Below are 72089 nucleotides of genomic sequence, written 5' to 3'. Positions count from 1 at the left end.
ATCCACCTTGATCTGTGTAATATCCACATTGGTCTGCATTCGGCTGGGGATTTTCACATGTTTTATTGGCAGAAAATGGCCCACAGCAGAATGAATTGGTCCTTGTCATTCTGTTCAGTCAACATAATGTAAATTTCCAAATAAAAGCACATTCATCATCATCATCACCATTTATTTATATAGCGCCACTGATTCCGCAGCGCTGTACAGAGATCTCATTTACATCAGTCCCTGCCCCATTGGAGCTTACAGTCTAAATTCCCTAACATACACACACACAGACACAGACACAGACACAGACACAGACACAGACACAGACACAGACACAGACACAGACAGAGAGAGAGAGAGAGAGAGAGAGACAGAGACAGACTAGGGTCAATTTTTGATAGCACCCAATTAACCTACTAGTATTTTTCAGAATGCAGTGATTGTACCTCTGCATCCTGTACACTATGAATCTGGATCAGCATCTCATCTCTAATTGGGATCCAAGAACACCACATTACTCAATTAACTCCCAGCATGCTCTGCTTTACAATGACCACACGAGAGGACAGCATTCTTCATCCACCATCATTGCCCCCATTATTTACCATCACAGGAACGTGAAACATTGGAGAACTTAGTAACTCGTTCTCCCCGGACCCATGTTTAGCATGATAGGGAACTGGTATTGGCAGTGTGACAGCACCTGGGTGATAAGCAGTAGTACTGAGCATCCGCTAATTCTCAGTACTTGGGATCCTGTGGTGATGTAGTATCAATGACTCCACTCAGTATGAGTAATACAAGTGTCTTCTCTACAGAGCATATGGAACTCAGTCTCTTTGCATTTAGAGACAGTATGTGACAGGATGGACCTTCAATGCCATCCTGGCTGTTGTGTTGATGGGGACCGGCTGGGCTGGCCGTGCCACAATCCCTTTTTCTTTATCCCAAATGCACCCACTAGCCGCAGTAGTAGAGGCTTTTGCTGCTTCCACCACTAGACTGCTAGTGAACCCTTTTGCTGGTACACCTGGGCTGGTACCCCTGACCCCTTACTTTCAGATCAGGGTTGCTGTGGATGGTTCCCCCCTGGCCTATCACACTGGCCAGAGCTGCAGGTAGAGGGCAAAGCGTTGGTACTGGATGCTGGGTCCAAACCTCAGAACAGCCGGATAACAGATTGATTTGGTCTAATCTGTTGGACACAGGAATTACACCAGGTAAGTATTCGTCAAAGCAGGTTCCTGAAGCAGTGATGCTTTATTAGCTCAAGTGTCCTACTGAGGACAGTTACATACACTAGTTTGAGGTACTAGTGATATCCAGAAGTAGAGATGGTATAATACATTATATGGCCGAACAGGGCCATTTTTATACACATTCTGACACATATGTTAGCAGGGAGTAACACCGCCCCCTGATTCTAGATGTCTCTGCAAAGACTGATAAATCACTTTCAATAATTACCATTAGGGTGTAATATATTCTTTAACTGTGGTCTAATGCAATTTAAGCTTTAACAAAATTTACATCAATTTCCTGTATTACTCGCATCCTGAGTCTACATTGTTCAGACAGGTTCTAAGATACAGGAAGAAAACCTACACAGGACGGAAAGGTAACGACCTCCTGCTACGTTGGTCAATTCACATAAAAACACCTAATTAGCATGATTAGTCGCCTTCAGAAGTTGCAAAACAAAAAGTGAATTTCCTCCCCTGGCACTGTCTCAGAAATAAATACATCTCCTATGCAAAAGTGCAACACAATATAATAAAAATAAGTAAATTTGCAATTATATAAATTAGCACACTGCGCTAATAATTTAGATATATTTATATAATACGTTTTTCCAGCCACACAGTATGATAAGGAGTAATGTAATAATGTATGCTTAATGGAAGAAACATACGTAATATGAGAGGTGCATCCATGATAACAGCAGCAATACATCAATAAGCAGAAATATGTTCAGGATACAGCAGAACAGGAGCATTTTCTTCACATTAGTAGTCTAACTTCACTGTCCTCTTGTAGCTCATTGCATAAGGTGAAGCTACTTTGTAGGAATACAGCTTATTTCAATGTAGCGGACACTGTCACAATCCATGCAATTATCCATTGAGTAAATCACAAAGCCCCAGATTGATTATACTGATTAGCACGTGCCCTAATACAGTTGTGACACTACCTGGCTCAGGCAGGGTCTCAAATTCATCTGGATTCCTCTGATTCAAGGATGATTACTCTACACCAGGTCCCAAATAAGATAACAAGAACCACTGCCATCACCATCTTCAGAATTATAGATAGTTAGCTCCATATATCTGTTAAATTGGATCTTTAAACCTAGTAGTTGAGGCCAAAGCATCAAGAGATAGGTTAAATTCTTAAGAACAGGAGAAAATAAATGAGCTTTAAGATTCACCTGGATGCAGTGATACCTGGACATTTTCACAAAATACAGGAGAACTTCAGTTGCAAAAGGAACAATGAAGAATCTAACAGCAAAGCACAAAAGTGCATATTTACTGATAGCAATAAAGCTGGATTCCGTGTGAAATTCTCAGGTACCAAGCTGTCAAAGTTTTCTGGGTTGCCAATCTTCGTTAAATATTTTGTGTACCAAAAAGGAAGAAAGCATACCATTAGTGTACACTGTGTGATAATTAAGGCAGTATGAAATCCAATTCCAATGCTATAGCACTCATCGGTACCAACATTGGACCTTAATTATATCAATGTCCGTCTGTGAATATGATTCCGCTTGTATATGAAAAAAATGTTTTCGAAAAAACATATCAAATATTATTTGATATACAGTCTGACGATTATGTAGTATATCTAATCACTGATTGTTATTTTCTGTTGAATTCATGTATGACAATGTATATTGTATGTAACCTTGTGATGTAATCTCAATGTGTGCTTTGCAAGATGAACCTCTGCAAGTGTCAATAATCTTTTGAAACTAGACAGAAAGATATATAAGCATCTCTGAGGAGGTTTTTGGTATGCATAAAGGATGTGGACCTGACCAGCCAGGCCGAACGAGCAGAGGTGAGAAGTCCTGTGAACATTCCAGATCTCAGTACATCCCTAGATCCCTTTGAAAGCCCTGTGACATTTGAGAGATCAATCTGTCCTTATTTATAGCTAAACTCCAAAAGGTGGGGGGTTAGACAGCTATGTGGAAAAGGGTTTAAAATCTTCTGCCTTAGACAATAATGTGTGCATTTTCATGGGGGGGGGTCTATCAAGATTGAAGTGTCTCATTTCTAATAAGTAGTGACTCTGGTTTTAGTTCCTATTTTATTTTCTGAAACTTATTTGTGCAATATATTGTGTCTTGTTATTAATTTTTTTAAACTAAGCCTTGGAAACATTTTTCAGGTTAAATAAATTTTATCTAGCGTATTCTCCGTGATTCTTTATGAACTTACAAAGCCCAGAAAGGCTCATGCTGCATGTGTACGTGATTTAAGTGTGAAAAATTACTAAGTGGTTTTGGTGAACATAAGGACACCATAATAAATCTTTCATGGTGGCAGAAAAAGTGTATTCATTGCTAAGTGACTAAGGTGATGCCAGTCATGGCCAGCTGTTCATATTGCTGTATCGGAGACAGGTTTGCCTTTCGTGACATACAGGTTAATTTTGTTGCCTAAAATTGCATATATTAATTAGTTAAAACAAGTTACAACATGTACAGACAAATGAGCCCACAGATTCCGAGACAATCCTTCAAAACTTTAATTGAAGAAGAAAATAAAGACAACCGCACCTTTTAATTTTACCTTGTTAAACTCCCATCTCCCCTTATTTGTTAAATATTCAGATTCATTATATCTTCTATCCTTTAACAAGGAGGTGCCATCATTAGGACTTATTCAAACCATGTGTGATTGTACAAGACAGGACTGACATTTTGTGAAGATGCACTTAGAGAGTAACTCAAAATATACTTTAATTCTTTATATATTAAAATAAAAATAAAAAACTCTCATTGTGAGGTCTTTTAAAATTGTCAGTGAAATATAAAATTAAGTAAAGTAGTAAATGATTAATTAAAGATTAAATGTGCTGTGTTTTTATTATCTTTATCTCCATTGATTATTTTTAAACATGATTGTTCTTTGTTATATATGCTGATATTTGCTGAGTTTTCCACAATGTTTGAAATGTCAGTAATGTTTAAATATATATATATATATATATATATATATATATATATATATATATATATATATATATATATATATATATATATATATATATATACACACACAAGTTAACCCGTGCATGATACTCATGCATTCTAGTCAAATCAAGCTACTTAAGGTCTTAAAAAGGTTCTTGTCATGCATTTGGGCCTAGCCCAGGCCTCCTCAGGGGAAGAGCGTTAGTTCCCGACGCAAGCGGCCTTTTTAATGTGTGTTCATGAGGTAAAATTACCTCACGAAAATGAGTTTGAGCCCTACCAAGTTTCAGCCCTTTTTGAATTTTTTTTCCCACACACACTAAGAATTTAGTAGGTCAGTGTATAACTCTGCCCAGCAGGTGGCGCTGCAACTTGGTTTTTTTTCCACACACACAGACGCCACTAAGCATTTATATATTAGAGATATATATATATATATATATATATATATCTCATACTTGCCAACTCTCCCGAAATGCCTGGGAGACTCCCGCATTTTGCAAGAGTCTCCCGGACGAGTGTGGCAATCTCCCGAATTCTGCCCACTTCACTTCCTAGTGAAGTGGGCAGAATTAGATCCCAAACGAATCGCGGCGTTTGGCCCCAAAATGACGCGATTTTGGCCGTCCCGCCCCCCTCCACTGGCTGGATCCCGGAAGGGAGCTGAAAAAAGTCGGCAAGTATGATATATATATATATACACACACACACACACACACACACACACACACACATACATACATACATATATACTGTAATGATTAGTAAAATAAAACATGTCTGTCATTCTGTTCAGTGCAAAAGGGACCAACATAGATGAAGCAAACGTCAGCTTAGTATAATGATACTAATAGACTGGTCAGATTAAGAAGGGATTTTCTGTTTATCAGTTTACAGTCAAACCTGCCACATAATTAATCGAGGTTTAATAATATTATTATATCCCATTTAAATCACAGAAGGACTGTTAGAGAATTACTGTATTCTACCCAGCTTTACAGAATATATATTTCCAGTTATAGTGTTGGCCGCAATTTGTGTTTATACCAAAATATCAGTCCCCCCAAAACACAGTGTTACAGCAACATATATGATGTATTGTAAGTGCTGGCCCAGTGGAGGCACATAGGGACTATTAATCAGGACAGAGGAAGATTTAAGGTATACATTGCGTGATACCCCAACCAAACCCTGAGTACCCCCCTGGGGTGTAAATATATACCGAAACATATAGAAATATATGTGTGTATGCATTTCTATGTTTATCTCATGGTATAATTTGCTGTAATTACCTATATTATCTGCTTTATCTATGCCAGTGCCCACATACACAATTAAGTGACTTGTGTTGCTTTAAAATATACAGGGATATAGCCAATGGATTTTGAGTTTTATATTGTATGTTGTGCCAATAACAAAATAATTTTATAATAATTGCATTTGCTTTTCTAACAGATGTGTTTGGACTTTTCTCTAACCTACTTGTAAATGGAAGAATATACTTAGAAACCCAGTTAAAACAATTGTTTTAGCACTCTACACAGAAGATGAGGGGGGGGGGAGGCTCTGACTGGACAGCAGCTGAGTTTTGGCGGCAGAGTTCTGAGTTTCAAAAAAACGAGGTCTTTAACTGCTGAGGTGACAGACTGACAGCAGGGGGACACGCAGTAGTGACTAGAGTACTGGGAATGTGGAAATTCCCTTCCACTGAAGCAGAGTCTCTGACACAGATTGCACCCAACAGCGGTGAGTAAGAAGAGGAGAATCCCTGTTGAAAGGTGCCCTTATAAGGAGCTTCAGGGGAAGACATCCAGAGAGGTCTATAATATTTAATCTCCTCACAGATTTCAGCCCTTCTTTACACTCCCAGCTGACATCTTTAATGTACCACTGATTCACTGGCTGGCTGTAACTTATACTCAGCAATTAATATACTGCAGAAAAAAGATAAAAAATAAATCTAATTACATGGACTGAGAAAGGAGAGATAAAGAGCCAGGCATTCCAGGCAGATAATTACAATGTCTAACCGCTATAGATAATTCATGCTAAGTAAGGACTGAACTGGTTAAACCCTCTATGCAGTCGGAGGAAAACTGTCAGAATTGATGAAGTACAGATATTGCAGCAGAATCCTTAGGGTCAATTGCACCTGCAGTAAAGAGGTCTCCTCTCCAAACCTATAAATATTAAATTGCGCGTTTCGCATTGACTGAAAAATAGAAGGCTACCCCAGGAAACGAAAAAAAAAAAACAACAACTTTGCAATATTAAAAGCACTTAGTCTGTGTGAAACAAGTTCTAAAGTGTAGAGAATTAAACTCACCTCAAGCTGCGGAGTTTTACTTACTCACTATCAGCCGCAATGCTAGGTTACATGAGACAACTCCTCACATGCACTACCTCTACAGAAAAGTACTGAACTATATAATGGGGAATAAATGTCTAAGTTGATATGTACTTCGCAGTAATTAGCGTATAAATGGGGTCTTACGGTTGTCTTGACAAATACCTTGTTGAGTTATTGAATCCGAAAGTTATTGATGTATGCAGACAATTGTGATAAATGCATTAGTTTAATGCTATGGAATTATCTATGCAAGGGTTGACGATTTAATTTGACAGAAACGTCCAAACATGTATCAGGGGCTTTCCTCCTGAATAAAGTGAAGCTATCTTGGAAGATAGTGTTGTCATTTTTGTTTGGTGTGTAACCAACCTCACCTCACTGGTGTTAAGAGAATCCAAAGAATCGTAACCGTGAACAAAAATCACCTTGGACTGTCAAATTCACCTCGTTACACTGCACAGCATCTGACGGGATATTACAATTGGAAATATCAGACTAGATTTTGGAATTATTAGACTCTCTCCTCAGACTATTAGGATGGATGTTGGGGGTATTATATTGTACACTGGAGCTGTTAGACTGCACAGTGAGGAACGCATCTCTGTGAAAGAGAACCTTTGTGGTTGTTTTGTCCACCTGACTTTAGGGATCGAGATAAGGAAGGTTTTATTGCCTTCTTAAATGTCCTCACAATCACGCCTACCAGTGCACTAATGGGGAAATTATCTTCACGCCATCTGAGGACCCTGTTCTAAAACAGCTGCTCCTCTTTCTCTCTCAAATCATAGCTCCTTATTTTTGTAAAAATACGCTTATGAGCCCTTTCTAGCGGCGGCTGTACTGCGACAGTGGGATAGGTTTTCTGGCATTCAGGACAAGCCCTACAAAACCTTTTTACAGCTAAATAGACTCCAGGCCAGTAAAACCTGTATAGAATTTGTTCTCTCATTTTACCTTCTCCTAATTGTCTGCCACCCACCTGGGTGTGTGGAGTTCATAGTACTAGGGGTACATGGATTTGTAGAACTATTATTCTACATTCCTCTCCTTCACAGTAATCACACGAAATAGGACGTTTTTGACAATATATTATCATTATCATCATTTATTTGTTAGGCGCCACAAGATTTCCGCGGCACCGTACAAACAGTAGACTATACAGGGTGAAACAGTACCGAACAATAAACAAAAAATACCAATACCTCAGAACATCCAAGCAGGCTAATGCAATAAATACAGAGCAGAAGAACAGGTATGGAGACTGGAGGGAAGAGGGCCCTGCTCATTCGAGCTTACATCCTAAGGGAGGGTGAACAGAACAGGCACAAGGGGAACCAGTTGAGGCATGGGGCGAGAATAGGCCGTATGATGGCATACAGCCTTTCGAATTGACAAGTCTCAATATATCCCCAAAATTATTAGCCAAATTAATGACATACTTTAAAGTTACATCATTTTCCTGGTTATGTGCAAAGTTTTGCTCACTCAACAGTTCTGGATAAATAGAGCAGTCTGTATCCTCACCAACAGGTGGGGCAGACACCTCTGCGATGTCACCAGCCAATGCTGCTTTTGACTGTCCAGGCTTCTGTGAAAGTCATGCCTGTGACCCCCCCCCAGGAAAGCATTTCAGTTTGGCGGCTCCCAAAGACAGAGGCCCAGATGTTCTGGGTTTTGGGCAGATCCTTTAAGATCAGGCTTTCGACCTGTGGATCAGTTGCCGGCATGTCCGGCTGGATTTGCTCACTGAGGACCTCTTTTAATAGTGGGAAGCCTTGCCCCAGAATAAGGGGATAGGGCAATTTAGGCTCTATAGCAGCCACTACCTTCATGGTTTGGCCAAAATAAACCTTTTTAATCTCCTGGTTACCACATGTGTGCAGCGCACCCTACACATTCCTTTGCATAATCTCTTGCTGCATGCACCTCTTGCTGAATCATGACAAGCTTTTGTTTTAAAACAGCAATTTATTGGTCTCTCTCAACTGCTATCTCTTTAAGAGCTCCCACTGCTTGTTCTCTTTCTCCATAAAATTGTATTCTCTCTCTGCAGTTTCTTTAAGAGCCTCCACTGTTATTTTCCTTTTCCTCATATAACTCTTGCAATGCATGCAACTTTCTCAAGGACTCAGAAAGAGCTTCTTTTACAATACAGCAGTTTTCCTCTCTAACCATTTTCTCCAAGGAATCCCATACACTTCCCTGGCCATAAAATCTAAACCAAGTAACACCAGAGCATGAGATTCTCCAACTTAATCTCCACTTTGCAAATTCCTGTGCATGTTTTCCAAAGTTTCCTGCTCTGACTGAATTTCAGACACACCTGTATGTAAACTTTATTTTGGACACACTTATTCTCTCTCTTGCCCATATTAATGAAGTAAAAAAAAATCTGTAGTGGCAGCAATTCCTATTTTTTCTATTTCAGCTGTTAAACATAAAACTTGAACTTTACATATATCCAGTACTTGCCACAGGCAATTAGCAAAACAATGTTTCAGCATCCCACACAGGCAAAACAACACACTTCTCTGCACAGGCTTTTTCTATGGACCCCACCCAACTCACAGCTCAGTGAATAGCCAAGGTGTGGCCCTACAATGTCCAGCAATTTTTAAAACTTTTACCCTCTTTGGAAAAGCAAAATAGGTAATGAACAGTTCACAATAATGTTTCTCATAAATGATGTCTCTCCACAGGCAAAATATTTGCTTTCTCAGCAATACAGCACCTCTTCCCTGCAACTGACAGCTTTATAACAGTTTGGTGTGTTACAGTGGTATTCCACACATTTCACTCACCGCTGTTGCATCTTGTTGGCTGGGTGGTCAGCTGTACTTTGGCTATCCTTTGCAATCCCACTTCTGACACCACTTGTGACACAGGCACCCTCTTGGTGATTCTCAAATGGATAAGTTCTTGCTGAAAACAGTATTATTTCATCACAATAAACTGCATGCACTATGTCAAACTAACACCAGGCAACCTATAGCTAGCTGGCATCATTCACAATAGCACAAAACTGTTTTTTATCATTGAGACTCCTCCCACAGCCTTAGCTTGATGAATAGGAGACACTCCCACCTTGTCTTTAGAAGGAAGTCTCCTCAGGTGCTCTGTAATTACTGTTCATTGCAGACAAACATTGTCAGTCTGCTGTAGAAAAGACACTTTCAAAGCATGTAAGTTAAATCATATTCTATATTTCTACTGTGTCACACATGTCTTACACCTATATATCTTTGAATCTAGGTTTACTGCTATACCTGTGTGTAACCCAGTCTGCAGTCTTTACCTGCAGACCGTCAGCTGAATAGCTGATTCCTCTCTTAGAGGCCTATGGCAAACCTCTCCCTTTGCCTCAGTCTTAACATTGTTTGCCATATGTTAATAGACACAACAGAGTACAGGATACGCACAGGCATATGTGCAATATAAATTCACATTATAACACATGCAAAAAATTGTTTAGAAAATAGATGAACAATTAATAATACTATAACCATTAATACAAGTATATGTTTTAAAATATGTTTTTCTCAATGTTTTTTTTACACTGAACACATAAATTAAAATTTTCTTAATGTGTATTATACATACAATGTTTTTAGTCTTTTTACCTGCAGACACATATTCTTTGCTATCTGGTGGCGTGCCAATCTGTAGTGTCTCTGTCATGCCCCTGAGAGCCATCTTCAGTTTTAGAAAGATGCCTCCAGGGGGCATATAGGAGGCATATTTAAGAGGTAGTGTTAGAAAAGTTACAGACACTTACCATGACTCCGATGCATTTCGTAGTGTCCCGCATATTTATGAATGTTGCATCACAGCAGATATTGTGGATATCCGCTGCTTTGCATTCTGTTTCGTTTTTGGGAGCAGTCACCATTCAATAATATGGTGACTGATCCCTCTCGCAAAATCTAACAAGTTCCGAAAAATATTTTTTTTCTGTAACTTGTTATACTAATGTGCGCCAGCTGAAGCCGGCGTACATCATCGAAAATGAAGCATACACTTCATTTTTCATTTATATCCAGCTCTGCTTCGAAGAGCAAAGCTGGACAGTGCATTTGTGGGAAAGGATCATGTGATCCCTCCATGTCGCATGATCTCATTTCACTGCTAGAAGGTTCCTGTGCGCAGCCTAAAGATCTTCGAGCTGCACATGCGCAATTGCATTTTGAAGAGGAACGAAGAAGACAAGGAGGAGATCCGCAGACGAGCAGATTGCGAAGAGGTGTGGTAAGTATTTTTTTTATCATAGAAACAGCAGTTTATCGGAACTGTGTTGGATTTTTAATAAATTTGAGAAATAGTTCAATCCTTATCCATGCGATAAGGATTGATAACTATATTTCATTTTTGACGAATATTGATAAATGTGACCCAAGGTGTTGTGAAATTACAAGTCCCAGCATGCTCTTCCAGTTATCGGCTGAATATCGACTGGCAAAGCATGCAGGTTAGCCAGGCCTATATATAGTACAGAGTGATAACACATTCACACATTGAGTACCAGCGCCACCTGCGGTCCCTCCAGTGCAATCACTCATATAACATTACTAGAACATTCTTTGTACAACAGAGTACATTGATATAGTACAGAGTGATAATGTCACGGGCACTAGGAGTCTTTACCCAGGGATCACCAGTTGATGGACTTACCAGAGCAGTATAGATGGTAATATGGTACTCTGGTAGCGGGGTGATCACGGAACAGGAGACAGCAGATCGTAGAGAATGCTCGTGGAAAGTCTATGACTAGCAGCACTGGTAATATATAGGTAATAGTACACAAGGAACTGAATGGACAATGGAAACGTGAGGGTAGTCAGTGGTCTGCGGTAGCAAGTTGTACCACTGCTATAGTGAGGAGGAATGTCCAGAAGCAACGAGGAGGTGAAGAGAATCAGCGGTCTGCGTTAGCAAGTTGTACCGCTGTCTAGGTGAAGGAATGGAATCCAGGTGGAGGTATCCGGGAAAGTCAGTGGTCTGCGTTAGCAAGTTGTACCACTGCTATAGTGAAAGGATACTGGAACAGGTGACTCAGGGAACAGGGAACAGTGGTCTGCCTCTAGCAATTTGTACCACTGAATATATATGTGAGGAGGAGCACGGGGAGAGACATGTAATGCAGAGTATACACGGGCACACTGAGCTTGATCCCACGATGATATGCACAATATATAAATGACTGAACAGCACTGCACAATAATACAAAGTCACAGGAACTATCCGGGCAAAAGGTAACACAGTCAAATGATGGCAATAGTCTCAGCGGATAGTAAACTCCAGAGGAGAACAACTCAGTCCAGCAAGATATGCAATACACCAACACAGTCAATGAGAAGTATGCATACCGTGGTTCAGGAGCAGGCTGTCAGACAGGAGTGCAGAGATACCTGAACGGCTGGAGGCCGGCAGGATGCGAAGTCCCAGGAGGGTAGAAGCGGTAATCAAGTAGGTGCAGCGCACAGGTGGGTAGACCAGCAGAGATAGAAACAAATACTCAGGAAGCAGTAGTATATAGAACTGGACACCTGGAGAACACTGAAGAGTAGAGATGGTCTAGACGAGATGAAAGCAGCAAGGCGTTGATCCGATGCAGACTGGCGAGCTGACACAGGTAGGAACACTGTAGAAGCACGGAGAGCGGATCAGCTGGCTGCAGACACGAGTAGAACTGAAGGGTAGCGGCAAGCAGGACACTGCAGGTACACGGAGGTAGCGGATAGGAATCAGCAGATGCAGTCACGATGAAACACGGGAGAGTTGAGATGAGCTGGAACTGTTGAGCACGGAGGCAGCGGATAGGAATCAGCTGGTGCAGTCTCGATGAAACACAGGAGAGTTGAAGGGAGCTGATAACTGTAGTGCACAGAGGCAGCGGATAGGAATCAGCTAATACAGTCACGATGAAACACAGGAGAGTTGAAGTGAGTTGATAACTGTAGTGCACGGAGGCAGCGGATAGGAATCAGCTAATACAGTCACGATGAAACACAGGAGAGTTGAAGTGAGCTGATAACTGTAGTGCACGGAGGCAGCGGATAGGAATCAGCTAATACAGTCACGATGAAACACAGGAGTGTTGAAGTGAGCTGATAACTGTAGTGCACGGAGGCAGCGGATAGGAATCAGCTAATACAGTCACGATGAAACACAGGAGCGTTGAAGTGGTCTGGAAACCACAGGAGAGTTGAAGTGGTCTGGAAACCACAGGAATCAGCAGAGCTGAATACACGAGGAAACACAGGAACACCTTCAGAGGCTCATGGGGAATGAGACTCCAAGATCAGGCAACGAGGTATGGAACTCAGGTGCTTTAAATAGGGAGTGTTGCCTGATCAGCCAATTAACTAAAAGGAACAGGTACTGAAGGTTTGAAAGGGCTGCGCATGCGCAGACCCTCAGGATGGTGGACGGCCACGGTTCCTAAACACACGGGAAGAAGCACTCACAGTCTGGTGAGTGACAGATAACACATTCACACATTGATTACCAGCGCCACCTGCTTTCCCTCCGGTGTAATCACTCAAAATATTCTTTCTTTATTTTCTGGTGTGTCATTTGCTGTGCCATGTCTGTAAACGGGGCTTCCAAGACTATAGAGTCTGCTGGCAAGTCTGTACAACACTATACTTGTACCACACAAAGTGCATAATTATCTTATGTCCTGTTATCTGGTACTGACCTCGCAGAGGCTGTATTTCCGTTAAGTGCCTTTATCACCAGTGTCATACACTGTAGTAGGTGCTAATTTATTTTTGAGTCCCAAGTGTACTGTAATCGGTATTGGGTTTACCCAGAGTGTAACACACCAGTACATGCATGTCAATGTATATCCTTGCTCTTTGTCTTTTTATATTTCCCTTATAGGTCTGTGAAAAGAGACCCCCAAGACTCACAGAGTCCGCTGGAAGGTCCAAAATATAATTATGATTATGTTGTCAGCAGACTGTCGCTGCCACAAGTCTACTTTATCACAGAGAACATTTTTTGCAGCCATAGTGAACAGTTCTAGGCATAGCTTAGCGGACCTCCAATCCTACACGGTCCACTGAAGGGTCTGTACAACACTAATGTGAACGGTTTAGTTCTCCGTTAGGAACTTCCTCATCTCTATAGTCTACCAGGATTGCCGGCTGAGATCTGGTTCAGATTATTCTTTTCTCTTTCCAAGACTGATGGGTCACTGGAAAGTTGATTCAACACTATGCGGTTGAACAGATGGTCAAGTGCCGCTTCCTTAGCGGAGATACCATCTTCCAAACACTTGTGTGAGTTCTCTTGGGCTATGGTATTGTTTGTTTACCACATAGGTGGTACCACTGTACTTGTTGCTTCACACTTTCCTACCTTGCTTAGGCTTGAGTTGGGTGTGCGTGACTCCATACCTATGATGACCAGACTGTCTGTATTTCCATAAAACCTCAGGATTATACTTAAATATTGGATCTTTCATCCTTAATATTATTAGTGGAGTCTGAATATTTTCTCTCTGGTGTAATCATGTATTTTTTTTTCCCATTGTGTGTAGGACACCTGGAGCTTGGCTAACGAAAGGCTTTCCAAGCTTGCAGGGGCCGAAGCACAGTCTGGACTGTATAAAAATGCTGTATGAGTGTAAGAATATCTTTAGGCCAGATGCCCTTGTGCAGGGGTGTGAGACGGAGTCCTAGTACGAGCTTTTTCTGCAGCTATGGAGGAATCAGCTTGGGCTACGTCACTGACGACATCCAGAGCCCAACTCACTCAGGTACTATCTAAAACCATGGATGTAGGTCTACCTTTTTCTTTCTCAACATTTAACATACATACCTGCTTCACAACTAGCGCTAACGATACTGGGACTTCTCAGGTAGAGGTGAGTCAGCTAGGGGTCTGGCTAAGGATGCTTCCTTATGTAACATCTCCCTAGCTTTTCCCAGGGACACCAGGCAAGCATGGTATTCCTGAACCAATGCATTCCTTTGTTTCTAACTTTCAAGGTGGATGGGGAGTTACTTTACGTGTCTGAGAGGACGGTTTCTTGTGGAGTGAGGGATGCCTCCATTGCACACGATGTGGAAAGCTTGTTCCTGGGTGTTCAGCAGTTTAAATGCTCTGCGGTACGTGCTGTTACCGATTTTACTACCTTCATATTTTTCCATGAAAAAGAAACCAGAGGTTTCTGTTTTTCAGATTCTCCTCCACTACCAAAATTTTTCATCTCATTGGCACATGCAATGGCAGGTATTTTGTTCAGCTCGTTCAAGTCTCTGGACTAGGTGTACACGGTTCCTCAGACTGGGCCAGCATAATGGTTTCCATTCTTCATGAGTTTGGGCCTAGAGCTGAGATTTCTGTGTCTGGACACTGTGAAAGGCTTACACTCAAGCGTCTTTGGCTGCTGCCTCTGTCCCCTCATGTTTTCTGCACCCCTTAAATTGGCCAGCTGTTCCTTGAAATTACGTACTTGTGAAGCAGATGCATGTTCTAAGCAAACTCTGAGGGTTCACTAGTTTTACCCAGTGCTGAAGTCCTGAGTTTCGTTTGGGAAGCAGTTTGGTTACCCTTGGATACGTGTCTTTGCTTCTGGTTCCTCAGTGCTGCTTATGATCCATGGACCCCTGGAAGGCATATTAGGATGCCATGGTGATCTTTTGAGTTTTGCAAAGGTTCATAATCCTGGTGTTTCTTAAGCGGCTTGTGGTGTTACCGATGCTACCAGTGGTGCAGGTGGTGGGCTTCTGGTGGCTGTATTTTGGCTGTCCTGGCTAAGGTTCTCTGACATCTTGTAGTTGGTTATCGGTCTGCTTTGCGGTGACTTCCTGGTCTTTGGTACCGCTTGTTTGTCATCTGCCTTGGTGACCGGACTCCTGATACCATGATTCTCCTGGCCAGGGGTTTTCTTCCCATGATCTTGTGCAGTTTGTGATTACAGTGCAGTTCTTTTCCTTGTGGGGAATGTATGTATTCCATGGTGTGCAGGCCCCTCGAGTTCTCTGCCTTGGATCTGTGCCTTTTTTGTTCTACCACTTACGCTTTTCAGTCTGTATTTTGTGCGCAAGCATTGGTGGCCTGCGCATGCCCACTCTCTTCTTGTTGGTAACTTTCCCGGTTTGTTTCACATCCCTTGTGGTGTTTGAGCGCAGGGGTATGCCAGATACATTCGCTTGTCTTTGTGTCTGCTCTTCTGGTTTCTAATGCCATTTGGATTTTCTTTTCCTTCACGGGGGCAGTAAAAGGAAACACAAACTCCTAACTCCAAACCCTAACTCTAACCTTAACTCCAAACCCTAACCCTAACCTTAACTCCTAACCCTAACTCCTAACCCAAACCCTAACTCCTAACCCTATCCCCTAAAATATTACTTACATTGGATGAATGGCAGCTGGGTCGGTCCATTGGCACTTTAAGAGGAGTCGCGTTTTGACGTCACGTCATTTTCCTCAGTCGGAAACACATCAGGTCATCACATCACTTCATCTGTGTCTTGGTAAGTCGCTTATTTTTCAGGTCGGGGTAGTAGTCTTCGGAATTCCCATGTCGTTGTAGTCGCTGTCGGGGTAGTCAGTATTGTTAAATGGTGCTACACCCTCTCTTTTCACCATTATTTTTGTTTCACCCCTCTCAGTTGATACCTTCCTCTGCTGACTGTTAGCTCAATATCCTCTAGCTGTTGACTACTTTCCACATGCTCCCGGCTGCCTCTCCCCTCCTTTCGCTGCCCTCTTCCTTCCTCCCAATTCATCCTCTCACCCTGTGTCTCCCCCATCTTATCCCTCCTTATACCTCTGACTACAATTTTCTCCGTCATTACCTCCTTCCCTCCTCTTCTCTCCCATCCCCCTCTTACACCATGCCTCCCTGCTCACATCCCTTTCCCATACTCTCCCCCCGCCCTATCCTCCCTCACAGACCCTTCTCACCCCTGCGCACCTGTAACCCTACTAATCTTTTCTATATTATTACTTCTCTTCCTTTTTCCTGTGTCCTTTGGAACGCCAGATTCATCTGCAATAAACTGCCCTCTGTCCACAACCTTTTCTTATCCAAGTCTTTCAATCTTCTTGCCCTCACTGAAACCTGGCTCTCCTCCTATGATACCGGTTCCGCTGCTGCTCTCCTCTATGGCAGCTGTTCCTTCTCTAACACCATCAGACCTGGGGACTGTCCTGGTGGTGGCGTGGGTATTCTTCTTTCCTCCAACTTCACCTTTCGTGTCATCCAGCATGAGCTTTCCCTCAAGTTCTACTTCTTTGAGGTCCACTCCTTCGTCTCTTCTACCCTATCCAACTTCGCATTGCAGTCATTTACCATCCCCCTATCTCCCACACTACCTCTCGTCAGACCTCCCTTCCATTATTCTGGGTGACTTTAACATCCCCATTGACAACCTCTCTGACTCGGGTTCACTCAAACTTCTTGCTCTCTCCTCATTCTTTGGCTTAACACAATGGACCTCTTCCCCCATCCACTCTCTTGGCCACTCCCTTGATCTTGTTTTTACCCACCTTTGCACTCTTTCATACTTCTCCATCTCTCCATTTCCTCTTTCTGACCATCACCTCCTCTCGTTCACCCTCTCTTCATCTCCCTCACCTTCCCCCTCACCTAAACACACTCTCACTCGTAATTTTGACACGCATGACACAGCTATCTTCTCATCCTTCCTTGACACCCTCCTATCCCCTCTAACCACCCTGACCTTCCCCAAACTGACAACCGCCCACTATAACAATACCCTCTTTTCCACCCTTGATACTGCCTGTTCTGTGTCACCTGTTTCCCTCCGGTGCTCCAACCTCCAACCTTGGCACTAGAAATTCACACGCCTCCTTTAAAAAAATGAACAACACTGGAGAAAATCTTGCTCCCTTGCTGATTTTCTTCACTTCAAATTGATCCTGTCCTCCTTTAGCTCTGCCCTCTCCCTAGCTAAAAAATCCTACTTCAAGTCTCTCATCTTATTTCAGTCATCCAACCCCTTCGCCTTGCTACTTTAAACTCCTTACTCTCCCCTCCCTCCCCTTCCCTTCCACCCTCCATTGCTGTCACAGACTTTGCCACCTTCTTCTCCACCAAAATAGATTTCATCAGAAACGAAATCTCCTCCATCTTCTCTCACTGCCCCTCAGCCTCACCCCCAGTCGCTATCCAACCATCATCCTTTGTGCTCTCTTCTTTTTGAAGCTCTCTTCGGCCGAATGTGCTGGATCTCATTTTGTAAATAATATGTATTTTCCAATAAACTGCTCTGTGATTGGTTCTCAGATCACGTGTGGGCAAGCTTATGTCACTCGCAGATCTTTTCTACACTTGTGTGCAAAATGTCTGCCTGTCATTCACTCATCATATCCTAGCACAGAGGGGGCGGATAGATGGAAAGCATACTCCGCTATTTGCAATTACTGGCACTTTATAACAGGAACCTGTACTTGCAGGCACCTGATAACAGGCACTAAATTCATAAGTGTGGTAGTTTTTGTTCTAGCCGAGTTGTAAATGTAAGTGTATAAATACATTGATTGAGATGTAACTGCCAGAAAAAACAGACAGTAATTTACTTATGGTTTTAAATATGTGTCTAATTTAAAACATAATTTTGGGATATGATTTTGATAAGGTTTAAAGTAACACATCTATTGGGCCATAATTTACCTCATGAATCTGGTCCTCCTATCCTCACAAACTTACTGAAAACTTACAGTTTAGGCAACACAGAGGGTATAGTGGTGTTATTGACAGTGAGTGAGATTAGAGGCCAGTTGGTGACTCTGGCATGAAGGACAATAATGAGCTCTGTATAGAACATGATTTGCTTTAGCTATCGTTGTGACATCCATGGGGCGAATGCAGAAAGACAGTGGTTTTAAACAGTGCTGAAAGAAATAGGGCAGGGAATGCAATGTACATTTGGGTGTCCTCGGTGTAGAGGTGGTATTGGAGGCCAAATCACCAAATTAGTACCCCAAGACAAGATATGTATAATATTATAGTACAACATTTAGGAGAAAAAAAGAAGCCTTGTGAGACCTCAATAGAGAGTGAGAGTGGAAGGAGCGGTTAGAGAAGTAGGAAGTAACCCAGGAGAGAACTGTGTCGAGATGGACAATGGTGTCAAGGATGTGTAGGAGAAGAGGGTGTTCAACAGTGTCCAAAGCAGCAGAGATTTACAGGAGAATGAATATTGCATAAAAAAGTATTAATATTTATTTATAAACACAATTTCAATAATCAAATGAAACACAAAATAAAATCAAACTGAAAATACAAACTCCTTTGTAAAAAGAAAAAATATACAAATTTCAAATACCAAAAACATGTATGTTGGTTTAATCCCATAGGTTAGAGGTGTTGCAAGGCAGGTCATGCTGGAACCCATAATGGCTGTCTTCTTTATCTGTTTAAAATATTAGAGAAAAAGCTAACAACCTTAGGTCATTTTGTATCAAAATATTACTGGACTATGTGTACTTGAAACACACCTATACTTTCAAGCTGTAAAAACTACAATTTATGATGCCTTAACTGTAACACAGGTCCCCCAATAACCTAAAAGGAATAACATTGTTAACTACAGATACTCAAATGCTGCAAAGGGCAACCCCTTTATGTCTTGTTATTACTCCATGAAATAATCCTTGCCGAACCTCCTTTGTGCTCCACCTGACAGTTGGGTCATAAGGTTTGTTGGAACAAATTGCAAACATTTAGCTATTTACTAAAATGGTGTATGTTTCTCACTTATCCTCAAAATGAAAGAGAATGTAAGGTATCTCCAATCAGAAAACATTTACAAATCAGTGCCTTAAAATCAGTACACACACACCACTTAGTTTATGTACTTTACCTGGGCAGAAAAGAAACTTCACATAGTTAGTCAGATATATGATACAAATATTTAGCGGTATAATATATAATTGTATAATTATTGACAATAATAAAAATGATAAAATTAAAAAACGTTTGTTATGAGAGGAGTTCAGGCTCAGCTTTTCCTTCTAGCTTATAACATGCACGTATTGTTTCAACTTGCATGTTGGCTTAGTGGTTAGACAATCCACCTTTTAACAGTGGAGACCTAAGTTTGAATCCTTACCAATGCTCTTATCTATCTGGAGGTTGTATATCCTCCCCATGTTTGTGTGGATTTCCTATGTGTCCCTTATGCAAGAGTACTCTTGGTCTAAGTTCGCACAATTTTAACAAATTAAGCTGTTGTGCTTTCATATTATTATTAGCGTATTATTAGTCGTTTTTACAAATATTAGACAGATCAATCACTTTACATTGCAATTTATTACAACTGTGGTTGTAATGAAAAAGATTGTTTTTTAAAAAGAGTACACATTGTTTAATGTTTGCTATAAATAGACAATAAAATTGAAAAAAATAGAATTTTGACTGAAGTGTATTAAGATATATGTTGTGCGTATTTAGTTGAGGGTGTTTTAAACGAACTATGCTTTTTGAACAGTTTAGTGTTGTTATTCAGTGCTGCTACGCTAGCTGCTTTGGACTTAAACATGACTCCGAGCTTCCTTAACTTTAAGCAAAAAGTTAAGATAAAACTCTGAGCATTTCTTCTTAACTATCCGCCGGCTCTGGAGGTAAACGCCTACGCTTCTTAAGTCAGTACTAAAAACGCCTACTCTTCTTAACTCATTACAGATCTCCGTCCTTTCCCCTCCCCTTTCTAACCCTTTTTTCATAAGTGTTTGGAGGACCTCTTAAGTACAACACAACAGAAAACAGCGCTGATGACTGATACACACAATCATTATACAACCATCCGTGGGTGATAAATATATATAAACACTTTATTAAAAATGAACCATAAAATATGCAACACTGGCCAGTGGATAACAACTAGACATATAAAAAATCAGATCAACCGACTGTGTTGACCATCAATAAGGCTGATGAACCATCAAATCGATCACTTCTGAAGAGAACCAGCTAAATGTCCCACATCGTAAAGATACTATTGTCCAATGACCCCGTACAAGGTCATGAAGTGGAGCTTCAAAATAAGTGTGGCCACACTGGTGGTGGAAAGTGTATGTCACCGCGATGATGGTGAACCCCACTTCAATGCTTCTTACACATGTAGTATGGAGGAGAATATGCCATAAATGCCACAATGAGAAAACCGCCACTCCTGAATGGAAATCAAAGTTGCTAAGCTGCTTGAGCAGTAAGCGCAATACAGACCTGGTCCGATACTCAGTCCCGTATTGTGGTCTGTATGCGCACGCACCTCATACCCAGACGAACTCCGGGACCTCCGTGGTAAATATGTAGGTGAAGACGGCAATTCGTGTAAGTAGTGGAATAGCAGCTAACACAATCGTGGCACCAAATATATAGCGATAATATGGCTCAAAAAAGGCAACCTCCAAGAATCCACTAGGGATATGAGCTGGGTCATGGAATAGTGCTATCCAGCGGCTCAATGAACATCCAAATCACCTGACGCGTTTCATCACCTGCCTGGTGATTTCTTCAGAGGAGTCTTCTGCAGTTAAGAATGATTTTCATCTTAAGTTAAGAAATTCTCAGCATACGCAACAGATCTTCTTTCTTAAGTCCCTTTTCTGGACATGCGCAGAGAAGATTTTCGCAAGATCTGCAAAAACGGCAGATAAGATCAGTAATGAATCAGGCCCGTAATCACTATCTCACCGTGATGCGTACCAGCTCTTTTAAGAGCCAGATTTGAGCACTAAACACCACTCTTCATATAAGAACCTTTAATTATTTGCTAACCTACAGATGTAACACTTTAATTCATCCCCCAGCTGTCCTGTATTAAAACCAGAACTCTGAGTTAATGCTCTACCTGCTACCCTTCAGTATTGATCCTATGTAATCATTCAGGAGGAATCACCTCAGTAACCAACAAGGAGGCGCAGCAGCAGCTATCCACAAGACCTAAACCTAAACGGTTCCAGGTGCTGGGGAAGGAGCCTGGTGATGGCAGCTGTGACTGGTACAATGAGCAGCAGAGTGTTTTGTTGCTGGCTATGTAGCTTACAATAATGTCTGTGTGTTTCATGGGAAGGAAGACGTTTACTGGATGTAACAATCACATGTCCCTGAGTTAGATGCCAATAAATATATTGTGTCATGCAGTCAGATATTTCATTACACACATTACAAGATTATAATTGTTTTATTCAGATCCTCCTTTACTCCTCCCCAGTGAACAGCCGTTAAAAATGGTTGAAAGTAGTAAATATAGATATACATAGACACCATCAAATTCAATTACTTACAATGCCAAATGCCAAGGTCAATGTTATCCTGCTTGACACATGTCTGTTTGGTTCAATATCTCTACTTTTAGAAACCTCCATGGGACATCAGTCTAGACGTGGTCCAATCTCTAAAGTCTCCTGTGGTTTTCAGGATACCCTGACTAGCAGGTCATAATCCTGCTCACTGCCTCCAACAATGCCTAATCACTCATAGCAGTAAAAACCTAGTGGGGGCATTATATATAGCACCCCCACCATCCACGTTTATCATTAAGAGTATCAAGATGTTTTTAATAAAAAATAAACAGGCTGAGGTGATGCCCCCTCACCAACCTTACAGCTGCTCCAATGATTTACTACCTGAAACCCAAAAATTACTTGAAAACCAGTTAAATACCATCCAAAATATATTGATGATAATTGAAAGAGGGGTCTTATTTGTCCACATACCTCACCAGCTGGAGCACATATCTTCATTGAGCATGACTAAAGAGCTCTAAATGCAATCACAAAGTAAAATCAATACCCATTGCCTCCATTCCGGAGTTGTTGAAGAGGCATTGCATGGTGAAAATATTTAACAAGCTAGACTTAAGAGGGACAGTGGCCTAGTGGTTAGCACATCTGCCTCACACCACTGGGGTCATGAGTTCGATTCCCAACCATGGCCTTATCTTTGTGGAGTTTGTATGTTCTCCCTGTGCTTCTGTGGGTTTCCTCCGGGTGCTCCAGTTTCCTCCCCACACTCCAAGAAAACATACTGGTAGGTTAATTGGCTGCTATCAAAATTGACCCTCTCTGTGTGTGAGTGTGTGTCTATATTAGGGAATTTAGACTGTAAGCTCCAATGGGGCAGGGACTAATGTAAATGAGATCTCTGTACAGCGCTGCGGAATTAGTGGCGCTTTATAAATAAATGATGATGATGATGACTTGTAATTTGGTCTGATATACTCTGGGGATGAATGACACATGACTTTCTATTTGGCTATGGGCACTTTGAGTACCTACAATTTGGATTACTTACACTGTGTCTGATTCATTAAGCAGCTTAGACAGGAATTTTGTTAAGTTTTCTGGACAAAACCATGTTGCAAAGCAAGGGGTGTAAATTAGTTTATTATTTTGCACATAAGTTAAATACTGGCTGTTTTTGTCATGTAGCACACAAATATCAACTTTAAATTTCAGTGTACAAATAAGTTATCAAGTATTTGTGTGCTACATGAAATAACAGCCAATATTTTCCCTACGTGAAAAATAGAAAACTAATTTACACCCCTTGCATTGCAACATGGTTTTGTTCAAAAAACTTAAGCAAGAAAACTTACATAAATTCTTGCCTAAGTTCCTTAATGAATCAGAATGATGTATTCTGAGATATTTTGGATCTGTATGAGTGATCTATTTTTATGAAATTCTAATATATAATTATATAATATATAATTATCATATATTCGCAACATATATAACATAGACAACACATCAGTGCTGTTTTGGGATGCTGAAGAACACAAGCACTTTATGCAATACTAGAAAATGCATTTCTGTGGTTGACACTACATAGTTCCTTTGGTATATTATCTACCCTGAAGGATTAAAAATTGATCCAGCCAAGACTAGGACATATGAGTCTGGACGATACCCACAGGCGTAAAGGCAGTACAGCAATTCTTAGGATTCACCAAATATTATCAGAATTTCATACACAATTACTCTAAAATAATTACACCTATCTTGGCCCTAAACCCCAGTTTTCTGGTGGCAATTCCTACTCAACAGTCTTTTTATCAACTAAAAAAGGCCTTCCAAACTGCTCCTGTGCTTGTACATGCTAATGAACATGGAGGTAATTATATTGAGACCTATTCAGGTGTTATGGTTTTCAACGCTCCTTATAGGACAGGGTCATATATGTAAAGTATGTAGTTATAAAAATCCATGTGAATTTAAATAAGGATCTATTCCTATATCCTTATGTAAGAGAAGAAATAGGGGGAGGCCAAAGAATTCCTTACGTGGAAATCGAGGGGTCAAATTCTAATTACTCAATTCATAACATTGAAGCTGAGATGGAATGGGAGGTAGGACTAACAATCCAAAAAAGTTCAAAGACAATGAAAAGGTGGATAAAGTTCTAAAATTCTAAAAAGATGCCCAGATCAAAGATATTATTAAACCCTCTAGGGGTCAGGATGTCAAGATTATAAATCCACTTGGCTTCTTCCTTTGAAATGGCTGCTATAAATTCCCCTCCTTTCCAAGGATTCAATAATTTCTTTATTGCAGTAAACTGTAATTGGCTAGGATCATGATTGTGTATCTGAGAGAAGTGGGCAGATACACTATAGGAATAACTCCCAGGCGCAAGTGCAGATGTATGAGATAGACTAAGGATGAAAGAAAATGGCTAGTTAAGCCGCATAGGACCTCCCTCCCTGCACAGACAGAACCTCGGGGCAGCTTTGAACACACGTGGAACGCTAAACCGCCGGAACGGGACTTTCCGGGTACATCTTCCAGCAGCAGGTTAGTTCCATCAGCCCCTGCTTGACCTGATTATTCACATTATGAGAACTGCACCAGAACAGATTGAATATTATTTCTTTTCATTATCAATAACGATCTGTTTGGACTGAGTATTCACATTGTTTGAACTGTATCAGAATTGATTGATTTCATTTGGACTGTTCTAGAATGGATTGACTTCTATTCCTCTCTACTACTACTACTACTACTACTACTACTACTACTACTACTACTACTATTACTACTACTACTACTACTACTCCTACTACTACTACTACTACTACTACTGCTGCTACTACTACTACTACTACTGCTACTGCTACTACTACTACTACTGCTGCTACTACTACTACTACTGCTACTACTACTACTATTACTACTGCTGCTACTACTACTACTGCTACTGCTACTACTACTACTACTACTGCTGCTGCTACTACTACTACTGCTACTACTACTACTACTACTACTACTGCTGCTACTACTACTACTGCTACTACTACTACTACTGCTGCTACTACTACTACTACTACTACTACTACTACTACTACTGCTGCTACTACTACTACTACTACTGCTGCTACTACTACTACTGCTACTGCTGCTACTACTACTACTACTACTACTACTACTGCTGCTACTACTACTACTGCTACTGCTACTACTACTACTACTACTACTGCTGCTGCTACTACTACTACTACTGCTACTACTACTACTACTACTACTACTACTGCTACTGCTACTACTACTACTACTACTGCTGCTACTACTACTACTACTACTAACGGAGCATTGATTTATTCATACAATTTGTATTTACACACTGTATGGCTGTGAGTGGTTTATATTGCCATCTGCCTACATCTCCGTTTATAGAGGATTACTGGACTTCATTATTTAATCATTTGTACCTTCTCATTGTACCTATTTAAGAATATATTGTAATCCAGTGCACTGGTTATTTCTGTTAATCCATGATTACTGTTTGTGGCAATATTAAATACTGACATTTTAGCCACTTTATGCTTAAATAGCCATTTGTTTCATCCCTATTCTATCTCATACATCTGCACTTGCGCCTGGGAGTTATTTTTATATTACTATATCCTATTGGGGATTGGCTCCCAATGGCAGCAATATACAGCTACTTTGGTTTCCATGTGAGCTCTCTCTATGACCTCACTGTCATAGTTCCTCTCCCTTAATCTTTATTTTAAGGAAGATGCTTGGACTTCAAAGGATTGAGGGTATTTCCCAATGAACTGTAGAAACATCCTCAACATAACTCCTATTGGAGAGACTTAACCCCAGATCATGGTGATCACTTATTTTCCATTTGGACAATGTTGATTTGTAGAAAGAAATAAGAAGGAATAACAACCTTTATGCTTATACTATGTACATATGTTCTATGTATATATTTATTTATTGATGACTTGCATGTCATATATTTACCAGTGCACTGGTTTACTTATGTTTTTCTGGCCATGTTTAAAACTTCGTTATATAAACGTGATTATTAATATTAGTATACACTTGCATTTACTCATTTATTGTGCGCTGTGGGATTTGCGTTGTTTTGGTCCTGCAGAAAAGAATGTCTCAAGCAACCAAAAAAGCTCAATTTCTCTGCAAGGCCAACATCCAACACTCAGAACTTCTACTACAACCAGTTGTTGTATAACATACATTATTTATTCCTGTGGGAACCTTACAGTTAGGATAACACTATAAAACTAAAAATGTCGGTAATCCAGAACTATGGAACTTATTTCTTATCCATCAGTATGTCTCAGACTGGTGTTCCTGTCCCTGGTTAAATATTTCTATGGACTTTATTAGAGAGCTAACCCCTTCACGTGGGTATAATATCATAGTTTTTGTGGTTGATCACTTTACCAAGATGGACAATTTTGTCCTTTGAACAAGTACCTTCAGCACCTCAGGCAGATCATTTGTTTCTAAAACATAATTATTGACTGCAGGGCTTCTAATAGAAGACTGTGTCAGACAGGGGTGCTCAATTCACAGTCCGCTTCTGGAAGGCTTCTGCACATCTTTGTTAAACCAATGCTTGCCGCAAATCTCAGGGCATATGTACATATTCAACAGAATAACTGGGCTGACTTGTTACCCATAAGAGACTTTGCATACAATAATGTTCTTCATCAATCCAGGAAACAAAGCCCATGCTTTGCCAATTACGGCTCCAACCACAACCCGTATCTCCCCACTGATTTTAACGACCAGTATGTCTCAGCATGGCCTATCTGTACCTTGACCAAAGCATCTTATGCATGTCCTGCAGGACTATTTCACAATCCCTGTGAACTATTTCTAAGGACTTCATTAAAAAGCTAACTCCTTCACATGCGTATAATACAATATTCGTTGTGGTAGATTGCTTTACCAAGTTGGCAAATATTGTCCATTTGAAAAAGTACCTTCAGCACCTCAGACAGCTCACTTGTATCTAAATCATATTGATCGATTTATCGAGGGTTGCCAACAGAATACTGTGTCAGACAGGGGTGCTCAATTTACTGTCCTCTTCTGCATGGATTTCTATATTTCACTGCTCATCCATCTCCGTCTATCATCAGCTTACCTATGACCAATGGACCCATCATTTGAGCAATAAACGCTTATTTTCCTATAAGATCCTGCATGATGTCTGTGTCCTAGAGAGCTAACACTCTAATATATCAGGTGGATGTAACTGTGTCTGTTCATGATTGGAGGTAAGCTTCTAGATGACAATAGTATCTAGTTTCTGAGGAAATGTACAGGTCTCTGTTCCTGATCTGAGATGATCTTCTTTATAACATAAGATCCAGAGTAATCAATTCTTATAGCTATATTTACATATATATAGCTCATTTGATTCCTAAGCAGAGAGGGTTAATAATTAATAAGTTATGATAGAAAATCCAGTTATTCAAAACTCTCGAATCAGTAACTTGTTTAATAAGAGGAAACGCAAAGCAACAGCTGTATACATTAAATTGCTCTATTAATTGATGTGTACAAGGTATATAAGCAGCGGGTGCTGGGTGATGTGTAGCAGCTCTCTCGGCCGTAGAGGATTAATGACGTGGCCTCCTGTGTTCTGTGCTGATAGATCATCAAGCTGTGTATATGAGAGACATTGAATGTACAGTGTTAGACAGTATCTGTAGAATCATCAAGGACATCTTTACAAATATATACTGTAGCTCCTATTACAGCAATAATGTATTTATATAACTTATTTATTGACAGAAGAGGTAATTAAATGAGTAAATGAGGAGGATTTTGCATATATACAGTATATGTAAATTCTTCCTTCTGTGTGTATACATGACAAATTAAAGTAGTGGAGAAAATATTCTGCATGACCATTTGTGTGATTTCAGACCAGGGGGTAAATGTATCAAGCTGAGAGTTTTCCAACGGGTTTGAAAAGTGGAGATGTTGTCTATGGCAACCAATCAGATTCTAGCTGTCATGTTGTAGAATGTACTAAATAAATGATAACTATAATCTGATTGGTTTTTCAAACCCGACAGAAAACTCTCAGCTTGATACATTTACCCCCAGATGGACTACACCTATACTTAAACTTTATATATATATATATAAAATCTTAAATAAGTCATGATAATAAAGGAACATCAGGACTGTCCTCATTTCATATGGTAGTTTTATCTCTGTGAATGGTTTTATTACATTCGGATTTGTGGGTATAAAAATGTACGGTTACAGTGGAGTTTGTATGTTCTCCCCGTGTTTCCGTGGGTTTCCTCCGGGTGCTCCGGTTTCCTCCCACACTCCAAAAACATACTGGTAGGTTAATTGGCTGCTATCAAATTGACCCAAGTCTCTCTCTCTCTCTCTCTCTGTCTGTGTGTGTGTGTGTGTGTGTGTGTGTGTGTCTGTGTGTTAGGGAATTTCTACTGTAAGCTCCAATGCAGCAGAGACTGATGTGAGTGAGTTCTCTGTACAGCGCTACGGAATTAGGGGCCCTATATAAATAAATGATGATGATGATGATTTGTCACATTCATTGTTTGAAGTCATTTTGAATTCAAGATATCTGAATTGGTATCAAGTAATAGTAACCACCATCTGGTTTCAGAAGTAACAAAGTCATTTTATCAGAATGAATCAGAGTGAATCTTAAAGATTTAGCATTTGTGATTGGTCTCATCTCATTGTCTAATATTTTTCTTTATTCAGATTTACTGATTGCTGTCTCCATGAATTATTCAATATTGAGGCATTATATTGTACACTGGAGCTAATAGACTATACAGTGGGACTATTGGGATGGACGGTGGGCTATTATATTGTACACTGGGGCTAATAGACTATACAGTGGGACCAGGCCCGGCGCTCCCATTAGGCAAGGTTAGGCACTTGCCTAGGGCGCCGGGCTCTGGAGGGCGCCACAGAATTCTAAAAGACTTTAAAACTGTGCGGCGACCGCTGACCATACCTGTCACGGCCGCCGCACAGCATTCAGATGCACGGGGAGGGGGGAAGAGGCTATTTTGTCACCACCGCCGCCTCTCTGCTCCGTCTCCTCCCCTCCACTTACTAGTGTCAGTGAGTGGAGGGGAGGAGACGGAGCAGAGAGGCGGCGGTGGTGAGACAAGGTAAGGAGAGGAGGGCGGCGATTTTTGCGGGGGGGGGGCGCCGCTTTTTTAAAAATGCCTAGGGCGCCGTGGACCCTAGCACCGGCCCTGAGTGGGACTATTGGGATGGATGTTGGGGTATTATATTGTACACTGGTGCTATTATACTGCACTGTGGGACTATTAGCCTGGATGTTGGGGTATTATATTGTACACTGGTGCTATTATACTGCACAGAAGGACTATTAGCCTGGATGTTGGGGTATTATATTGTACACTGGAGCTATTAGACTGCACTGTGGGACTATTAGCCTGGATGTTGGGGTATTATATTGTACACTGGAGCTATTAGACTGCACTGTGGGACTATTAGGCTGGATGTTGGGGTATTATATTGTACACTGGAGCTATTAGACTGCACAGAGGGACTATTAGCCTGGATGTTGGGGTATTATATTGTACATTGGAGCTATTAGACTGCACAGAGGGACTATTAAGCTGGACACTGAGAAAGTTTTCCTGCCAATTATGATTGTATTAAATTATAAGTTTATGTTTTAAAAACGTTGTATCTATTTAATTTACTTATATATGTTATATTGTAATCTAATCATGTTATGTATAAATGAGACATTTATGAATCTAATTCTAAATGAGAAAAAAAGTTATGTTTTCACAATATAACATTTATACTCTTCATGGTACCACTTGTATTTGCTGTTATATTTACTCCAGAGGAGATATGAGGTCAATTTGAAAAATTGCTTTGTATAATATTTACCTCATTCTGTATTTGTCATGTTATCGCACTTTGCCCACAGAAGGTATATGGTGATTCTGAATGCTACTGCTGTATGTATTGGTTGGGGTTTTGATGATCCTTACCGGGCAGCTACAGCAGAGACAGTCCTCTCTGGCTTTATTATTGGGTAACACAAATGTGATTGAGATGATTTCATGGACTGCTGCATTACTATTGACAACGGCCTCATTGTACTTCACAAGGAAGTGATCAGTGCTCTGAAACTTCTTTATTTCCCTTTGGCATAACCTGCCAAATACTAATTTGAGGTAGATAAATCAGAGCTAGAACTTATGCACGTGGGCGGTTTAAGTGACTCACTCTCTAATCTCAAAACCATCTGTAGATGAGAGCAAAACGGTTTATTTTACACAATTCCAAGACATTTACTGTCACATTGTCCTTTCCATTGGAAAGCTAATTCTCCCCACCTCTGGATTAGCCATCTGAGATTCTCCTGCCAGATACCTTGCTGTTATATTTGAGTATATAAATAGTTGATGATGGTGATGAGTAGATATCTATCTGGAGTCCCTGGAAAGTCTGGTTCTATCAGCAATTTCCTTTATAGAGTGTTTATTTAACTACATAAAACAACATTTAACTACATAGGGCAGCACCGTGGGTCAGTGGTTAGCACTTCTGCCTCACTGTACTGGGGTTATGAGTTCAATACTTGACCATGGCCTTATCCGTGTGCAGGTTGTATGTTCTCTATGTGTTTGCGTGGGTTTCTTCCCATACTTCAAAAAAAAAACATACTAGTGGGTTAATTGATTGCTATTACCTACCTTATTCTCATGTGGTTTGTATATGTTAGGTAATTTAGACTGTAAGTTCCTATGGGGCAGGGACTGATGTGAGTTCTCTGTACAGTGCTGTGGATTTAGTGGTGCTTTATAAATAGCTGCTGATGTTGATAAAATACATGCAATACAAAAGACCAAGTTCTTTTTCAAAGCACTTGATCAGCAGCTCATCTTATACTTCTGAGCCTGTTTCTGTTGATATCACACCTCTCCTTATATAAACCTCCTTGGGATATTTATAAATGCTCAGTCTAGATTTGGTCCAATCTCCAGACTTTCCTGTAGTTGTCATGATACCCTGGTTATCGGGTCATAATCTAATAATCAATTGGATTGGGAAAAGAATAACCTTCACTACAGCTCACTGTATTCAACAATGTCTAATAACTCATAGCAGCAAAAACATAGCTGGGACATTAGACATAGTATCCACCATCCCGGAGCATTGTCAAGAGTATCAATATTGTTTTAATAAAAAAACCGTGATGCCCCCTCAGCAATCTTACAACTGCTCCAGTTATTTACTACATGTAACCCTAATTCCCTTTGAGTGAATTTATTGCTTGTTGGAACCAGAGTTAAATACTATGCAAATATATATTGATGATAACCTAAAGAGGAGTTTTACATCGGCAGATGGAGCACATATCTTCCTGTGCAAGAAAGGTGGGGTCTTCATCTATATGCGACCAAAGAGCTCTAAATGCGATCACAGTGTGAAATGTTTACTAAGATTTAAGTGGGGCCTATGATTTGGTCTGAAAACTCCTCGGGATGAATGGAAAATGACTTTCTGCTCTCGCTATGGGCACCTCTCATGCGGTTTGGATTAGCTAACACCCTAGCTGGTGAGAATTATGTAGTCAGAGATATTTTGAATAGGTATGTAGTGATCTACCTTGATGACATTCTTATATATTCACAGAACATAGACAGCACATTAGCGCTGTTTTCAAATGCTAAACAATACAAACTTTATGCAAAACTAGAAAAGTCCATGTTTGAGGTTGACACTATTTAGTTCCATGGGTATATTATATTCCCTAAAAGGTAAAAATCCATCCAGGTTTAGGCCATAGGAGTCTGGACAAGCACCAGAAATATAAATCAGTAACTGATTTATAGGATTCTCCAAATATTATCTGAGTTTCATATGCAATAATTTTAAAATAATTGCACCTACCCCTTTCCTATATACAACTCCTGCACAACAGGCTTCTTGTTTAGTAAAGAAGACTTTCAAAACCTCATCTGTGTTGGCACATTCTGAAACTACTCAGCCATTTGTCTTTGTGATGAATACCTCATAAATTGCTGTGGGGACTGTCCTCTCTCAAAAGTAGGGATAAAAGATGTCAATGTATGTAATGCCATCGGTTACCCCAACCTTGGCACTCCAAATTTATCCGCTTCCTTCAGAAGTGCACTCGTGCTGCAGAGCGTCTATGGAGGAAATCTCGCTCCCTGGTTGATTTCCTTCACTTTAAGTTTATCCTCTCCTCCTTCATCTCCGCCCTCTCCCTTGCCAAACAATCTTTCTTTAAGTCTCTCATCTCTTCTCAGTCCTCCAATCCCCGTCACCTCTTTGCCACTTTTAACTCCCTCCTCTCCTCCCCTCTTCCCCCTATTCCTCTCTCCCTCTCTGCCACTGACTTTGCCTCCTTTTTCTCCTCCACAATTGAGGCTATCAGATTGGACATCTCCCCCTCATTGCATACTTCCGCCACTGTCGTCCTCCTCTAATAACCAACCCTGGTGCTCCTTTCGCCCCACATCGGGTGACAAAGTCCACTCTCTCATTCTCTCTTCTCCCTCCACCTGCCAGCTGGATCCCATCCCCTCTCACCTCCTTCGCTCCCTTTCCCCCTCTGCCTGCGCCCACCTTGCACACATCTTCAATCTGTCTCTCACTACTGGCATCGTCCCCTCTTCCATCAAACATTCCCTTATCTCCCCCATTCTTAAGAAACCTAACCTTGACCCCACCTCACTAGCTAACTACAGCCCCATTTCACTTCTCCCATTCGTCTCCAAACTACTTGAGAGGATTGTCTGCAACCGCCTCTCCAGTCACCTCTCTGCTAAGTCCCTACTTGACCCCCTCCAATCTGGCTTCTGCCCCTCTACTCAACTGAAACCGCCATGGCCAAAGTTACTAATGACCTCCTCTAGGCCAAATCCAGGGGCGACTTCTCCCTCCTCATTCTCTTGGACCTCTCTGCGGTCTTTGACACCGAGGACCACCCCCTCCTTCTGCAGACCCTTCTCTCTCTCTGCCTCTCCGGCACTGTCCTCACATGGTTCACCTCATACCTTTCCAACTGCTCCTTCTCTGTTTTCACTCCTGATTCATGCTCACTCTCTTCCTCCCTCCTCGTTGGGGTCCCTCAGGTCTCTGTTCTCAGCCCTCTTCTTTTCTCACTCTACACCACCTCCCTGGGTGATCTCATCTCTTTCTTTGGTCTCCAGTATCACCTCTGTGCTGATGACATTCAAGTCTACATCTCCTCTCCTGACCTAGTAGCACAGTATATTTCTGAATTTGCACTACAAAGTGTTTGGGGTGTCATATTCCCCCCTTCTAAAATTCTGAAATTCTAATATAGCAGCATTATATATTTCTGAATTTGCACTACAAAGTGTTTGGGGTCTCATTAAAATGGATTCACAGCAGTACACATATGAGCAGGATCAGCAAGCAGCTGCTGCCACCAGTTCTTATGGTAGTCTTCCCTGTACTTCATCAGGTAAGCCTATATAAAATTACATAGTCTTTTGAAGTTAGGGAAAAAAATCACACAAAAAAACACTTTTTACCTTGTTGAATAGAAAAAGAGCTGTAATAGAGCAAAAGTTAACTGCCGATAAAAAATAATTGCCAACATGCCATTCTACACACGCAGTGGCAAAGAAAGAATGAGGCCTTCGCCTTTCTCTATTAGTGCGAGATCTAAAAATGTTTCTGAGGCTTCTTCTTGTAAGGTCACTCGTGACCAAGCAAGACCAAGTAATTCGGAGTCCAAAACTGGTGCACAACTACTGCTACGTGTGAAAGCCGAGCTGCAAGAAAACAGTAAGGCATTAGAGGAAAATGTATGCTCAGAATTAGAAATGACACCAATCCCTGTGGAGAGTCCATCCACCAGTGGTATGTGTTATCCTGACCAATCTGATAGTGTACCCATAAAGAAGGGCCCTTTCAGCATTTCTGCTGATGTGTGCCTGAACAGCCCAAGTGTAGCCGGTGATACACCAATTGAGGATGACACTTTGGAAGTCCAAATGAGGATGTTGATGAGGATTTGGTTGTTTGTGTAAGTCCTGCACCAGTGGAAGCAGTTCTGGCACGTGACAAGAATAAGGCCATTGTCATGCCTGGGCATAAGACCAAAAAAGCCACTTCTTATGTGTGGAATTATTTCTACCCAAATCCTGACAACAGTTGTATAGCCATTTGTAGTGTATGTAAAGCCACAGTCAGTCGAGGGAGGGACCTTAACCATCTTGGAACCTCATCCATGTTACGCCATTTGACAAGAGTTCATGGCAAGGTGTTGGGAAAAACTGAAAGTTATGGCAAAAAAATAACAACAAGCACTCCATCATCAGCTGGGACCCTTCTCTCACCTACATCCCGACGCCTGAAATCTACACCCACAACACCGTCCTCATCAATATCTTCAGTAGCGATCGGAGTTAGCCCTGCATCCAACTTGGTAAGGCTGGATGACTTCTGCACTATAATTGATTCCTCTGAAGAATGTTTGAGCGTTAGTCCCACTGCTGCTGCTGTTGCTGCTGCTGGGGGTGAATCTTCCTCCCATAAGAAGCCCAAGAAGAAGATCACTACTACTTTACAACAATTAACTGTGAAACAATCTTTTGCTAGAGGTAGCAAATATGACAGCAGTCACCCAGTTGCAAAGCAGATCGCAGACACCATGGCGAGTATGCTAGTCTTAGATCTGCGTCCAATATCCACTATAAACACAGCTAGTTTTTCACAGTTAATTGAGGCATTGTATCCCCGTTACAAAATTCCATCGCGACACCATTTTTCAAGAAAAGCTTTTCCTCAACTGTACTAGAACATTCGTAAAAATGTAATAATTGGGCTCAAATATGCCATTCTACCCACTGTACACTTAGCCACAGATATGTGGACAAGTGGAAGTGGGCAAACAAAAGATTATATGACAGTGAAAGCCCACTGGGTTGGTCATTCGCCTTCACAAGCAGGAACAGCAGCAGCATGTAGACCACTACGTAACATTTGTCACAGGCAGGCCACTCTTTGTATCACCGGCTTCACTAACAGGCATACAGCTGACAATTTGTTACGCAAACTGAGAGATGTGATTGATGCATGGCTTATACCACTTGGACTCTCCCCAGGGTATGTCATTTCTGATAACGCCAACAATATAGTGCAAGCATTACAGCTGGGTGATTTCCAACACATTCCCTGTTTTGCTCACACCATCAACTTGGTGGTGTAGAGCTTCCTACGAAATAACCGTGAGGTGCAGGAGATGCTTTCGGTGGCCCGTAAAATTTCAGGCCATTTCAGGCATTCAGCCACAGCATGTAGGAGAATACAGCAGCTCCAAGAGCAGTTTAACTTTCCCTGCCACCAACTTAAGCAAAAGGTGGTAACTAGGTGGAATTCCACCCTGTACATGCTTCAGAGGATGGAGGAACAGGGAAAAGCCATCCAAGCATATTGCACAAGCCATGACATTGGGAAAAGAGGGGGGATGTATTTCACTCTTGCACAGTGGAGAATCCTTTCTGTGCTGTGCAAGGTGCTGAAACCATTTGAAGTTGTGACATGTGAAGTAAGTTCAGACTCTGCTAGCTTGAGCTAAGTCATTGCCTTAATTCGACTCTTGGAAAAACAGCTTGACAAACTGAAGGAGGAGATGAAAGAAAAAACAATTCCGCAAAGTATGTTGGCCTTGTAGATGAAGTATTTAATTCACTTCACAATGATCCAAGAGTTATTAAAATCTTGAAGTTGGATCACTATGTTTTGGCAACTGTGCTTGATCCGAGGTTTAAGACCTACATCGATTCTATGCTTCCAAATGACCAAGATCTGAACAGTTGCAAGGAGCTATTGGTCAGCAAATTGTCCGCTGAACTGGGCCTTGGCTTGACGACGTCTCCTCCTTCAGTTTCTCAGGTAGCTGCTGCTCGGAAAAAAATTGCACTTTCCAAAGAGAAGCAGGGATGACGCAGGTGGAAGACCACAACAGTTTGACCTCTGGATTATTTTCAAGAGTTAATTGATATGGAAATGTCAGACAGTCCCTTTCCATACTGGGAGGAAAAACAAGCCACTTGGAAACCCATGTTCAAACTTGCTTTGCAATACCTAAGCTGCCCACCCTCCAATGTGTACTAAGAAAGAGTATTCAGCACAGCTAGGAACCTTGTCAGTGATCGACGTAGGAGGTTACTTTTTAAAAATGTGGAAAAGATGATGTTCATCAAAATGAACAACATCTTCCACGAGGAAGGCCTTTACCGGCAAATAAATCCAAGTACTGACACTTCTCTAATGGCAGATTTCAGCGGAGATAAATTAATAGTCTGTGATGATGATGTACACACTGATGAGGGTGATGATGATGCTGAAGATGATGAAGACATCATCTTGACAGTGTAGAATTCACTTCACATCACTGTTGGTCTAAGATGCCTTTAGGCCATTGATAGCTTGTTTTTTTTTCTGAATTTGCACTAATAAATGTAGGGTGTATTATACACCAAAGAGTAATGGTGCTTTGGTAATTTTGATTTATCATACAGTCTTTGCAGGCTGCTTTTTTGTAACTTTCACTACAAGTGTAGGGGGTAATATACACCCAAAGAGAAAAGGAGTTTTGGACAGTTTGATTTATCGTACAGTCTTTCCAGGCTGCTTTTTTGTAACTTTCACTTTAAGTGTAGGATGTAATGTAAACCCAACTGGCTTTTTACTTTGGATTTAAATAACTCTTTTAAGTGCGTTCTCTGGAACCGCGGATTGGTGTGTGTCTGATTAAAGCACACATCCCGGGGGGGTCAGCGCTCTTTGACATTTATTAGCTGTAAAAATACCTCACTTATCCAAGAAACAGGTGGAACACTCGTTGCCATATATTACCTGTAGAAATACCTCACTTATGCAAGAAACACATGAAGCGCTCGTTAAAATGTTTCCTAGATGTGGTAGGAACTGCCGTGTGTTTGAGTCATTGCTCTGTCGCTTACCATCCAGCCAGATAGCTGCAGTATTTGGCTGAAAGTGTATGAAAAGCATATTGTGACCTGTGAGATGGTCAAAATTGAATGGAAATGACTGGAAATTAGTGATAGTGAGGTTAATAATAATGTAGGTACAAAATAATACCTAAATTCGGTTATTTTAGCACAAAAAATGGAATTGTGTTAAAAATAACTAAACAAAACCAAACAAAACCAAAACACGAAGGTAATCCAGATCCAAAACCAAAACTCGGGGGTTAGTGAGCATCTCTAGTTTATCATCACTACCTCACTGTGTTGTTATCAGCTCTTTAAGATCTCAGCTACTCTTCATGTAAATCCTGCATTATGGGGCATATTCAATTGTCAGCGGAAACAATGAAAATCTCGCCCTCGGCGCACTATTACCTTTATTACGGTAGTTTTCTCGCTGGATTTTTGCTCGCGGCTCAGGGAGCTGGGAGCTGAAATCCAGCTTACTATTACTCTAATAACGGTAGTAGTTTTAACGCCGCGGAAAATGGCGACAATTGTATAAGCCCCTATAAGTATTATCTGCTGACTTCTTGTGCCCTGCAGAGCTGACACTCTAATCTATCAGATAGATGTACCAGTGTCTGATCATGATTGGAGGTGAGCTTCTATATGGTGATAGTGTTTAGTATCTGAGGGAGCAGGAGATGTACAGGTCTCTGCTGCTGATCTGTGATGATTCTATATGCCATAAGGACCACAGTACTCAAGGTGTAAGGTAAAGATTGCAGTTATTTAACACTAATTGTGTCATTAATATAAATTCATTAAAAATAATAATAATAATAATAATAATAATAATAATAATGATAATAATAATAATAATGTTACATCCTTAGCACTCGGTGCATTGTGGGATGACGCAGTTATATATTATATTACAGTCTTACCTGTAGCTCCACATGTTGGGGGTGATTGGCCTGGTGAGTTTCTTGTACCAGCAATCTCTTTACCATTTGTGTTCACGCACCAACACATACCAGTGCTCTCATGACACTGCATTGGACTGTAGTTGCCATTTCCATCACACTGAGGTACATAAGCTCCAATTAGGGGTTTTTTACCTGCCAGTTGACGTTCCTTTAAGCAGGAAGTAAGACTCTCTGAAACACATGTATGACAACACATTGTAACATTTTTGGAGCAGAGCGACACCCCGTTTAATCTTTAGTTATTACATACAACACAGCTGTGCTCAAAATGGAGTAGAGCTGACTTCTATCACATCTATTGTGGCAGAAGATTTTAACACACAAAGGATCGGACAGACTGGTGCACATGCAGTATGATGATGGCTAATCTCATTACCATGCGGTCACACTCTAGCTCCTACTAAACTCCTGCTCCTTGGTGGACTGCTAATTACAGCAGCTGAAAAGAGGCAAAACAGGAGGAAGCAGTGGAAATGTGCAGCTGTTTGCCATAAAATAGAGACAAAATTGTATTTCTGTTTGGTGGAATTTTGGGATAATTAATAATTTCTTCTGATTGGATGTAAGTTTCTAAATTGCTTCAGTAATCATTCTCTGAAGATAACAGGGGAATATTTATTGTCTGTTCCTGATAGGAGATAGGTTTCTATATAACATCTGTAATTAATATCTGAGGATCACTGGAGCTCATTGGTGACCGTCCCTGACCGATGGAAGGAGACTGCCACATCCTGTTACTGAGTGAAGGTAATGAGGGTATCTTAGGTACCTGGCACAGCAAGATCTAGGCAGGAGTGACATTTATGAAGGACCCAGCATTATTTGGGCTACTACAGCTCCATCTGGAAGTGCCAGAAGGGTTCTAAGGACAGAATTCTATGGAGCAAAGTTCCAGAGCTCTGGCTGCAGCAGTGCAGGACTGCAGCCCCAGAGTCTAGTTTCCATCCCCTGCATGGTGGAGGAGAAAAGACCCCTTCACCCTGCAGATGAGTGCAATATAAAAAGTAGCACAGTAAGCTGAACTGATCCTCGTGATAGATTAAATAATCATTTAAGACTGGTGGCTAAATTATCCCCTAGTAGCATGTGGAAGTACAAACTAGTATATGATGGGTCAAAAGCACCATGTAAAGTATATTACTTATCCAATTCCATTAAGTGTTATTGTGTGTAATCGCTCTTTTTTTAGTGTTATTTTTGATCAATAATCTTCCCTACTATTAAAAACCCTGCTGTGCTCCTGTGAGACCCCTACACCTGCTGTATTCCTGTGTCCTACAGATAAGGACTAATACACTCATCCATCCCCAGGCTCTCCTGTGAGACCCCTATACCTGCTGTATTCCTGTGTCCTACAGATAAGGACTAACACTGTCACCCATCCCCCGGCTGTCCTGTGAGAGACCCCTATACCTGCTGTATTCCTGTGTCCTACAGATAAGGACGAATACTCTCATCTATCCCCCGGCCGTCCTGTTAGACCCCTATACCTGCTGTGCTCCTGTGAGACCCCTACACATGCTGTATTCCTGTGTCCTACAGATAAGGACGAATACTCTCATCTATCCCCCGGCCGTCCTGTTAGACCCCTATACCTGCTGTGCTCCTGTGTCCTACAGATAAGAACTAATACACTCATCCATACCCCGGCTGTCCTGTGAGACCCCTACACCTGCTGTATGCCTGTGTCCTACAGATAAGGACTAGCACTGTCACCCATCCCCCGGCTGTCCTGTGAGACCCCTATACCTGCTGTATTCCTGTGTCCTACAGATAAGGACTAATACACTCATCCATCCCCCGACTGTCCTGTAAGACTCCTATACCTGCTATATTCCTGTGTCCTACAGATAAGGACTTACACTGTCATCCATCCCCCAGCTATCCTGTGAGACCCCTATATCTGCTGTATTCCTGTGTCCTACAGATAAGGACTAACACACTCATTCATCCCCCAGCTGTCCTCTGAGACCCCTACACCTGATGTATTCCTGTGACCTACAGATAAGGACTAACACTGTCATCCATCCCCCGGCTGTCCTGTGAGACCCCTATACCTGCTGTATTTCTGTGTCCTACAGATAAGGACTAACACTCTCATCCATCCCCCGGCTGTCCTGTGAGACCCTTATACCTGCTGTACTCCTGTGTCCTACAAACAAGGAATAACACTCTCTTCCATCCCCTCGGCTATTCTGTGAAACCCCTATACCTGCTGTATTCCTGTGTCCTACAGATAAGGACTAATACTCTCATCCATCCCCCGGCTATCCTGTGAGACCCCTATACCTGCTGTATTTTTGTGTCCTACAGCTAAGGACTCACACTCTTATCCATCCCCCAGCTGTCCTGTGAGACCCCTACACCTGCTGTATTCCTGTGTCCTACAGATAAGGACTAACACTCTCATCCATCCCCCGGCTGTTTTGTGAGACCCCTATACCTGCTGTAGTCCTGTGTCCTACAGATAAGGACTAACACTCTCATCCATCCCCCGGCTGTCTTGTGAGACCACTATACCTGCTGTATTCCTGTGTCCTACAGATAAGGACTAACACTGTCATCCATCCCCCAGCTGTCCTGTGAGACCCCTATATCTGCTGTATTCCTGTGTCCTACAGAAAAGGACTAACACACTCATCCATCCCCCAGCTGTCCTGTGAGACCCCTACACCTGCTGTATTCCTTTGTCCTACAGATAAGGACTAACACTCTCATCCATTCCCCGGCTGTCCTGTGAGACCCCTATACCTGTTGTATTCCGGTGACAACTTATGAATAAAAATTGTCTAAAAGAAGGCAGCTGAGCACCAAATAAAGAGTGTACATTCTTGTGTTCCACCTGGGTGTGTCATCGCTACCTCACAGTGAAGTTACCAGCTCTTTAAGATCCACATTTCAGCAATAAACACCACTCTTCATATAAATTATGCATGATGCCTATTATCTGCTGACTTCTTGTGCACTACAGGGCTGACCCTCTAATCTATCAAACTAATGTGTGGCAGCACAGTGGCTCAGTGGTTAGCCCTTGTGCCTCACAGTGCTGGGGTCATGAGTTCAATTCCTGGCCATGGCCTTATCTGTGTGGAGATTGTATGTTCTCTCTGTGTTTGTGTGGGTTGTCTCCATGCACTCCAGTTTTCTCTCACACTCCAAAAAAAAACTTACTAGCAGGTTAATTGGCTGCTGTCAAAAGTTGACCCTAGTCTCTATTATTATTATTATCATCATTTATTTGTTAGGCGCCACAAGGTATCCGCAGCGCCGCACACAGTACTAATAGTAGACTATACAGGGTGAAACCATACAGAACAATGAACAAAAAGTACCAATACTTCAGAAACTCTGACTAGTCATATGCAGTAAAGACGGAGCGGAAGAACAGGTATGGAGACAGGAGAGGAGGGGGCCCTGCTCATACGAGCTTACATCCTAACGGAGGGTAAACAGACCAGGCACAAGAGGAGCCAGTTGAGGCAAGAGGAGAGAAGGGAGGAGATGGGGGTTAAGTAGATGGTTCGTAGGCTTTGAGGAAGAGGTGAGTTTTGAGTGCACGTTCGAAGGAGCACAGAGTAGGAGAGAGACGGATGGAACGAGGGAGGTCATTCCAGAGAAGGTGAGCTGCACGGGAAAAGTCTTGGATTCTGGAGTGGGAAGACGTAATATGAGTGGAGGAGAGGCAGCCGTTGTTGGCCGAGCGCAGGGAGCGGGCAGGAGTGTGAATGGAGAGGAGGTTAGAGATATAAGGGGCAGAAGAGTTGGAAAGAGCCTTGTAAGTGGTGGTGAGGAGTTTGAAAAGGATTCTGTAGGGGAAGGGGAGCCAGTGTAAAGCAAGGCAGAGAGGGGAGGCAGAGGAGGAGCGGCGTGAGAGGAAAATGAGTCTTGCGGCCGCATTGAGTATAGAGCGGAGGGGGGAGAGACGGGAGTGGGGGAGGCCAGTGTCTGCGTGTGTATGTGAGGTACTGACATAGCCGTAACTTAGAATTCTAGCGCCGGGGCGAGAAAGACAAATGCCGCCCCCTAGACCTCAATTTTAACCAAATGAACCTAAAATATTCCTAAACTGCGCCCCCCTTCAGCATTGCGCCCTGGGCGGTCGCCCCTATCGCACAGCCCTAGTTACGGCCCTGGGTACTGATGTGAATTCTCTGTACACAGCTGCAAAATTAGTGGCGCTATATAAATATCTGTTGATAATGAATTTACCTGTGTCTGTTCATGACTAGATGTCAGCTTCTACATGGTGATAGTGTTTAGTTTCTGTTAGAACAAGAGATGTAACGGTCTATGATGGTCTTTTTAATTCCATCAGGGCCAGAGTAATCAAAGTGCATTTTAAATGATTGCCATGACTTAATACTAATTATCTTATTATTAATAATGCATATAATAATAATAATAATAATAATAATAATAATACATCTCAGCACACAGTGCATTGTGGGATGACACAGTTATATATTATATTATATTACAGTCTTACCTGTAGCTCCACATGTTGGGGGTGATTGGCCTGGTGAGTTTCTTGTACCAGCAATCTCTTTACCGTTTGTGCTCACGCACCAACACACACCAGTGCTCTCATGACACTGCTTTGGCCTGTAGTTGCCATTTCCATCACACTGAGGTACATAAGCTCCTATTAGAGGTTTTTTACCTGCCAGTTGACGTTCCTTTAAGCAGGAAGTAAGACTCTCTGAAACACATGTATGACAACACATTGTAATCTTTTTGGAGCAGAGCGACACCATGTTTAATCTTTAGTTATTACATACAACACAGCTGTGCTCAAAAGTGTAGAAGAGCTGACTTCTATCACATCTATTTTGGCAGAAGATTTTAACACACAAAGGATCGGACAGACTGGTGCACATGCAGTATAATGATGGCTAATCTCATTACCATGCGGTCACACTCTTGCTCCTACTCAACTCCTGCTCCTTGGTGGACTGCTACTTAAAGCAGCTGAAAAGAGGCAAAACAGGAGGAAGCAGTGGAAATGTGCAGCTGTTTGCCATAAAATAGAGAAAAAATTGTATTTCCGTTTGGTGGAATTTTAAGAAATTTAATAAATTTCTTCTGATTGGATGTGAGTTTCTAAATTGCTTTAGTAATCATTCTCTGAAGATAACAGGGGAAGATTTATTGTCTGTTCCTGATAGGAGATAGGTTTCTATATAACATCTGTAATTAATATCTGAGGATCACTGGAGCTCATTGGTGACCGTCCCTGACCGATGGAAGGAGACTGCCACATCCTGTTACTGAGTGAAGGTAATGAGGGTATCTCAGGTACCTGGCACAGCAAGATCTAGGCAGGAGTGACATTTATGATGGACCCAGCATTATTTGGGCTACTACAGCTCCATCTGGAAGTGCCAGAAGGTTCTAAGGACAGAATTCTATGGAGCAAAGATCCAGAGCTCTGGCTGCAGCAGTGCAGGACTGCAGCCCAAGTGTCTAGTTTTCATCCCCTGCATGGTGGAGGAGAAAAGACCCCTTCACCCTGCAGATGAGTGCAATATAAAAAGTAGCACAGTAAGCTGAACTGATCCTCGTGATAGATTAAATAATCATTTAAGACTGGTGGCTAAATTATCCCCTACCAGCATGTGGAAGTACAAACTAGTATATGATGGGTCAAAAGCACCATGTAAAGTATATTACTTATCCAATTCCATTAAGTGTTATTGTGTGTAATCGCTCTTTTTTTAGTGTTATCTTTGATCAATAATCTTTCCTACTATTAAAAACCCTGCTGTGCTCCTGTGAGACCCCTACACCTGCTGTATTCCTGTGTCCTACAGATAAGGACTAATACACTCATCCATCCCCAGGCTGTCCTGTGAGACCCCTATACCTGCTGTATTCCTGTGTCCTACAGATAAGGACTAACACTGTCACCCATCCCCCGGCTGTCCTGTGAGAGACCCCTATACCTGCTGTATTCCTGTGTCCTACAGATAAGGACTAACACTCTCTTTCATGCCCTCGGCTATTCTGTGAAACCCCTATACCTGCTGTATTCCTGTGTCCTACAGATAAGGACTAATACTCCCATCCATCCCCCGGCTATCCTGTGAGACCCCTATACCTGTTGTATTCCTGTGTCCTACAGATAAGGACTAACACTCTCATCCATCCCCCGGCTGTCCTGTGAGACCCCTACACCTGCTGTATTCCTGTGTCCTACAGATAAGGACTAACACTCTCATCAATCCCCCGGCTGTCCTGTGAGACCCCTATACCTGCTGTATTCCTGTGTCCTACAGATAAGGACTAACACTCTCATCCATCCCCTGGCTGTCTTGTGAGACCCCTATACCTGCTGTATTCCTGTGTCCTACAGATAAGGACTAACACTCTCATCCATCCTCCGGCTGTCTTGTGAGACCCCTATACCTGTTGTATTCCGGTGACAACTTATGAATAAAAATTGTCTAAAAGAAGGCAGCTGAGCACCAAATAAAGAGTGTACATTCTTGTGTTCCACCTGGGTGTGTCATCGCTACCTCACAGTGAAGTTAACAACTCTTTAAGATCTACATTTCAGCAATAAACACCACTCTTCATATAAATTATGCATGATGCCTATTATCTGCTGACTTCTTGTGCACTACAGAGCTGACCCTCTAATCTATCAAACTAATGTGTGGCAGCACAGTGGCTCAGTGGCTAGCCCTTGTGCCCCACAATGCTGGGGTCATGAGTTCGATTCCTGGCCATGGTCTTATCTGTGTGGAGATTGTATGTTCTCTCTGTGTTTGTGTGGGTTTTCTCCATGCACTCCAGTTTTCTCTCACACTCCAAAAAAAAAACTTACTAGCAGGTTAATTGGCTGCTGTCAAAAGTTGACCCTAGTCTCTATTATTATTATTATCATTTATTTGTTAGGCACCACAAGGTATCCGCAGCGCCGCACACAGTACTAACAGTAGACTATACAGGGTGAAACCATACAGAACAATGAACAAAAAGTACCAATACTTCAGAAACTCTGACTAGTCATATGCAGTAAAGACGGAACGGAAGAACAGGTATGGAGACAGGAGAGGAGGGGGCCCTGCTCATACGAGCTTACATCCTAACGGAGGGTAAACAGACCAGGCACAAGAGGAGCCAGGTGAGGCAAGAGGAGAGAAGGGAGGAGATGGGGGTTAAGTAGATGGTTCGTAGGCTTTGAGGAAGAGGTGAGTTTTGAGTGCACGTTTGAAGGAGCACAGAGTAGGAGAGAGACGGATGGAACGAGGGAGGTCATTCCAGAAAAGGTGAGCTGCACGGGAAAAGTCTTGGATTCTGGAGTGGGAAGACGTAATATGAGTGGAGGAGAGGCAGCCGTTGTTGGCCGAGCGCAGGGAGCGGGCAGGAGTGTGAATGGAGAGGAGGTTAGAGATATAAGGGGCAGTAGAGTTGGAGAGAGCCTTGTAAGTGGTGGTGAGGAGTTTGAAAAGGATTCTGTAGGGGAAGGGGAGCCAGTGTAAAGCAAGGCAGAGAGGGGAGGCAGAGGAGGAGCGGCGTGAGAGGAAAATGAGTCTTGCGGCCGCATTGAGTATAGAGCGGAGGGGGGAGAGACGGGAGTGGGGGAGGCCAGTGTCTGCGTGTGTATGTGAGGCACTGACATAGCCGTAACTTAGAATTCTAGCGCCGGAGCGAGAAAGACAAATGCCGCCCCCTAGACCTCAATTTTAACCAAATAAACCTAAAATATTCCTAAACTGCGCCCCCCTTCAGCATTGCGCCCTGGGCGGTCGCCCCTATCGCACAGCCCTAGTTACGGCCCTGGGTACTGATGTGAATTCTCTGTACACAGCTGCGAAATTAGTGGCGCTATATAAATATCTGTTGATAATGAATTTACCTGTGTCTGTTCATGACTAGATGTCAGCTTCTACATGGTGATAGTGTTTAGTTTCTGTTAGAACAAGAGATGTAACGGTCTATGATGGTCTTTTTAATTCCATCAGGGCCAGAGTAATCAAAGTGCATTTTAAATGATTGCCATGACTTAATACTAATTATCTTATTATTAAAAATGCATATAATAATAATAATAATAATAATAATAATAATAATACATCTCAGCACACAGTGCATTGTGGGATGACGCAGTTATATATTATATTACAGTCTTACCTGTAGCTCCACATGTTGGGGGTGATTGGCCTGGTGAGTTTCTTGTACCAGCAATCTCTTTACCGTTTGTGTTCACGCACCAACACATACCAGTGCTCTCATGACACTGCATTGGCCTGTAGTTGCCATTTCCATCACACTGAGGTACATAAGCTCCTATTAGAGGTTTTTTACCTGCCAGTTGACGTTCCTTTAAGCAGGAAGTAAGACTCTCTGAAACACATGTATGACAACACATTGTAATCTTTTTGGAGCAGAGCGACACCATGTTTAATCTTTAGTTATTACATACAACACAGCTGTGCTCAAAAGTGGAGTAGAGCTGACTTCTATCACATCTATTTTGGCAGAAGATTTTAACACACAAAGGATCGGACAGACAGGTGCACATGCAGTATGATGATGGCTAATCTCATTACCATGCGGTCACACTCTAGCTCCTACTCAACTCCTGCTCATTGGTGGACTGCTACTTAAAGCAGCTGAAAAGAGGCAAAACAGGAGGAAGCAGTGGAAATGTGCAGCTGTTTGCCATAAAATAGAGAAAAAATTGTATTTCCGTTTGGTGTAATTTTAAGAAATTTAATAAATTTCTTCTGATTGGATGTGAGTTTCTAAATTGCTTTAGTAATCATTCTCTGAAGATAACAGGGGAAGATTTATTGTCTGTTCCTGATAGGAGATAAGTTTCTATATAACATCTGTAATTAATATCTGAGGATCACTGGAGCTCATTGGTGACCGTCCCTGACCGATGGAAGGAGACTGCCACATCCTGTTACTGAGTGAAGGTAATGAGGGTATCTCAGGTACCTGGCACAGCAAGATCTAGGCAGGAGTGACATTTATGAAGGACCCAGCATTATTTGGGCTACTACAGCTCCATCTGGAAGTGCCCGAAGGTTCTAAGGACAGAATTCTATGGAGCAAAGATCCAGAGCTCTGGCTGCAGCAGTGCAGGACTGCAGCCCCAGAGTCTAGTTTCCATCCCCTGCATGGTGGAGGAGAAAAGACCCCTTCACCCTGCAGATGAGTGCAATATAAAAAGTAGCACAGTAAGCTGAACTGATCCTCGTGATAGATTAAATAATCATTTAAGACTGGTGGCTAAATTATCCCCTACCAGCATGTGGAAGTACAAACTAGTATATGATGGGTCAAAAGCACCATGTAAAGTATATTACTTATCCAATTCCATTAAGTGTTATTGTGTGTAATCGCTCTTTTTTTAGTGTTATCTTTGATCAATAATCTTTCCTACTATTAAAAACCCTGCTGTGCTCCTGTGAGACCCCTATACCTGCTGTATTCCTGTGTCCTACAGATAAGGACTAACACTGTCACCCATCCCCCGGCTGTCCTGTGAGAGACCCCTATACCTGCTGTATTCCTGTGTCCTACAGATAAGGACTAACACTGTCACCCATCCCCCGGCTGTCCTGTGAGAGACCCCTATACCTGCTGTACTCCTGTGTCCTACAGATAAGGACTAACACTGTCATCCATCCGCCGGCTGTCCTGTGAGACCCCTATACCTGCTGTATTCCTGTGTCCTACAGATAAGGACTAATACACTCATCCATACCCCGGCTGTCCTGTGAGACCCCTATACCTGCTGTATGCCTGTGTCCTACAGATAAGGACTAGCACTCTCATCCATCCCACGGCCGTCCTGTGAGACCCCTATACCTGCTGTATTCCTGTGTCCTACAGATAAGGACTAACACCGTCATCCATCCCCCGGCTGTCCTGTGAGACCCCTATACCTGCTGTATTCCTGTGTCCTACAGATAAGGACTAATACACTCATCCATCCCCCGACTGTCCTGTGAGACTAATATACCTGCTGTATTCCTGTGTCCTACAGATAAGGACTAACACTGTCATCCATCCCCCAGCTGTCCTGTGAGACCCCTATATCTGCTGTATTCCTGTGTCCTACAGATAAGGACTAACACTCTCATCCATCCCCCGGCTGTCCTGTGAGACCCCTATACCTGCTGTATTCCTGTGTCCTACAGATAAGGACTAACACTCTCTTCCATCCCCCGACTTTCCTGTGAGACTCCTATACCTGCTGTATTCCTGTGTCCTACAGATAAGGACTAATACACTCATCCATCCCCCGGCTGTCCTGTGAGATCCCTATACCTGCTGTATTCCTGCGTCCTACAGATAAGGACTAACACTCTCATCCATCCCCTGGCTTTCCTGTGAGACCCCTATACCTGCTGTATTCCTGTGTCCTACAGATAAGGACTAGCACTCTCATCCATCCCACGGCCGTCCTGTGAGACCCCTATACCTGCTGTATTCCTGTGTCCTACAGATAAGGACTAACACTGTCATCCATCCCCCGGCTGTCCTGTGAGACCCCTATACCTGCTGTATTCCTGTGTCCAACAGATAAGGACTAATACACTCATCCATCCCCCGACTGTCCTGTGAGACTAATATACCTGCTGTATTCCTGTGTCCTACAGATAAGGACTAACACTGTCATCCATCCCCCAGCTGTCCTGTGAGACCCCTATATCTGCTGTATTAATGTGTCCTACAGATAAGCACTAACACACTCATCCATCCCCCAGCTGTCCTGTGAGACCCCTACACCTGCTGTATTCCTATGTCCTACAGATAAGGACTAACACTCTCATCCATCCCCTGGCTGTCCTGTGAGACCCCTATACCTGCTGTATTTCTGTGTCCTACAGATAAGGACTAACACTCTCATCCATCCCCTGGCTGTCCTGTGAGACCCTTATACCTGCTGTACTCCTGTGTCCTACAGATAAGGACTAACACTCTCTTCCATCCCCTCGGCTATTCTGTGAAACCCCTATACCTGCTGTATTCCTGTGTCCTACAGATAAGGACTAATACTCTCATCCATCCCCCGGCTATCCTGTGAGACCCCTATACCTGCTGTATTCCTGTGTCCTACAGATAAGGACTAACACTCTCATCCATCCCCGGCTGTCCTGTGAGACCCCTACACCTGCTGTATTCCTGTGTCCTACAGATAAGGATTAACACTCTCATCAATCCCCCGGCTGTCCTGTGAGACCCCTATACCTGCTGTATTCCTGTGTCCTACAGATAAGGACTAACACTCTCATCCATCCCCCGGCTGTCGTGTGAGACCCCTATACCTGCTGTATTCCTGTGTCCTACAGAAAAGGACTAACACTCTCATCCATCCCCCGGCTGTCTTGTGAGACCCCTATACCTGTTGTATTCCGGTGACAACTTATGAATAAAAATTGTCTAAAAGAAGGCAGCTGAGCACCAAATAAAGAGTGTACAATCTTGTGTTCCACTTGGGTGTGTCATCGCTACCTCACAGTGAAGTTACCAGCTCTTTAAGATCTACATTTCAGCAATAAACACCACTCTTCATATAAATTATGCATGATGCCTATTATCTGCTGACTTCTTGTGCACTACAGAGCTGACCCTCTAATCTATCAAACTAATGTGTGGCAGCACAGTGGCTCAGTGGTTAGCCCTTGTGCCTCACAGTGCTGGGGTCATGAGTTCGATTCCTGACCATGGTCTTATCTGTGTGGAGATTGTATGTTCTCTCTGTGTTTGTGTGGGTTTTCTCCATGCACTCCAGTTTTCTCTCACACTCCAAAAAAAAACTTACTAGCAGGTTAATTGGCTGCTGTCAAAAGTTGACCCTAGTCTCTATTATTATTATTATCATTTATTTGTTAGGCACCACAAGGTTTCCGCAGCGCCGCACACAGTATTAACAGTAGACTATACAGGGTGAAACCATACAGAACAATGAACAAAAAGTACCAATACTTCAGAAACTCTGACTAGTCAAATGCAGTAAAGACGGAGCGGAAGAACAGGTATGGAGACAGGAGAGGAGGGGGCCCTGCTCATACGAGCTTACATCCTAACGGAGGGTAAACAGACCAGGCACAAGAGCAGCCAGTTGAGGCAAGAGGAGAGAAGGGAGGAGATGGGGGTTAAGTAGATGGTTCGTAGGCTTTGAGGAAGAGGTGAGCTTTGAGTGCACATTTGAAGGAGCACAGAGTAGGAGACAGACGGATGGAACGAGGGAGGTCATTCCAGAGAAGGGGAGCTGCACGGGAAAAGTCTTGGATTCTGGAGTGGGAAGACGTAATATGAGTGGAGGAAGGGCAGCCGTTGTTGGCCGAGCGCAGGGAGCGGGCAGGAGTGTGAATGGAGAGGAGGTTAGAGATATAAGGGGCAGTAGAGTTGGAGAGAGCCTTGTAAGTGGTGGTGAGGAGTTTGAAAAGGATTCTGTAGGGGAAGAGGAGCCAGTGTAAAGCAAGGCAGAGAGGGGAGGCAGAGGAGGAGCGGCGTGAGAGGAAAATGAGTCTTGCGGCAGCATTGAGTATAGAGCAGAGGGGGGAGAGACGGGAGTGGGGGAGGCCAGTGTCTGCGTGTGTATGTGAGGTACTGACATAGCCGTAACTTAGAATCCTAGCGCAGGGGGCGAGAAAGACAAATGCCGCCCCCTAGACCTCAATTTTAACCAAATGAACCTAAAATATTCCTAAACTGCGCCCCCCTTCAGCATTGCGCCCTGGGCGGTCGCCCCTATCGCACAGCCCTAGTTACGGCCCTGGGTACTGATGTGAATTCCCTGTACACAGCTGCGAAATTAGTGGCGCTATATAAATATCTGTTGATAATGAATTTACCTGTGTCTGTTCATGACTAGATGTCAGCTTCTACATGGTGATAGTGTTTAGTTTCTGTTAGAACAAGAGATGTAACGATCTATGATGGTCTTTTTAATTCCATCAGGGCCAGAGTAATCAAAGTGCATTTTAAATGATTGCCATGACTTAATACTAATTATCTTATTATTAATAATGCATATAATAATAATAATAATAATAATACATCTCAGCACACAGTGCATTGTGGGATGACGCAGTTATATATTATATTACAGTCTTACCTGTAGCTCCACATGTTGGGGGTGATTGGCCTGGTGAGTTTCTTGTACCAGCAATCTCTTTACCGTTTGTGCTCACGCACCAACACATACCAGTGCTCTCATGACACTGCATTGGCCTGTAGTTGCCATTTCCATCACACTGAGGTACATAAGCTCCTATTAGAGGTTTTTTACCTGCCAGTTGACGTTCCTTTAAGCAGGAAGTTAGACTCTCTGAAACACATGTATGACAACACATTGTAATCTTTTTGGAGCAGAGCGACACCATGTTTAATCTTTAGTTATTACATACAACACAGCTGTGCTCAAAAGTGGAGTAGAGCTGACTTCTATCACATCTATTTTGGCAGAAGATTTTAACACACAAGGATCGGACAGACTGGTGCACATGCAGTATGATGATGGCTAATCTCATTACCATGCGGACACACTCTAGCTCCTACTCAACTCCTGCTCCTTGGTGGACTGCTACTTAAAGCAGCTGAAAAGAGGCAAAAAAGGAGGAAGCAGTGGAAATGTGCAGCTGTTTGCCATAAAATAGAGAAAAAATTGTATTTCCGTTTGGTGGAATTTTAAGAAATTTAATAAATTTCTTCTGATTGGATGTGAGTTTCTAAATTGCTTTAGTAATCATTCTCTGAAGATAACAGGGGAAGATTTATTGTCTGTTCCTGATAGGAGATAAGTTTCTATATAACATCTGTAATTAATATCTGAGGATCACTGGAGCTCATTGGTGACCGTCCCTGACCGATGGAAGGAGACTGCCACATCCTGTTACTGAGTGAAGGTAATGAGGGTATCTCAGGTACCTGGCACAGCAAGATCTAGGCAGGAGTGACATTTATGAAGGACCCAGCATTATTTGGGCTACTACAGCTCCATCTGGAAGTGCCAGAAGGGTTCTAAGGACAGAATTCTATGGAGCAAAGTTCCAGAGCTCTGGCTGCAGCAGTGCAGGACTGCAGCCCCAGAGTCTAGTTTCCATCCCCTGCATGGTGGAGGAGAAAAGACCCCTTCACCCTGCAGATGAGTGCAATATAAAAAGTAGCACAGTAAGCTGAACTGATCCTCGTGATAGATTAAATAATCATTTAAGACTGGTGGCTAAATTATCCCCTAGTAGCATGTGGAAGTACAAACTAGTATATGATGGGTCAAAAGCACCATGTAAAGTATATTACTTATCCAATTCCATTAAGTGTTATTGTGTGTAATCGCTCTTTTTTTAGTGTTATCTTTGATCAATAATCTTCCCTACTATTAAAAACCCTGCTGTGCTCCTGTGAGACCCCTACACCTGCTGTATTCCTGTGTCCTACAGATAAGGACTAATACACTCATCCATCCCCAGGCTCTCCTGTGAGACCCCTACACCTGCTGTATTCCTGTGTCCTACAGATAAGGACTAACACTGTCACCCATCCCCCGGCTGTCCTGTGAGAGACCCCTATACCTGCTGTATTCCTGTGTCCTACAGATAAGGACGAATACTCTCATCTATCCCCCGGCCGTCCTGTTAGACCCCTATACCTGCTGTGCTCCTGTGAGACCCCTACACATGCTGTATTCCTGTGTCCTACAGATAAGGACGAATACTCTCATCTATCCCCCGGCCGTCCTGTTAGACCCCTATACCTGCTGTGCTCCTGTGTCCTACAGATAAGAACTAATACACTCATCCATACGCCGGCTGTCCTGTGAGACCCCTACACCTGCTGTATGCCTGTGTCCTACAGATAAGGACTAGCACTGTCACCCATCCCCCGGCTGTCCTGTGAGACCCCTATACCTGCTGTATTCCTGTGTCCTACAGATAAGGACTAACACTCTCATCCATCCCCCGGCTGTCCTGTGAGACCCTTATACCTGCTGTATTCCTGTGTCCTATAGATAAGGACTAACACTCTCTTCCATCCCCCGACTGTCCTGTGAGACTCCTATACCTGCTGTATTCCTGTGTCCTACAGATAAGGACTAACACTCTCATCAATCCCCCGGCTGTCCTGTGAGACCCCTATTCCTGCTGTATTCCTGTGTCCTACAGATAAGGACTAACACTCTCATCCATCCCCCGGCTGTCCTGTGAGATCCCTATACCTGCTGTATTCCTGTGTCCTACAGATAAGGACTAATACACTCATCCATCCCCAGGCTGTCCTGTGAGACCCCTACACCTGCTGTATTCCTGTGTCCTACAGATAAGGACTAGCACTGTCACCCATCCCCCGGCTGTCCTGTGAGACCCCTATACCTGCTGTATTCCTGTGTCCTACAGATAAGGACTAACACTCTCATCCATCCCCCGGCTGTCCTGTGAGACCCTTATACCTGCTGTATTCCTGTGTCCTATAGATAAGGACTAACACTCTCTTCCATCCCCCGACTGTCCTGTGAGACTCCTATACCTGCTGTATTCCTGTGTCCTACAGATAAGGACTAACACTCTCATCAATCCCCCGGCTGTCCTGTGAGACCCCTATTCCTGCTGTATTCCTGTGTCCTACAGATAAGGACTAACACTCTCATCCATCCCCCGGCTGTCCTGTGAGATCCCTATACCTGCTGTATTCCTGTGTCCTACAGATAAGGACTAATACACTCATCCATCCCCAGGCTGTCCTGTGAGACCCCTACACCTGCTGTATTCCTGTGTCCTACAGATAAGGACTAATACACTCATCCATCCCCCGGCTGTCCTGTGAGACCCCTATACCTGCTGTATTCTTGTGTCCTACAGATAAGGACTAACACTCTCTTCCATCCCCCGGCTGTCCTGTGAGACTCCTATACCTGCTGTATTCCTGTGTCCTACAGATAAGGACTAACACTCTCATCCATCCCCCGGCTGTCCTGTGAGACTCCTATACCTGCTGTATTCCTGTGTCCTACAGATAAGGACTAACACTCTCATCCATCCCCCGGCTGTCCTGTGAGACTCCTATACCTGCTGTATTCCTGTGTCCTACAGATAAGGACTAACACTCTCATCCATCCCCCGGCTGTCCTGTGAGACTCCTATACCTGCTGTATTCCTGTGTCCTACAGATAAGGACTAACACTGTCATCCATCCCCATCTGTCCTGTGAAACTCCTATACCTGCTGTATTCCTGTGTCCTACAGATAAGGACTAACACTCTCATCCATCCCCCGGCTGTCCTGTGAGACCCTTATACCTGCTGTATTCCTGTGTCCTACAGATAAGGACTAACACTCTCTTCCATCCCCCGACTGTCCTGTGAGACTCCTATACCTGCTGTGTTCCTGTGTCCTACAGATAAGGACTAAAACTCTCATCCATCCCCCGGCTGTCCTGTAAGACTCCTATACCTGCTGTATTCCTGTGTCCTACAGATAAGGACTAACACTCTCATCAATCCCCCGGCTGTCCTGTGAGACCCCTATTCCTGCTGTATTCCTGTGTCCTACAGATAAGGACTAACACTCTCATCCATCCCCCGGCTGTCCTGTGAGACCCCTTTACCTGCTGTATTCCTGTGTCCTACAGATAAGGACTAATACACTCATCCATCCCCCGGCTGTCCTGTGAGACCCCTATACCTGCTGTATTCCTGTGTCCTACAGATAAGGACTAACACTCTCTTCCATCCCCCGGCTGTCCTGTGAGACCCCTACACCTGCTGTATTCCTGTGTCCTACAGATAAGGACTAATACACTCATCCATCCCCCGGCTGTCCTGTGAGACCCCTATACCTGCTGTATTCCTGTGTCCTACAGATAAGGACTAACACTCTCATCCATCCCCCGGCTGTCGTGTGAGACCCCTATACCTGCTGTATTCCTGTGTCCTACAGATAAGGACTAACACTCTCATCCATCCCCCGGCTGTCTTGTGAGACCCCTATACCTGTTGTATTCCGGTGACAACTTATGAATAAAAATTGTCTAAAAGAAGGCAGCTGAGCACCAAATAAAGAGTGTACAATCTTGTGTTCCACTTGGGTGTGTCATCGCTACCTCACAGTGAAGTTACCAGCTCTTTAAGATCTACATTTCAGCAATAAACACCACTCTTCATATAAATTATGCATGATGCCTATTATCTGCTGACTTCTTGTGCACTACAGAGCTGACCCTCTAATCTATCAGACTAATGTGTGGCAGCACAGTGGCTCAGTGGTTAGCCCTTGTGCCTCACAGTGCTGGGGTCATGAGTTCAATTCCTGACCATGGTCTTATCTGTGTGGAGATTGTATGTTCTCTCTGTGTTTGTGTGGGTTTTCTCCATGCACTCCAGTTTTCTCTCACACTCCAAAAAAAAACTTACTAGCAGGTTAATTGGCTGCTGTCAAAAGTTGACCCTAGTCTCTATTATTATTATTATCATTTATTTGTTAGGCACCACAAGGTTTCCGCAGCGCCGCACACAGTATTAACAGTAGACTATACAGGGTGAAACCATACAGAACAATGAACAAAAAGTACCAATACTTCAGAAACTCTGACTAGTCAAATGCAGTAAAGACGGAGCGGAAGAACAGGTATGGAGACAGGAGAGGAGGGGGCCCTGCTCATACGAGCTTACATCCTAACGGAGGGTAAACAGACCAGGCACAAGAGCAGCCAGTTGAGGCAAGAGGAGAGAAGGGAGGAGATGGGGGTTAAGTAGATGGTTCGTAGGCTTTGAGGAAGAGGTGAGCTTTGAGTGCACATTTGAAGGAGCACAGAGTAGGAGACAGACGGATGGAACGAGGGAGGTCATTCCAGAGAAGGGGAGCTGCACGGGAAAAGTCTTGGATTCTGGAGTGGGAAGACGTAATATGAGTGGAGGAAGGGCAGCCGTTGTTGGCCGAGCGCAGGGAGTGGGCAGGAGTGTGAATGGAGAGGAGGTTAGAGATATAAGGGGCAGTAGAGTTGGAGAGAGCCTTGTAAGTGGTGGTGAGGAGTTTGAAAAGGATTCTGTAGGGGAAGGGGAGCCAGTGTAAAGCAAGGCAGAGAGGGGAGGCAGAGGAGGAGCGGCGTGAGAGGAAAATGAGTCTTGCGGCAGCATTGAGTATAGAGCAGAGGGGGGAGAGACGGGAGTGGGGGAGGCCAGTGTCTGCGTGTGTATGTGAGGTACTGACATAGCCGTAACTTAGAATTCTAGCGCCGGGGCGAGAAAGACAAATGCCGCCCCCTAGACCTCAATTTTAACCAAATGAACCTAAAATATTCCTAAACTGCGCCCCCCTTCAGCATTGCGCCCTGGGCGGTCGCCCCTATCGCACAGCCCTAGCTACGGCCCTGGGTACTGATGTGAATTCTCTGTACACAGCTGCGAAATTAGTGGCGCTATATAAATATCTGTTGATAATGAATTTACCTGTGTCTGTTCATGACTAGATGTCAGCTTCTACATGGTGATAGTGTTTAGTTTCTGTTAGAACAAGAGATGTAACGATCTATGATGGTCTTTTTAATTCCATCAGGGCCAGAGTAATCAAAGTGCATTTTAAATGATTGCCATGACTTAATACTAATTATCTTATTATTAATAATGCATATAATAATAATAATAATAATAATACATCTCAGCACACAGTGCATTGTGGGATGACGCAGTTATATATTATATTACAGTCTTACCTGTAGCTCCACATGTTGGGGGTGATTGGCCTGGTGAGTTTCTTGTACCAGCAATCTCTTTACCGTTTGTGCTCACGCACCAACACATACCAGTGCTCTCATGACACTGCATTGGCCTGTAGTTGCCATTTCCATCACACTGAGGTACATAAGCTCCTATTAGAGGTTTTTTACCTGCCAGTTGACGTTCCTTTAAGCAGGAAGTAAGACTCTCTGAAACACATGTATGACAACACATTGTAATCTTTTTGGAGCAGAGCGACACCATGTTTAATCTTTAGTTATTACATACAACACAGCTGTGCTCAAAAGTGGAGTAGAGCTGACTTCTATCACATCTATTTTGGCAGAAGATTTTAACACACAAAGGATCGGACAGACTGGTGCACATGCAATATGATGATGGCTAATCTCATTACCATGCGGTCACACTCTAGCTCCTACTCAACTCCTGCTCCTTGGTGGACTGCTACTTAAAGCAGCTGAAAAGAGGCAAAAAAGGAGGAAGCAGTGGAAATGTGCAGCTGTTTGCCATAAAATAGAGAAAAAATTGTATTTCCGTTTGGTGGAATTTTAAGAAATTTAATAAATTTCTTCTGATTGGATGTGAGTTTCTAAATTGCTTTAGTAATCATTCTCTGAAGATAACAGGGGAAGATTTATTGTCTGTTCCTGATAGGAGATAAGTTTCTATATAACATCTGTAATTAATATCTGAGGATCACTGGAGCTCATTGGTGACCGTCCCTGACCGATGGAAGGAGACTGCCACATCCTGTTACTGAGTGAAGGTAATGAGGGTATCTCAGGTACCTGGCACAGCAAGATCTAGGCAGGAGTGACATTTATGAAGGACCCAGCATTATTTGGGCTACTACAGCTCCATCTGGAAGTGCCAGAAGGGTTCTAAGGACAGAATTCTATGGAGCAAAGTTCCAGAGCTCTGGCTGCAGCAGTGCAGGACTGCAGCCCCAGAGTCTAGTTTCCATCCCCTGCATGGTGGAGGAGAAAAGACCCCTTCACCCTGCAGATGAGTGCAATATAAAAAGTAGCACAGTAAGCTGAACTGATCCTCGTGATAGATTAAATAATCATTTAAGACTGGTGGCTAAATTATCCCCTAGTAGCATGTGGAAGTACAAACTAGTATATGATGGGTCAAAAGCACCATGTAAAGTATATTACTTATCCAATTCCATTAAGTGTTATTGTGTGTAATCGCTCTTTTTTTAGTGTTATTTTTGATCAATAATCTTCCCTACTATTAAAAACCCTGCTGTGCTCCTGTGAGACCCCTACACCTGCTGTATTCCTGTGTCCTACAGATAAGGACTAATACACTCATCCATCCCCAGGCTCTCCTGTGAGACCCCTACACCTGCTGCATTCCTGTGTCCTACAGATAAGGACTAACACTGTCACCCATCCCCCGGCTGTCCTGTGAGAGACCCCTATACCTGCTGTATTCCTGTGTCCTACAGATAAGGACGAATACTCTCATCTATCCCCCGGCCGTCCTGTTAGACCCCTATACCTGCTGTGCTCCTGTGAGACCCCTACACATGCTGTATTCCTGTGTCCTACAGATAAGGACGAATACTCTCATCTATCCCCCGGCCGTCCTGTTAGACCCCTATACCTGCTGTGCTCCTGTGTCCTACAGATAAGAACTAATACACTCATCCATACCCCGGCTGTCCTGTGAGACCCCTACACCTGCTGTATGCCTGTGTCCTACAGATAAGGACTAGCACTGTCACCCATCCCCCGGCTGTCCTGTGAGACCCCTATACCTGCTGTATTCCTGTGTCCTACAGATAAGGACTAATACACTCATCCATCCCCCGACTGTCCTGTAAGACTCCTATACCTGCTATATTCCTGTGTCCTACAGATAAGGACTTACACTGTCATCCATCCCCCAGCTATCCTGTGAGACCCCTATATCTGCTGTATTCCTGTGTCCTACAGATAAGGACTAACACACTCATTCATCCCCCAGCTGTCCTCTGAGACCCCTACACCTGCTGTATTCCTGTGTCCTACAGATAAGGACTAACACTCTCATCCATCCCCCGGCTGTCCTGTGAGACCCTTATACCTGCTGTATTCCTGTGTCCTACAGATAAGGACTAACACTCTCTTCCATCCCCCGACTGTCCTGTGAGACTCCTATACCTGCTGTATTCCTGTGTCCTACAGATAAGGACTAACACTCTCATCAATCCCCCGGCTGTCCTGTGAGACCCCTATTCCTGCTGTATTCCTGTGTCCTACAGATAAGGACTAACACTCTCATCCATCCCCCGGCTGTCCTGTGAGATCCCTATACCTGCTGTATTCCTGTGTCCTACAGATAAGGACTAATACACTCATCCATCCCCAGGCTGTCCTGTGAGACCCCTACACCTGCTGTATTCCTGTGTCCTACAGATAAGGACTAATACACTCATCCATCCCCCCGCTGTCCTGTGAGACCCCTATACCTGCTGTATTCCTGTGTCCTACAGATAAGGACTAACACTCTCTTCCATCCCCCGGCTGTCCTGTGAGACTCCTATACCTGCTGTATTCCTGTGTCCTACAGATAAGGACTAACACTCTCATCCATCCCCCGGCTGTCCTGTGAGACTCCTATACCTGCTGTATTCCTGTGTCCTACAGATAAGGACTAACACTCTCATCCATCCCCCAGCTGTCCTGTGAGACTCCTATACCTGCTGTATTCCTGTGTCCTACAGATAAGGACTAACACTCTCATCCATCCCCCGGCTGTCCTGTGAGACTCCTATACCTGCTGTATTCCTGTGTCCTACAGATAAGGACTAACACTGTCATCCATCCCCCATCTGTCCTGTGAAACTCCTATACCTGCTGTATTCCTGTGTCCTACAGATAAGGACTAACACTCTCATCCATCCCCCGGCTGTCCTGTGAGACCCTTATACCTGCTGTATTCCTGTGTCCTACAGATAAGGACTAACACTCTCTTCCATCCCCCGACTGTCCTGTGAGACTCCTATACCTGCTGTGTTCCTGTGTCCTACAGATAAGGACTAAAACTCTCATCCATCCCCCAGCTGTCCTGTAAGACTCCTATACCTGCTGTATTCCTGTGTCCTACAGATAAGGACTAACACTCTCATCAATCCCCCGGCTGTCCTGTGAGACCCCTATTCCTGCTGTATTCCTGTGTCCTACAGATAAGGACTAACACTCTCATCCATCCCCCGGCTGTCCTGTGAGACCCCTTTACCTGCTGTATTCCTGTGTCCTACAGATAAGGACTAATACACTCATCCATCCCCCGGCTGTCCTGTGAGACCCCTATACCTGCTGTATTCCTGTGTCCTACAGATAAGGACTAACACTCTCTTCCATCCCCCGGCTGTCCTGTGAGACCCCTACACCTGCTGTATTCCTGTGTCCTACAGATAAGGACTAATACACTCATCCATCCCCCGGCTGTCCTGTGAGACCCCTATACCTGCTGTATTCCTGTGTCCTACAGATAAGGACTAACACTCTCTTCCATCCCCCGGCTGTCCTGTGAGACTCCTATACCTGCTGTATTCCTGTGTCCTACAGATAAGGACTAACACTCTCATCCATCCCCCGGCTGTCCTGTGAGACTCCTATACCTGCTGTATTCCTGTGTCCTACAGATAAGGACTAACACTCTCATCCATCCCCCGGCTGTCCTGTGAGACTCCGATACCTGCTGTATTCCTGTGTCCTACAGATAAGGACTAACACTGTCATCCATCCCCCATCTGTCCTGTGAAACTCCTATACCTGCTGTATTCCTGTGTCCTACAGATAAGGACTAACACTCTCATTCATCCCCTGGCTGTCCTGTGAGACTCCTATACCTGCTGTATTCCTGTGTCCTACAGATAAGAACTAACACTCTCAAATATCCCCCGGCTGTCCTGTGAGACCCCTATACCTGCTGTATTCGTGTGTCCTACAGATATGACTAACAGTCCATTTCATCCCTTGCTGCGCTTTGTTGATCCCAGTGTACTGAGTCAATGCTCTACCTACTACCTTGCAGTCCTGATCCTAAGTAAGTGGTCAGGTGTATTCAGCACAGTCAGTTTGATCAAGCCAGAGGTACAACATGCCTGTGAAGATGCCTCTGGTGGAGGAAGCAAATATTATCCTGTAACTAGATGTACAATTTTGGTACATAATTCACACAGCCGGTGATTGTCTGGTTTGGCCATTCGGCACCTGTTGGAGTGCTCAGTAACAGCAGGTTAAGTGAAATCCCAAACAATCTATAAGTCTCCCTAATAGAGAGGTAAAGCCCACATTGTCACATTTGTTTCTGGTCTCGATCGGATGATCTTCTGTATTGTGTTAGTAATAGGTCTATGAGGGAGGACGCGGATGTACCAGTGTCTGTTACTGATCCTGTGTTTTATTAAATTTTTCTCTAATGCAATATATTTTTACCTTATTACCTTAATTTTGTATACTACAACAATACAAGTATTTTATTGTATCATCATAAAATCACCATGATCATCTAAATAAAAATCTGCAATAACATCTGGGAATAAAATGTACTACATATATCAAAACAATAAAATCAATGTGAACTCATATTATTACCACAAATGAGAAAGATTTCCTCTAATTTAAAATAAATTATCCGTTCCAATAAAGGATAGTAGTGTCTTAATAGTGACATGTGCTAGAAAATATATCTGCATTCTAATAAAAAAAACACTTAACAAAATATTGTCATCAAAGCCCTCAACCAAGCCATGGATTTTTTTTATTCCCTACGTGGAACATTTGTCCCTAGTACAGAGCTGGATGCATCTTGCAATGTCTGCACCTCAGTATATGGTCGTAAATACACTTTATTTATGCTTGTCCCTTTTTTATCTTAAATTATGTCCAATGTGCGTCCAACTCGGTATTAGCCTTCTATATATTTACCAATATAGTGACACAACATTTATAGACACTGGTCATAAAACATGGTTGGAATATGGAAATTAATTATTATGGACTATAAGTCAATACAATCAATCAGTCAAATACTATAATCTTAATAAAATATAATATATTACTGTAATAAAGAAGAACATATTAAATATAATCTAAGACATAAGCATGGAAGTCTTTATAAAGATGCATTTTATTAATAATAATAATCAATCAGAAACAATGTAAATGACTGAAAAGAAGAAATAAGTTTTCTCATATGACAAAGTTTTACTGGTCCATCCATGTTACTTGGAGGAACATTGTCTTCTCTCGTAATAATACTCTAAATTTTGGAAACTCAATTTGCTGATCTCTTAATGAGAATTATTATTTCATTGACAGACACAAAACTAACAACTGGTGAATCCAAAGAGCTCATCTAAAATAATAACCTGGGGTAATAATGATAAAACCGCAGCAATACTAATAACAGCTCAGCTGGGTCACCTACCTGCAGTCACTGCTGATAGCAGGACCAGCCCCAGGAGAAGCATTAAAGCAGCTGGTCTCATGTCTGATGTCTGGTGTGAATCTCAATTCCAGATGTGACAACGTCATTTATACCAAGGTCTATAAGGAAAAGGGCTGAGCTGAAACTTGTTATTATTGTGCAACATATTTCTTAATTGCTCACAAAATTGTAACTCAGCAGTAACACCCAAGTAATAAAATATATTAACTTTAATTTATTCTTAGTCCGATACAGCCTGTAGTAGAGACCTTTAGGGAGGATATATGCACTGATCAGACCAGGGGTTACAGCAGCCTTTACTCCACACAATTCATGTAGAGTTTACAGATAATCCAGTGATCCCGGTACTGACAGCTCAGAAATAATTCCTGGTAACACCGATACCAGTTCTACAGGTTCAGTAATAGAAAAAAAAGATTACAGGTGCCCAAAACCACCGCAGTGTATCCTTAGATTATGTTTTACTTCATTTTATTTAGTTTTATCTACACACTCGCTGATTGCCAAAAAGTGGAGCTGCCCATCCACAATCAAAGCACATAGAGCAAAGAAAAGCTCAGATTGTGTATTAGGAGATTAATAATACAAATTGAATGTAAAGTATAGACTTTAGCACAGCACACTTACATGGAAAAAACTATTTCATACGTTCAAATAGTTGTTTATAGGCACTTTTAGTAAAACATTTAGAAATAAAATAAAATAAAATAAAATAAAATGATAGCCCTATAAATTACATAAAATTATATAAATGTTTATATAAATTTTTCAACCACTAAAGGAACATCAATACTATGTTAGTATCTCATCATTTGAAAGATGGTATCTGTCATGATGATTGGAATCTGAGATGACTCAGGGATGACAGTGTAAGTCGTTTTAGATACAGGACTTGTATAGATCAGAGCTGGTAAAATGTCATAAAGCGTTCAGTTAGACAGAGGCAATTTCCATATTGGTAAATATGTAATAATAGTCTCAAACAATCCTCAGATGTATAAGTATAGACTGTATGAATACGGGACTCATAAAGATCAAAGCTCAATAAATGCTCAATTAGCAGAGATAATCTCTGTATTTATTAACATATAGCCACAGTCTCAAGCAGTTCTCAGGTGGGTTATAATTACCAATCTACAACCTGGATGGCGATGGTAAGATTCCCCCGATACAGAGAAGATCTGAGGTGTAGCAGCTGTTACTCTCTTTACCAAAGAAGAAGATGGCTGCTTGTAAGATCACATCCCAAAGATGTAAATAATACAGCAATGATTTGTCCTGAGCTTTTCATAAAAGTACTGACCCGTATTTCTCGGCGTGCTGCCAGTTTCATCAGAGGATATCTAAGGTGATCCACTCCATTAGGAACTTGTATTTCAGCCAGCCAATCAAAAACTGAGAAATCATCATCATATTAATATTTATTTATAAAGTGCTAACATATTATAAAGCGCTGTACATCGATGGGATCAGGACACAAACAAATTAAATAGATTGATATGAAACAGACGGTACAGATGACATTGTCCAGATGAGCTTACAATCTAAGAGGTGTGGAGAGCAAGTGGTATATAAAGTAATAGAATAACAATTGTGTTGCTGGTGGGGAAAGTGGGTGTGGCTATTCCTTGGCAGCAGCCACCGCCATTAAAGCAGCCATTGTTGACTGGTATTTCTGTGTGTAGTACGGCTGGAATGAGGAGAGAGCAGAAGGTGGAGACACAAAACATTAACCAGTCACTGTAGAAATCTTAAAGCAGTCATCTGCTGGCCACATAACTGTCCTTCACCGTATCTTAATGCTGCATCCTTCTTCCGTTGGTTCTAGAGGAGGCCTTTGTTTTGTGCTACATGGGCGCTCTTGTGGTTATCTGTCAGCTTGTAGTAACTGTGTAGTCTGGTGTTTGTCTTCTTTTTTGTGTTATGTCCACTGCTGTAAAAAGATCCAGGACTGTTGTCCATCATGTTCGGTTGCTACCGCTGTTGCCAAGGAGGCAGCAGAGATCCCTAAATGAGGACGTGTGATGGTAACAATGGACAGTTTTTAACAATGGCAGAAAACTCAATGGGTCCAGAAGCTGAACTGAAATTCTATTCTGTAGCTCTTCCTCTACCTTGTCCTTGGTGTTATTACTCTACACCACCACGTACTGCACCCGATGCCTCAGAAATGTTGAAAGGATAAACTCAGACCTGATCAAAAAAAGTGCAGCCAAAACCAACCGCGTCCACATGCTCACAATCTATTTAATTCACTTTTTCATATTTTTTTCTTCACTTTCTCAACCTATTATCTAATTTTAAATTAATATTTCACGAAAGAGATTTAGTTTGGATAATTTTACATTTGTAAAAATAAAGTATTAGAAATGTTACCTGATTAATGTGGACCTACTGAGCGTGCCCCCATAGTGGAGAATATTGTTTTACTGTTTGTGTATTGATGACATGAAATATTACCAAGCTGTGGGACAGCATCTCCTTATCCAGAGAAAATATTCATATCATTACTAATAAAGGATTATGTACAGATAATTCAGGGAGGACCACGTAAGTTTAAAATTTCCAATGTGGAAATTCACATATTCCTTGTAAATGATAAAATATTGTCTTATTCTATCAATGTAATGTAAATGTCAGAAATATTTTAAACAGAGCCGTAATTAGGAACCTTAGTGCCCTGGATGGGGGAGAATACTGGTTGGATGGGGTGGGGGTAACCCACTAAGTGAGAGTACACTCAGCACTGCTATCAGAATGGGCCGACATGAGCTCATTGCAGGCGGGAAGTATTGTGACTGCTTTCGGAGATATAGGACAGGAGGAGCCTCTTCTGTAGATATAACAAATACCCAGATTAATTGCTGTACGAGGACATTTACTGCAGCAGTAGAATGTTTAGGTCCATTGGCTGATAATGACTTCCTACCTTTCTGAAGATGTAGTTGGACTTCTGCTTCTCAGAAGGAACCTAAGGATTCTCTGACTATAAATGGGACAGTATCCTGGGACTATTACTTACCTTCCAGATATGCTGTTTATGACTGACATTACATGTACTTGCATCTGTCATTGTTTATTAACGGTCACTTACAGTTCTACGTGCTATATGCTCCTTGCTTTCTTGTCCACGTTTATTGGTTATTGTGTTCCAAAGGAGCTGTCCCCGAGAGATAAACCACTAAAGCATCTACTGAGTTATGGAGATACCACAGCAGTTACCAGTATGAGTAAGAGATTTAATTGTGAGTTGTCATTTCTTCAATCGCTTGTTTGTTATTATCACAGTTACTTTATCACTTGTTAATGTTTCATATGTTATTACTACATAAGTATATATTTTTCCCAGAATTAATTAGTGTTATGGCATATATTTATTTCTCATTATGATTATATTAAACAAATATTTATTACATTCAGATAAATGTGCTGATTCAGGATACTATACAGAATTAGAGGATGTAATTGGTCTCATGTCTGCCTAGATCATCCCACAATAACTGTACATATAACCTGCTGATGTCTGGACAAGGGGCAGAACTGGTTCAGTTACCCTCTGTATGGGAGATAGGACGGGAGCTACTATGTGAGTGTCAGCAGCAAAACCCTCCAAAAAACTGCTATATTCTAAACTTTTTAGAATTTTACAATACTTGTGAAGTTGTAAAGGGTCATTCAGTGACATCTATATTAAGTGGGAAAAAAAGGAGTATGTGTCTGAGGGTTTTTTCTGGGAATTGTCGACATTCAGCGAACGCATGCAGAACATTGAGCGGCTGCAAAATAAATGTCATCTGCTAGCCCATTAGATAAATTAAACAAAAAAAACTGTAGTGTAGAAAGTGTATGGTGTAAGAGATAAAAATGTGGAAACACTGCGCACACAGTACATTTGGAATGACAGCATGCATCATGGAGAGTGAAGAGGCAGTAAGAAGCAGAGCTCATTAGAAAGACAGGGGCATTAGTAGATATTTAGATAAGTAGATAGATACCAAGTGTTACGTAATTTTATGGAACTATATAAATAAATGTTGATGATGCTAGACGAAGATGACCTGCACCAATACTAAAAAAATTCAAAGACTACGCACACAATAAATTTGGAACATAATAGGGTATCCATCATAGACACCGATGCTACAGAAACAGGCAGAGGTCATTAGATGGACAGCAGTATGAATGGAGTTAGACATTTATAAAGCAAATAGATGAAAGTGGCCTGCACCAATAATAAAACATTCAAAGACTTGTATTATGCACTTCTTGATGGGCAGAGCATTTATCGGAGACCAGGAGGGGAGCTTTTAAATAACTTGTTTTACTTATAAGTGTTTTTTTATGCTACGAGTAAGGTAGATCTAGCTGAAAACTAATATTTGCTGAATTGCTGCCCTTGTCAATCAAACGAGGGGACTTGTATATATTTGACAGTTACCATGTATAATTATCTACATCCTATATTTTCTATTGAAGGGTTGTTATTTGTTAATGTTGTTTTTTTTTATAGTTTTGTGAGAATCTTGTTTATGTTTTGCAACTAACTAATGTCCAGTTGGAGATTAAAATGTCAATCTCAATTTGTCTTTTTGGCTAAGCTCAAGTGAGGTATCTGACCTAGTACTGTTAGTTCGGAATTTCCTTGGTCTGCTGCCATAAGGCTGGTGGTGTTTGGAGCCCGAGGTGCTTGTGAAATAATTCCAGTTCATTTGATATTTGTTTTCTTGACGGGGTTTTGGGTAGATACTCATTTATGGACTATCCTCTCCCTTTGTTATTACAGGCTTCCTCCATATGGGGAGGACTGAAGAACCAGTCCCCCGGGTGAAGCTTCGGCCAACCCCGAGGTAAAGGGGACTTCCCAAGACTTGTGGAGTAGGCTGTCCCAAACACCCATGTATATAAACGTGTAATTTATATAAATACAGTTTGTATAAATAATATACATTATATATACATGTTATAATAGTGACATGATTCCAACTATTATTTAGGGATTCTTAGTGCACCTAGCTTTAAAAACTCCTGTTCTTTCTCCTCTCAAACATAATAGTGATGTGTAAGAAATATGTAAAACAGACAGTTTAGATAGGCCAATAGTTGGCCTTCCCACACAAATGTGTGTCTAACTGATGCAGATTGTGTTGCCAAAAACATCTGTCTTGACAGGACAATGCAATTGAAAGTCCACATTCTGAGAAATTAAGAGGACAGAATTTGGCATTGGCATATAATACATGTATAGATGGATATATGATTGCTGACGGTTTACGCTATGTGATGGAGTTAATGAACCATATAGACTGGTTAATTATTTTTTTTATTGAATCGGAGAAAACAAATGCAACAATGGCAAAGTTACAAAATTCTTCATTAAGACAGCTCATTGCAGACTTTGGCCAAAATTGGTGAACATTTGGACAGTTGTGTAGAGATCTTTAGAAAATAGACTTGTCCATTCAACCTAAGAATAATAAACAGAGAGTTATAGTAAATGGAGAACACTCACAGGAGGGATAGGTTACCAGTGGAGTACCCCAAGGATCTGTACTTGGACCAGTGCTTTTTAATATCTTTATTGGAGACATTGCACAGGGTATTGAAGGGATAGTATGTCTTACTGCAGATGACACAAAGATATGCAACAGGGTAGACACACAGGAGGGGTAAAACAAATGATCGATGATCTAGGTAGACTAGAGGAATGGTTAAGCGAGTGGTAACTACACTTTAATAACGCAAAATGCAAAATCATGCACTTGGGTCTCAAAAACCCAAAGGCTAAATATAGTATTAATGGCACTATAATGAAAAATACTGAGGAGGAAATGGATCTAGGAGTCACTATTTCAGATGACCTAAAGGGAGGTTACCAAAGAAATGAAAAAGAAAAGTCAGATGCTTCGTTGCATATTGAGCGGAATTAATAGCAGAAAGAAAGAAGTAATAATGCCACTGTATAGTTTGGTACTATCATTGGTACGACCTCATCTAGAATACTGTGTTCAGTTCTGGAGGTCATATCTCCAGAAGGATATAAATACATTACAGACTGTACAAAGAAGGGCAACTAAAATGGTGCATGGCATAAAGCACAAAACTTACTCAGAAAGACTAAAAGATCTTAATGTGTATAGTTTGGAGTAGAGAATAGAAAGGGGGGACATGAAACGATCAAATATATCCAGGGTTTTAACAAGGTACAGGAGGGAAACATTCTTCAAAGGAAGAGAAGTATTAGAACACAAGGACATGTACTGACACTGGAGGAAAGTAGGTTTGCAGGAAATTTGAGAATTAACTACTTCATAGAAAGGGTAGTGTATAAGTGGAATAGCCTCCATCAGAGGTGGTGGAGACTAATACAGTAGAGCAGTTTAAACATGCTTGGAATAGACATAAGCACATCCTGACAAAGAATAAAGGGTAAAATAGGGTTTGAGGTTACCTTAGGTTAAAAAATGGGCAGAATAGATGGGCCAAGTATTGATTATACCTTTGGATGTTAGTAAAGGTGTCAGTGGTGTTAGGTGAATGTGAAGAGTTTCCGGTCACAATATAGAACACTTTGGGTGCTTTATACACATGTGGCATGCAGCTACTAATGCTGTGACTTGTCCGTACAGGGTCTCTAATATAAGTGCCGGAGTGAAAGCCAAAATTTCCGGTTTGCGCTGTTCACACATGCGAAGTAGCACATTTAGGACAATGGTGTCCTTCCCCACTTCCCATTGCCACTAGACCACCAGGGATCGCGCTGATAATAAGGAGACTGCAGTGGACACTGCTTCCGCCCAAAACCTTTTCTCCAGACCTGCATCATTTAAGATAACCCATGCTCTCTCAACAATTGTACAGTTAGCTCGTTCACGCACACCATTCTGCACTCTGGCATGTAGGCAATTGTTAGTTGGTGCTGTATGCCATATTTTCTCAAGAACTAAGCTAGTCCCATTGTCATACTCTCCACCATTGTCGGATCTCAAGGTTTTAGTTTCAGATCCGTTTGAGTCTCTACCAGGCTCTTGTATTCCGCAATTCTATCGATAATGTCACTCTTAGCTTTTATGAAATAGACATGTGTCATTTTAGTTGCGTCATCAATGAGTGTCAGGAAATTTCTGCAGCCACTGACTTCACCTCCATTGGACCACACACATCAGTATGCAGTAGAGCAAGGGGCAACGAGTTTTCTTATCCTTACGCAGCTCTCACATGCCAGTCTCTCTCAGAACTGCTCCAGTGATCCCTGTCACCATCCCATCAGCGAGTTTCTGGACGTTGTCGTATCTCAGATGATCCAGTCTCTTATGCCACAGCTCCAATAATGTATTGGTGTCTGAATTCACTATCGTATGACATTCTTCTGTGTTTAGAACATACAGTTGGTTACACCGGGTTGCTGTTGCAAAATCAATCCCTCTCTGGTTTTGAACCAACACATTTGCCCTCTGCGAATTGAACCTTGTAACCTTTTCTCTCAAGGATACGTATAGCGATAAGGTTCGTTCCCAAATCTGGTACATACAGGGCGTCTTGGTTGTCTGTAGTGACAATCTCACCTTTTATTCTTAGGTGCACTGTGATTGTCCCGACTTTTGTTGAAGTAATAACTTTAGGTCCAATTCCTTTAACTGAAATAGGATCACATGGTTTCAGAGTAGTGAACCATTCTTGATTGCATCTGAAGTGTCTAGTAGCCCCCGAATCCATGTTCAGGTTCCTTCTTGTGAATGTCTGCTACATTTAATGCCGACTAAATAGGTTTGTCACGCTTCTTCTGCGCACCACTTGAATCTTTCAGTCTACATTCAGATGCTTTGCAACCAATGCAGTGACATATGAAGAATTTATACTTGGGCATTTTTGGACTTCGGACCCTTTGTGAGTAGATCGGTACTCTCAGCATTTGCCTCAAAGGGAATTCTCTGTTGAAACTGCAGCAGCTGAGCTCTCACAATTTCTGTTGTCAGCTTGGTATCGTTGGACTCCAAAGCTACTACTAGGAAATCAAACTCTGGTGGGAGATTCTGCAGCATCGCCATCGCAACTTCCTCATTTTCCACCTGTGCTCCCACAGATGCCAATTGCTGGGATATTTACAGCATTTTGTATGTTATCACAGACACTTAATGGTGCACGCCTCAAGCTGATTCTTCTCATCAGACCTCTGTCCTCATACGCATTTTGTAATGCAGTCCACATCTCATTTGCTGACTCTCTTTCGTTAATAATGGAGTACACGTGCTGTTCTACAGGTAAGCTTATGGTGCCCATGGCTCTATCCACCTCATCAGCGACTGTCTCCCAGATCAACTGTGACTTTCCAGAATTTTTCCCACCTTATCTGCATTTGCATGGCCAATTTCCATGTTGCATAGTTTTCAGAGCCTTTTAACTTAGCAATGTTCATACTGGTGCCTGCGCTGTGCATTTCTCTTTGTGTACTGAATAAAGGACTATTCTGTAGTATATCAGCTTCCTTTAATTCTTGTGTACTTCTACTATCGTTCTTTACGTTTAAGCATTTACTTTAACACACGGTACCTGGGTCCATAACCTATTGATTATACCTTTGAATGTTATAAAAGGTGTCAGCAGTGTTAGGTAAATGTGAAGAGACAAATGCTTTTAAACTTAAACAGGTTGTTGTTTTATTGATAAGAAAAAAATAAATTACTCTTGGCACTGTCGGGGCAATGGACGCAAAACACTAATTGCAGTAGGTTTGCAATCCTCCAATAACAAGAAATATGAAAATAGAATATGTAATAGTGTATGTATTCAAACAACAACTGTGAACCATGGATAAATAAATAAAATAAAAAAATTCTAGCAACATGGAAAACCACAATGAATAGTGGCAAGATATCAATACATAAACAATGTCACAATAAAATAAAAAAAAAAGATCATAAAATATTTGATCACATGTGAGAAAATACCAAGTATGTTTGCTTTGCTTAAGAAATCGTACGGAATTTTTTAAGTATTAATTAAAACATGATTCAAGATGTGGATTATGGAGGCTTCATAATAAAATAACTAATGGGATATATATTAATAATTTAAAAGGAATACAACTACCCATAGAATACAGAGGGAGTCACCGTAAATACAGTTTGAAACAAATCAAGCTTTCCCTTTATTAGCTTTGACTATATGATATTATTTAAACAATTAATAGAGACTATCAGGTGCTTCCAGTCATTTTAGTGGATACTTGTTATCACTTATTCACTCACACACTTGTTTGTTATATTTCGCTAATTTTTAACTTATAATGTTTAGTAATGATTAATAATAAAAGTTATATTTTAATTACTCTGAGACATTCTATCATCTTTTTTTGATCAAATATTATTATTTAGGAGTAAGCAGTGCATCAATTTCAATAACCTCCTTGATTTTCTTTTTAACCATTATTGTTTATGGGCTTATGGAACACCCCTTGATTCAGGAAAAAGATGGAATAATCCATTGGATCTTTACACAATAAGGGTGATCTTACTCCTTACAATTAAAGCGACCTTTCCCTTTTCCTGCCCCTTTTTCCCTTAATTTTCAACAGTTGTGACACTACCTGGCTCAGACAGGGTCTCAAATTCATCCGGATTCCACTGATTCAAGGGTGAATAGTCTACACCAATTCCCAAATAAGATAACAAGAACCACTGCCATCACCAGATCATGACTGTTTAGATAGCTCCATATATCTGATAAATTGGATCTTAAAACCTAGTAGTTGTGGCCAAAGCATGGAGATGTAGGTTAAAGTCTCAAGAACAGGAGAAAAAAAATTAGAGCTTTAAGCTTTACCTGGTTGCAGAGATACCTGGACATTTGCGGGTAATACCACTTTCATACTGCCGCCCCGGCAATATCCGGGGTTGTTAACCTGGGATATTGCCGGGGCACAGGGCAGTATAGATAAGAAGATTCCCGGGTCGGGCGGGTTCATACTGCACCTGCCCGACCCGGGTTTTAGAAAAAAAAAAGTGTAAAAAAAGTTTTAATTAAAAAAAAATACATAAAAAATGTTTACTTAACTTATTTTCAGCCAGCGGTGTCTCCGGTGCGTTGCCGGCTGTCAGGGGGACCTCTGGGTACTAAAATGACGTCATTTCTAGTCCATTAGAAATTACGTCATTTTAGTACCCAGAGGTCCCCC

General features: G+C 42.1%; 1 protein-coding gene across 1 annotated transcript; it reads right to left on the bottom strand.

Annotated features, from left to right (window-relative positions):
- Positions 1 to 27273: 27273 nt before the first annotated feature.
- LOC142143304 (thyroglobulin-like) lies at positions 27274 to 62003 on the bottom strand. Its single transcript, XM_075201030.1, has 7 exons — positions 61898 to 62003; positions 56443 to 56655; positions 50855 to 51067; positions 45907 to 46119; positions 42257 to 42469; positions 37729 to 37941; positions 27274 to 27456 (listed from the first exon to the last, which is right to left on the bottom strand). Exons 1-7 carry the CDS (start codon positions 61956 to 61958, stop codon positions 27452 to 27454), a joined length of 1131 nt encoding a protein of 376 aa, XP_075057131.1. The 5' UTR covers positions 61959 to 62003; the 3' UTR covers positions 27274 to 27451.
- Between the last annotated feature and the right edge of the window lie 10086 nt (positions 62004 to 72089).

Source organism: Mixophyes fleayi, chromosome 3 (genome assembly GCF_038048845.1).
Source record: "Mixophyes fleayi isolate aMixFle1 chromosome 3, aMixFle1.hap1, whole genome shotgun sequence".
Lineage (NCBI taxonomy): Eukaryota > Metazoa > Chordata > Amphibia > Anura > Limnodynastidae > Mixophyes > Mixophyes fleayi.
The sequence above is the reverse complement of the archived record's forward strand: the minus strand, read 5'-3'. Positions and strand labels throughout refer to the sequence as shown.

Bases quoted from the DNA above. Each gene is read 5' to 3' on its own strand.
- LOC142143304 (XM_075201030.1), bottom strand. From the start codon at position 61,958: ATGAGACCAGCTGCTTTAATGCTTCTCCTGGGGCTGGTCCTGCTATCA. The intron at 51,068-56,442 runs GTAAGACTGTAA...CATGTGTTTCAG, and splicing joins CCCAACATGTGGAGCTACAG to AGAGTCTAACTTCCTGCTTA. The intron at 46,120-50,854 runs GTAAGACTGTAA...CATGTGTTTCAG, and splicing joins CCCAACATGTGGAGCTACAG to AGAGTCTTACTTCCTGCTTA.